Genomic DNA, 72,089 nt, shown 5'->3' with positions numbered 1-72,089 from the left:
GAGTATCATATGAAAGGAGAATACTATTTTTTCCCTGATGATTCTGGAAGTAATCCTACCACTAAGCAATTAAAAATTAGTGAATCTCCTGTTCAGATAAAAGTCAACCTCATAATAGAAAACATTAGAATTTATCTCTTAAACCAAAAGTGTACTGAGGCAATCATTGTTTCAGCAACATATTTCTTTTCAGGAAATTCAGTCTGATTATCATTGAAAATATAGCAGATCACAGCCCTTTTTATCCACCCCAATAAAGCCTTTTCATTCTTTCCATTTCAGGAAGAAACAGAAAGCTTTGAAAACACACAACAGTTTAGGCTAAGAAATTTGAGAAAACATACACACAAAAGGACATGAAATGTTAGCATAGAATTTACAGTCTATCATTTGCACCACTGAGTGTGCCATTTCTATCAGATGAGTCACCACTAAGTGTTCAGTTCAGCTCACTTTAGCACAGTTAGTTTTTGTAAATGAGGATCATATTATATTAAGAAACCAGAAAGGCAGGTCACTGGTAAGATCCCATGCAATAACATTTCACAACATTTCAGGAAGGACCACCAGAGTTAACCTGAAGTTTACCAGCTTTATTTTTTGTTTTGAAAGTCCTGGAGACATAATGCCACAAGTTTTTCTCACTGTAGCAATACAGATGGAATTGATAAAAAATAAGCTTGTGAACTGCAACGAAGTACTGTCTATGCAGTAATTCTGCCAAAGATTAAAGGACACTTGTGCTGTACCACAGGACTAAAAATAAATTAGTTTTCCTAGGAAATTGTCAACATCAGATGCTTTTAAATTTATCCAGAAAGGCAGAATGTTCTTTGCATGACAAGAATTCATGGGCATTCATCACAGCTGTGCTATTTTATTCAAAATAAAGCATACTATTCCTCAAGCAATATTAAGGGCCTATAAACCAGGAGCTTTTTTCTAAATTTAGTAATTTACAGAATCACACCGAATCAGAGAATAGGTTGGAAGAGACCTTCAAGATCATCGAGTCCAACCCAGCCCTAAAACCTCAACTAGACCATGGCACTGAGTGCCATATCCTGTCTTTTTTCAAACACATCCAGGGATGGTGACTCCACCACCTCCCCAGGCAGACAATTCCAGTACTTTATCACTCTTTCTGCAAAAAACCTTTTCCTAATATCCAACCTATATTTCCCTTGAGACTGTGTCCTCTCGTTCTGTCAGTTGCTGCCTGGAGAAAGAGACCGACCCCCACCTGACCACAAACACCTTTCAGGGAGTTGTAGAGAGTGATAAGGTCACCCCTGAGTCTCCTTTTCTCCAGGTTAAACAACCCCAGCTCCCTCAGCCATTCCTCACAGGGTTTGTGTTCCCAGCCCCTCACCGGCCTCGTTGCCTCCTCTGGACACACTCAAGGGTCTCAACGTCCTTCCCAAACTGAGGGCCCAGAACTGGACACAGAACTCCAAGTGTGGCCTCACCAGTGCCAAGTACAGGGGAAGAATGACCTCCCTGCTCCTGCTGGCCACACTATTCCTGACACAGGCCAGCAGCCACTGGCCTTCTTGGCCCCCAGGACACACTGCTGGCTCATGTTCAGCTGCTGTCACCAGCACCCCCAGGTCCCTTTCTGCCTGGGCACTGTCCAGCCACACCATCCCCAGCCCATAACATTGCAGGGAGTTATTGTGGCCAAAATGCAGGACTCGGCACTTGGACTAATTAAACATCATCTTATTGGACTCTGCCCATCCATCCAACTGTTCCAGGTCTCTCTGCAGAGCCCTTCTACCTTCCAACAGATCGACACACACTCCCAGCTTAGTGTCATCCTCAAATTTACTAATGAAAGACTCAATACCCTCATCCATGTCATCAATAAAAATACTGCACAGAGCTGGCCCCAGCACAGACCCCTGAGGGACACCACTGGTGTCTGGCCCCCAGCTGGATGCAGCACCATTCACCACCACTCTCTGGGCCATCCAGACAGTTCCTAACCCAGCCCAGAGTGCTCCTGTCCAAGCTGTGGGCTGCAGCTTTTCCAGGAGTGTGCTGTAGGAGACAGTGTCAAAGCCTTGCTGAAGTCCAAATAGACACATCCACAGCCTTTCCCTCATCCCTCTGGCAGGTCACCTGCTTATAAAAGGAGATCAGGTTGGTCAAACGCGACCTGTCCCTCCGAAACCCACGCTGGCTGGGTCTGATACCCTGGCCATGCTCTAAGTGCTGTGTGATGACACTCAGTATAAACTGCTCCATTACCTTAGGGGTACTGAGGTCAGGCTGACCGGCCTATAATTACCAGGATCCTCCTTGCCACCCTTTTTGTGAATGGGTGTCACATTGGATGGTTTCCAGTCATCTGGAACCTCACCAGTGAGCCAGGACTGTTGATGATGGGGAGTGGCTTCACAAGCTCATCTGCCAGCTCCCTCCTCCCCCTGGGGTGGATCCCATCTGGTCCCATAGATTTATGAACATCCAGGAGGCTCAGCAGTCCTCTGACTGTCTCCTCTGGGGTATCAGGGCACCATTCTGCTCCCTAACACTATCTATCAGCCAAGGAGGATAGCTGTCCTGAGGAGAAGCTGTCTTCCCACCAAAGACTGAGGCAAAGAAGACATTAAGCACTTCCACCTTCACCTCATCTGCAATTTGTAAAGCTAATTCCAGTACATCACTTTATATCAATTTTTAAGAGATCAGGAGCATAGGAAATAAGAAGCTTGCAAGGAAGGGATGCATGACATACTAGAATAATATATTTTTTCCCAATTGTTGCAAAAAGATGCATATTAAAGTAAGGCTATTTTTGATTACTTATAGTCTCATTCTTCCCAGAAAATGTCTTCCTTTTAAATGAGACTATTTAGTGAGAAACTGGTGTCTCATTTTTTAATGGACCACATGGACTCTGTAACCACTTCTATGAGCTCTGGGAGGTAAAGATAAAGATTTGCAATGATGAGGATCACTTACTGAGTTTAGATAAGGTACAGCTTTAGGTTTAAGAAGATTTAATGAGAAAATGGTACCAACCATAAAATGACAGACAAAAGGTCTAAGTCAGTATACTGTACTCAGTAACACTAGTAGAGGACTCCTTGGGAAAAGTAGAAAGAAAATGAGAAATATATTTCTCAAGAATTGACACCTAGCTTTTAGTTTTTTATTCTAAAATTTCCTGACCACAGCTGACATCTTTCTTTTAATAGCTTAGATATTTTTTTCCTCTATTAATGTATCAAATCAGTTCTGAACACTAGAAACATTTTAGTATCTGCAATAGCCTGTGGCAAGGAATTACACAGCTTAGCTCTGTATATGGGGCATTTTTCTTTTTTTATTTTCATCCTGCCATGAGCAATTTCAATATATGTACATCAGTATTAGAGTAGCTATGGAGAACAGTCCTGACAGCTTAATTTTTATTTTTTTTTTTTTTTTGCCAAAACTCTTAAAATTCACCCCAGTTTTGTGCTCTCTTGAATTTACCAACACAGAATGGAATAGCACAGGATGGTTTCCAGTCTTTGAAATGTCTATGTTTTGTTATTTCTCTGATAATAACTTGTTCTGAGTTGTCATCTCAGTGCCATAAAGAGTTTCCTACCTTAGATGCTGTTGCACAGAAAGTCAGCTTTGAATGGGTTATCCTTGCAGCATCACTGTAAACCATCATTATTTTCTACCACATTTCTGTCACCTGAGATCTCCTTTGTTAAACTGCTTTTCATGTGAGTCTCTTTGCATATGTGAGTTTTTGGAAGGCATTGCTGAGGTCCACCTCAGCTATATAAATTACCTCCTCTTTTGTTTGTTTTTGCCAACATTCACCTTTTTATTTTCTTATATTATAAATTTGTATTTTCCTAAAACTAACATTTTATTATCTGCTTCAGCTACTGTGAGCACCTCTTTCATAATTTCACTACTATCTTCAGATTTCATTAAATTATTATCAATACCCTCACTGAGTGCTTACATAAGGAGACATTTAATAAAACTGTTCCTAATACTAATTTCCAGACAGACTGATGTTGCCTGTTGTAGGAACTGTTCTGGCTGACTTTTTATTGTAGCCCTATTCAAGCTACTTCATACTCAGTTTCAGCTAAGATTTTATAGGAATTTCAATAAAATACCAAGCAGTGAATTTTTTTTATCCCTACCTTCTCTCCATCTTTTATATTTTTATCAAGAAATAATAGAATTTCTATTGGCAAAGTACAATCCTATTTATGAAAAGATGCAAAACAGTGGTTATTTCTGGTTTACAGAAGAACTATTAGACATATCCTGTGATATTTTTCACATGCTGAAACACACTGAAAATCAGTACCACAGAAAATTTATGGAGGGTACGGTATCATTCCTGTCTAGATCTTGAAATATCTTGCCTGAGCCTAAATGTTAGACCAACTAAACTTAAATCAGCCTTAAAGCTGATTTAGTTGAATCAATACCTACTATTGACTAACAGCCTTAAGCATCAATTGCAAATGAAATGCAATTTCACATTTATCTCCTAACTAATAAACTGATACAGAACAGAATTGAACCATAGTAGGTGACCTGTGTGGCTATGAACCCATTTCATGACAATACTTAAAAATTCTGTTGTAATTGTAATAATGTTATCAGCTACTCTTTCCCCTTTCTCATCTCTATTGTACATAGATACCTAGTCCTTCCCTTCCTTTCCTAGGATCGACCATCTGATTCGTGCGCTGTTGGATCAGACACATACCAGCTGCCTGATATCTATTCATCTGAGCTCTCTTCTTTCCTGGCACTCTGATTCAGTCAACCTGTTTAGTGGAAGGGAACCCACTAACACTCATAAATCAATTAATTTTCTTGTCAGTTTTGATCCCATATACCAGATTCCACTGTCTTCCAATACCTGATTTCCTCATTTGTACGTAGTCATATAAAACCTCTTTCTACTTTCAGAGTGGATGTTCACACAAAGAAGAATTATCTACAGGGAATTTTGTGTAAAAAGGTTCTCCTCACTCTTGATCGCTCAGAAGTCCTCAGGTCCCTTCAGAGCATCAAACTGATGATTCAGTGTATGATAAAAAAAATCATGGAGATTTGACTCATGGCAAAAGGGTGACTTCAGACCACTTCAGTTAGTCCTTAACCCTCTTCTCTAACCCTACACTCTACACTAGTCACTCAATCCAATTCTTTTCACTAATTCCTGAAGCAAGACCCCTACATCTTGAAACTCCTAAACCATATTCCTGTGCACTAACCTCCTAGCTCTGACTCAGTTCTGTAGCTCTAACTCCAGCCCGTTTGGCCATTGGGAGGCAGAAGAAGTGCAGGGATTTTAAGGTCATGGGGAAATCCCTGCTGCCCAATTCATTTTTACACAAAATGGTCTTATTCTTTTTGGATTTGTGAACAACAGTGATGTAGGGTTCAAGTCACTTTTCTGAAATTGCACAAAAAGTGGGATCCCAGCACTTAATTTCTCAAACTGAAGTTCATGTATTCAGATCCCTTAGCTTTCAGTCTGTCACATGGGACTATACTATCTACTTATCCCGTGTTGATGGAAAAGGAGGCATGACTGAGTTCAGTGCTACAGAAAAGGCAAAATGTTTGGGAAATAGCTGCTAATCCTATATAATACACTCATCTTGAAGTCAGTGATTAATACACATGTGGATGAAGTGATCATTAATGCTATGCATTAAATTAATACAGCTTATTTTTTAAATTTTTTACACCTATATATGGTCTGACTTGTGATGTGAAATTATTATAAAGAACTAGTTGTTCTTTCCAAACCCCTGCATCTACTTTCAATGCCAAAAAATATTATTTTCCCTTTCTAAGGGATTTGAACTTCAGAGCATAATTTCAAAATATGGACAATGGTCTCAACATAGTGAGCTACCTAAGTCAAGAAATAGCCCCACATGGGCATATAGGAGATATGCAGATATGGGGCTTAGGGACATGGTTTAGTGGTGGACCTGGAAAGTCTGGTTAAAGGGGTAGATTCAATGATCTTAGAGGTCTTTTCCAACCTAAACAATTCTATGTCCTCACTAGCAAAGTTAGATCTTTTTCATAGAAACTTTCATATTGATTTTGAGTGTTGCAGGGTGCACAGGGGAATTTTTCTAATGTTCTGCAGAAGATGGCTTTGGAAAATATGTCATTTTGCCTAAGCTGTTTACTAAAAATCACTTGCATGTCATGATGCAGAACAATGCTGTGAAATTCAGCAGCATTTGAACCTTGCTATAGCTCCTCAGGGCCACAGGTCCCACATGCTCCTTGAACACTTGGCTGAATTTGACAACAAATGTATCCAAATATTGTCCCAGACCTTTTCAGGTGTTACTCCTGGCTGCATCAAATTACTAAGACTGATGATAGAATAATGAGAAGAAAGCTCTCGTTTCTCATATAGGAAACAACATAATGCAAATAAGCCATACAAGTAGAAGAGGCAATTGGACAGATGGAAATCAGTCTACAAGGCAGAGAAGTATCAAGGATTTCAGTCTGAAAGGACTAAAATCACTAAAATGTTTTAAAGACTGTGCATAGGCTTTGAGAATGGTAATAAAAGAGGGAACAGTTTGATCAGGCAGGGAACAAAAGCAAGGACAAAAGGAGGGACATTAAGAGGGATGTTGTGGATTTAACAATCTCACAGATGACTGTTGGTAGAGGATACTACAAATTGCAATCCTGACTGGAAGACAGGAACAGACTTTTTTGAGAGGCTATACCTAGGTATTGGGACCACCAATAGGAGTGGACAAGGGAACAAATATCTGTAGTAGGTTACCAGAGGATGTAGTTGGACTTGGAGTTATTGGAGTGAAACAATATTTTTCAAAAACATGTGGTCCTGTCTTGGAGGGAGCTCATCTTCTTTCTTGAATTCCTGGGTACAACTCTGTCGTTTGAGATACTCTGAAAAAGGACAGACCAGTTAATCACAACTCTTCCATCTGGCCTACTGGTTATTAGGAAATAAAAATTAAAATAAAAATAATAATAATTTAAAAAAAAATTAAAAAGAGTGAATAGTGCCAGTAAGAATTTAGGCACTATTTTTTCAGAGCATTACAAGGAACAGCAAAAGGCTGAAACATACTTAGAAAGCAAAAAAAACCCTGTAAATGGCTCATTGGGAAACATCAGTTAACACCACCCTTTGAACATGCTTTTGGCTGTATTTATAAAAGTACCACCAATTAGATTTTAACAGCAATATGGAATATTACCAAAATATTAACATCTAATAAATACTGATCACAGCAGGAGTTTTCTATTGCATAATTACTCAAGTAAAGACTATTAGCACTGCTTCCTCCCAGCTAAAACATCAAAGCATCTTTTACTTAATTTCATTTCCTTCAGACACTAGTAAGTGTCAGCATCTTAATTAATTTTAATTTATCCTTTTCTTTGTCCAATTTTAAATTGTTCTTTCTTTCCACAAACAAATGCTGTATCTTCCTAACTACACTTGTTAAATCTCAGAACAGAAATGCATGCAGCTGTAGAGTGTTAAAGATAGAAAGTTTGGGAGAATACTCAAAGAAAGTACAAACATCAAAATTTCATTCTTTCACAGTCTCTCTGGGCCACCTGTCAACCACTGTCATTTTCCCCCCTTATTACAGGTCAGTTTTAGATCCAAAGATTGCTTTGGTCCTTGAAGTCTTAAAGGCACAAATACATAAGTAGTGTTAGTGTCATGGACTGATGATTGAATTGAAACTGTAGTTTATTTGAACTCTGAGTGAGGCCAACATTTTTTTCATAAAAAAACTTTTTTCACTCTCTTGAAGGTAGTGGTGTTAGTTTATTTCAGGAACAACCATGTAAAAATGTTTCAAGATCTTCAGCAAGTGACACCTTTGGAGGAATTGTTCTGAGTATGAAATGCTTCAGTCTTGACACTTGCAAGGGTTCAGTTGTATGCTTATTTCAAGGAAAGAAAAATCCCTAGTGCTGCTACAGACCAGGCCAGAAGAAGAGGGGAAAAAAAGGATTACTGAGTAAAGGCACCAATTTTTTCTTTCCTATTCTAACACAAACTCATTTCTTTTTAAAAAAATATTTTTGCTTGTTTAAAATCAGTTATCAAACCTAAATACCTGGTAATGCATGAAATGTCAGAAATTGCTGCTAGTCTTTCAGGGGTTGTCAAAGGTGGTAAAGATTTACTCCTCTCAATGGTCACATACAAAGAATTTCTGTCTGCAGTTGGAATTACATGGAATAAAACAAGACATAAGCTAACTTTCTTGATTTGAAAGCAGTTCTAACAAGCTAGTTCTTACACATAGGCAGCATGGAAATACAAGGTGAGCAGTGTAATTTATGAATGGGAATTTATGAATTCTTCAAAATCCTTTATGTCTTGAAGGTAGTGATCATGCACAGTAATTCATTGAGAACACACATAAGGCACAAGAAGGTGTCAGAAGAAATGAGGTGCATCCACATCACTTTCTAGGGCACCAGTCCTCAGCTTTGCACAGAAATATTTATGTAAGTAGTTGTTTTATCAAATCTTATCACATGTTTTCCCTCCTGCTCAATCATGTTCCAGTCCTAGGGAGCAAACACTTCAAAAGGCGTATTCTCCAAATACCAAAATATATATTCAATATCTCCAGGGCTGACCATTCTCTTTCATGACCTCAACATATACTAAGACGCTAACCTGTTGCATTGCAACCTCTTCCATTCCAAGCAACACTTGTTCCTGTGATACATATTAAATTGAGCATTGCATGAAATGCAGAGATGAACCCTGAGGTGTGTGACACAGATCATTCAAACAGGTGGTCTTATCTCTCACAAGCCCACCCTGTTCCAACTTTGCTTCTTCTTCAGCCCTTTAGTGGACTGGCCCAGTTTCAACAGAAGAATGGAAGTCCAGAGCAGCATCATGATCCAGATTTTAAGGAAGCTGGAGACAGGCTCAATTCACTACAGCTCCCACCAAGATACAGGATTTCACAGCAGTTGCACACAGTGTAGATTAGGCCTCTTAGCCAGCTGGCTAGTACATGATCAGCATTAACAGCAATGAGACTGACTGAAAAGCATAAATTCTGTCACAGAATTAGAAATTAGAAACATTGTTTATCATACACTAGCTCTCAGGATAATATTGGGTTGTAGATCCAAGTAGAAAAGGTTACCTCTCTGAAGTTCTAAGGTAGTTGTATAATTCCTACACAAAACTCCGCATACTCCCTACCTATAGCTCTTAGAGTTAATTTTATTCCCCCTCTGCTCTTATTAACAACTTTCTAGACCTATTTGTATTTTTAACCACAAATTGCATTTGCATTTGATGCAAATGATATTTGCATCATGTAGCTGTTTTCATTGACCCTTGTAATAGGTGTCGTGGAAATGCACAAGAAATCTTGAATATCACACTGGCAGTAATTTTGGATTAGTTGCATAGGAGTCTCCTAGTCTTCCCAGCTGGAGAAGCAGATGAGATAACCACCTTATCTTTAGTAGTATAAAGAGCACTACAAATGCAGTGCCTTTTTTTACTGAAACTACTTCTAAATCTAGTCAATTCAATATCAAAACATTGTAGAAATTACCAGACACACACTTTTTAAAAAGCTCACCATCTATTACCTTTGACCCTTCAAAAATGAGTAAATAAAACTCAGATGCACATATAAATTAAGAGACCAATTAAATTTTTACAGCACCCAAAAGGTGAGAAGGGATAAATTGAATTCAGATACTCTCTGAATGGAAAATAAAACTGTTCCCATCCAGGGAATATCTACATTCAGTATTTTTTTAAGAATAAAAACCGTAACTAATCATCATGAATATAATAACAAGATATTATAAAATAAACCGAACAGAAAGGTCTCAGCACCAGAAAGGAGATACTTCTGGTGCAATTTTTGCAGAAAAATATGTAGAATAAAAAGGATTCAGTTAATAAATTATATTTAAATTTCACTTAGTTTTTCTCTTTAAGAGACAAAAACTTCAAGCACTGTGTAGCCATTAGACAAAAACAGCTAGTGCATGTGAGCATTTAGTTCATGCAGAGAATGACTTCTGTCTGCAGCAGGGATGGCAGTACAGTGCACATCACACTCTATTCTAGGAATTGTTACAATACAGCCTCCATGCTCTTCCTTGAAAGGAAAATAAGACACATAAAGAGATGGCTCTGATGTAACTCTTTTAACAGAATACTTCAGGAATAATGTTAATTTAAATTTCTTTTTTTTTTTTTTTTGGTAGTTCAGCTTTGATACTGAGCATAGACAAAGAAAAGTGTCAAAGAGAAGTAACTGCAAGTGGTGAAGTTTTCAGCACTACACTGGGCTCCAAGCCCTGCCTAGACAATAAATCTGGGGCCACACTATTCTTACATACTTGCTGAATGTGGATTGCTTATACTCTTGCCCCTCTTTTTGAACACCAAGTTGCTCAGCTGATGCCCATTTACTTCCCTGGCAGCTCTTATATTGCTCACCCTTTTGCATTGGAGTCATTACTATTTCTTACATCTGGAGTGGAACTAAGGTCCTATCAAGGCTTCTGCTGACAAAAGCAGAAAAACTCATCTTGATCTTTGCCAGAATAAGAGCTGAATGCAAATTAACAGACAGTTATTCTGCTGTAGTTCATTCCAAAGGAACTACATGAAAAATGGTACTGAACAGAAAAGAAACTAGGTCTTATTATGATGGTGTATTCTCAAGAGCTTAGTAGGGCACTCAGGAATCAGAAGACCACTGATTGCAGCTATTTTTCTTTTCACTTATCCCTCACAACCATCTTCCATCCACCCTTACAGCTGCTCACAAGGCTGTGTGGTGTAGAGAGTGGATTGGTGCCAAGGGTTAAGTAGGACGCATAAGGTAGCACCTCTGAATTATCTCCAGGCTGTGATTCTTTAACTCCTTAGCAGCACTGACAGCTGTCTTGTGCTGTGCTTCAAGTTCCCTGTTCCTTTTTCAAGCTCCTATTTACCAGGAACTTCTCAGCCAATCAACTCAAGGAACGATATCTGTGAAAAGCCTGTCACTTTGGCCGTAACCACAACACACTGTGCTGTTTCCATTGGCCAACATGACAGGGATGGAAATTAATTTAAATTATGTTTATTTCTTAAATTACAAAAAGGTATTTTATTGTCGGTTCCACTTTCACTCCATGTTTCCAAATCCTGCCGCAGTATTTGTTGTTAGCTGTGTTTCTCTAAACAAATCTTACAAAAATTTCTGCAAGTAGTTCTGTAAGTTGTGTTTGCACAGATCCCCACCCAACAAACTAAACACAAGTGATCACCTTTGGCTGAAATAAGGGCCAATTCTAACCATGTATTTGATAACTTATAACCACAGGAGGGCAGAAACAAGGTGAACAGCTACCATCGTTTCATCCCCTTGTAGAAAAAGAGCTTCATAAATCATTCTTTGACTCTAACTTCAAACCAGGAAATTTTATTAATAATTTCTACAGCTATGTATGGTTGTCATAGTTGGCAGATCAGCATGACTTCATTTGCATTAGTTACCAAATATTTTTTCTGTCCAATAATTTAACTCATTGCTTTTCTGCCCTGCCCGCTGTTCCTCACTAATTATGTATCTGTGGAGACAGAAATGTAGTTTCCATTTGATCCTGTGATATCCTGTAATGTGTGGCTTCAAATGCAAGACACAAGCTCTTTTCTTTAAATACAAATGTATCTTCTGAAAATTTTTATCTTGAACATGAAAGGGAGCAAAAACACTGCCCAAGCAATCAATGACTGCTAAAAGTCTAAGGTTCTGTTATCTTGACTGGACACATATATGGATAGCTGCTATTCCAGAAAAGATACTTTTTTCCAAAAATGTTGAAAGATTCCATATTCTAAAAAATTGTAAGAATTCTTTAAATGTACAGTGAATTGCAAATATCTTTAGTCTATAAGAAATCATCATAACTTTTAAAAATGCATACTTAAAAAAAAAAAAAGAGGTTTTACTTTAATTTCCTGCCATTTTCTGTGGATTAAGTTAAGAAAATGTAAAGCCCTATATATTCAGTGTCAAGCTTTTTATGGTCCAGAAATTAAAAGGGTTTAGTGTTCTTTCATGATCTTTGTTCAGAGCAAACTGAAGTAAAAACTAGGCTTCACAAACAATAGAGATAGAAGTGGATTCAGATACTGTATGGATCTCATAATTGGAATTTTATGCCTTTCATGTCATGTACAGAGATGTGGAGAGAGGCCTGAGGAGAGATAAATGAATTATACAATACAAGTTAAAATAAAATTTCTATCATCATTGCCACCAGCCTAGGTCTGAGTTTTCCAAGCTGATGTTTCTGTCTGGCCTCCCCATTGTATTTGAGCATGGGGCTGTTCCAGGCAACAATGGTACGAGAAAGGTGAGCAAGGGACAGACTTCAACACTCTACATGACAAAACATGTCAGATAAGTAACTTCAGACAAGCAAGGCAAATGTTCCCATGTGCACAAAGATTCTTTGCTCAGCCCACAGCTCTCTGTGCCACACACCCGAATCTCCTGTTCAGCACGACAAGTTTCACAGAAAGGCTCTGGGTGCTCATTGATATTGTACTTGAGTAAAACAGGCAGCTGAGTATTCTTAATACTTTTGTACAGTAACACCATGAGGGAAAAAGACACCTCGTGCTACTGAAGCACAAGTCTAGGTCACAGCCATTTTGAATGATTTTGACATAGGGCTGAATTATTGCTACTGAACTTTTCTGTATATGAATACTAAAAATGCTGGAACTAAGAGACATCTGACTGATGGCATATCTACACAGGAAAAATAATGTCTGCTAAGAAAATTACAGAGGAAGAAGGAAATTACATAGCACAGTGATATCTAGCAAACCTCAATAAAAAGTTGTTGCACGTAACAGACTGGTAAAATCAGAGAGGCACTCTGCTAGCTTTGGTAAAACAATCACAAGAGATGTCAGTGCAGCCAGAATGCAACACCTTAAAAAGCCTCTTTAAAGCAGTGGATTTTTAACAAACATTAAGTGTGGGTGACAAAAATTCTGAAACAAAGTGACTAAAATGAAATCGATTGTGATGAAATGAGGAGCAGTGGAATGGACGGAACCTTGCTAAATTGACTCTCATTGAAGTCTCAAGATGTAACTTCCCTTCTTGAAATGAAGGCTTTCCTTTCATGAAAGGAAACGAAATCTTGAAATCAGAGATTAAGACTGGAAAGGAGATATGATGAAATAAAACGCAATTTAAAAAAGAAAAAAAAAGAAGAAAATTTTGAAAAGAAGTGACTACAACCAAATGGAATGCAATGAAATGAGGTTCAGTGAAAAGGATCCACACTTGCCAAATTATACTCACTGAAATCTTGAAGTCAGGAAGACAGAAGAAACTGATAAAAGGAAATGCTGGGAAAAGAAAAAAATCCTGCACCAAAGTGAAAAGAATAAAAGGGAAAAGAGTGACATGAAATGCAGGGAAATTGACTGAACTTTGCTGAATTGGTCCACATTTAAATGGCAAGATTTCACTTCCTATCATGAAATGAATCATTTCCTTTCATGAAAGGAAATGAAATCTTGAAATCAGGGAACAAAGTCAAATGAAAAGACAGGAGGAGAAATTGATTAAAGGAAATTGTAAAAAAACCAAAACAAAAAAACCGATACAAGTAATGTCCAACTGGACTTACACTATCAATAGCTACTCCAGGCAGTGTGAGTAAAATGAACAATTTAAGATCTTAGTACTTTTCTCTTTCTTAATGTCAGGTTCCTTAAATATTTCTTCAGTGGTCCATTTTCACTCACTTCCAGCATGCATTAAAATTTTCTTAAGTCATGATGCTGAAGATGGTTCTGTGTTACAGTCTGTTCTGTACTATTACAACAGCTGGCAGAAGAGACAAGAAACAAAGCTCTGTTAGAGTAAGTTTCCATAGCAGTTTTTCTCACAACAGGAACAGCTGGGAAATGGGGTGATGCAGGCTCCATATGCTACCCTTTAAGCAGAACTGGAAATGGAGATAGGTCAGAAATTGTAACCAAAAGTCCCAAATTGCAGGGATTTCTATTTAGCCTCTGTCAAGAAGCAATGGCTGTCAAAACTATCATTTCAATACTCTGAAGCAACAATGTGAACTGGCTGATGAATTTACCTTTGAGGACACATTGTCACTCCCAAGCTATTCCTCTGTACTGGAAAGTCTTGCCTTTCAGCTGTTTTTTCAATACTATTTTGTAGCATTTGAACAATTCATGTTTACGGGAATCACTATTACACATAAAGAAGAAAACTCACAGGATTTCTATTAGAGTCTCTATGTTGGGAAAAAGAATTGGTTTTCCTCCCTAAATGATGTGAAAAAGTCAACTACTTGGGCCTTCTCATTAGGCTAAAGGAAATGCATCCTATCAAACCCAGTGTGAGATGGATTGGGTCCATGCCTGAGAAAAGTCATTGCTTTTGTTAATACAATGATTCATGTGTAATAATTACAGTGAGCACTTGCATGCTGTTTATATTTGTATTTTCCAAAAAGCTTTATAAACATTAGTCATTTACATTACAAAACAAGCATCCAAAAGAAAATTATTATTAGATAAATGCCTGAAGAACACAACCTAGAGGTATTTTCTTTAACCTTTTGCCATGCTTTGACTTTCACATGCTTCTAACATAAATCCCTGCCGGAAAATCATTCAGAAAATTACTGTGAATTACTGTTTACAAGTTTATTTTTCTACTTCAGCTGTAGAAGTGAACCATTTAAAAGACAGGCTGTCTTACCTCTTTTCAAAAAAATCTTCCTATGAACTAAGGTCGTTGCATTTAAGCAGCATCAAAGGACAAACAATGGGAGGCTTTGTGAAAGGTGGCTCTTTTTCATTCAGAATGCTGTTGCTGTCCTAGATGGCCCATCCATCTCCAAGCACAGCCAATTAGACACCATGGTAATCTTTATTAACAACAAAACAGGATGTTTCTGCTCTATGTTTCTCACTTCTCTCAGGCAGCTATTTTCAAAATATTAATATTTAGAGAAAAAAAATATTGCCAGCTTTTACAGAGGAGAGTAAGTAGCTAGACTGACATTTAATAAAAGTTTTACTATTATTTATAAGAGTTTGGTGGTGGATGATCCTTCTTTGAAATTAATTCTGCTACTTTTCAGAGGCTTGCTTTAGTGGACAGTAGCTACACAGTGAGCTCTGTCATTTGTGCTGCTATATATCCATCAGCTGCTTCTTCCTCAAGCCTAGCAGCTTTACATTTCCCCAGCTCTCCTTCTCTCTAATTAGCACCAATCTTACAAGTGTCTTCAAAGAGCTGGAAGTGTGGCCTTCAGCAAGGAAGTGCCACACACAAGTCACTATTAGATCAATGGGGAACCCTCCCACACTGCATGATTTATTCACAGATATCCATATCAGAGGCTTTGAAAGGAATGACTAGGGTGTGTTTTCCCAAGGTGTAAAAACAGACTAACAAAACCAGAACATTTCCTCACCAAAAATGCAATACTCTCTTCCAAGAAGACTCTGTACCTCAATTTAGATGCTTTTGAGATTATCTGAATAACTGCTAATGATTTTGTTAATTCCAGGCTCACATACAAAAAAGAGCTCCTGAGCAATTCCTTACACAGTTTTGTTAGCTTCCCCTGGACTAGCTGGGCTGATAAAGGGCTCACGTCAGCTGCTAAATCAAAATTCAGACCCAAATGTCTGAAATGAATGCCATTACTGAATTTCAAATACTGTCATTCTCCTGAAAATATCACTAACACTTATTAATGTTTGAAAATACATAATTTCCCCTCTTCAGTGTTTTCCATTGACTCCCCCAACATCTCTTGCAAAATGTCAGCATTCTTCTTCAATGACAGTATATATTTTTTACAGTGTTTGATGTCTTATTGCTGTATTACTTAATTGATTGTTTTCTTAAAAAAGAAACTGTACTGACCTTTAAGAATTAGGTATGACAGACAAATGTAAACAGCCTCGTGCCCTTCTGAAGCAAATGCTATTTTTTCACCTTGTCATTTAGGCTGTCTTCAATTTTATCTTGTCAGTGTAATTTTTAGATTCTTATCCCAAGAGAATAACAGTTACTCAGTCAAGGTGTTTCTGGCACAGACTTTGTTTTTCAGATACAAGGCAGATTAAAAGATTAAATTAATCAAGCAGCCTGATTACCATAGAATCATAAAGTTGGAAAATATCTCTAATATCAAGTCCAACTGTTAACCCAGCACCACTAAGCTATGTCCCCAAGTGCAACATCTACCTGTCTTGAAAATAGCTCCAGAGTTTGCAGTTAGTTATCCATTTCTAATCCATAGCCCAACCAGTTTGGAGGCTTATTACTTCAAGCTGTTGCTTGCTTTTCATCAACCATAATGCATATTCCTTATAGAAAAATTACATTTTACTCATCATTTAGCATTTTACTCACGATGATCATTCTCCAGAAACTTTAAACTACCAACAAAAGGCTGAGACTTGCGGTTATTCAGCCTGGAGAAGGCCCCAGGGATACCTTATAGAAGCCTTCAAGTACTTAAAAGGGACTTTTAAAAAAAGCTCAAGACAGACTGCTAGCAAGAGCACATAGTGACAGGATAAGAGGGAATGCCTCCAAACTAGAGTGTAGGTTTAGATTGGATACTAAGAAGAAACCTTTTAATGTGAGGGTGATGGAGAACTGGAAAAGGTTGCCCAAGAAAGCTGCAGATACCCCACCCCTGGCTTTGTTCAAGGCCAGGTGGATGGGGCTTTGAGCCACCTGGTCAAGTAGAAGGTGACCCTGCCCATGGTGGGAGGATGGCACTAGATGATCTTTAGGATCCCTTCCAACCCAAGCCATTCTATGATTATTCAGTAGTTTTCTTCTACATTTTGTGCTTTCTATAATTCTGAAAGGCACTGCAAAAATTGCTAGCTAAAGCCTACTAAGAATCTAATTGAAAAATTCAGCCCAACGAAAAATCTTACAAGACTTAGAAGAAATCATCTTATTTTTACACACTGTAAAAAAGCCTGTAATAGGGAGTGATATTTCTCTACAGGTTTTGACAATCTATTGATGTTCCTTTTTTTTTTAAGTCCTACAAGAATGCCTATATTTTCCCTTAATAATTCAAGAAAAAAGAAACAGGTGAAGTCCTGTTACTGCCTCAGTTATAAATGACTGACTCATCGTACAACAAAAACCTGCCCTTCCCTATTCATTAACTGATACATAGATAATTCTAAAAGAAATTAAGCCATCCCAGTCTTCTACCAGGGCAATTCCTGTGTCTCCCTTATCCTAATCTATAACCTCTCCCAAGGGATGGCTGCTTCGAAGATTTCTACAGCCAGACTCCTTTCCTCTCTCTCTTTCTCTGGACACCCATCCTTTGCAATTCCCTAACACAAGAATAATGATACCAAGAATCCAGAGGTTTTTTGATCTTTTGAAGGCAAAAGTGGTCCAGTGAAAATCCTTCTCATTTGCATTCTGGTTTCTCAGCGTATGTTTGCAGTTCTTCAAATTGCCTTCTGTGAGATTTTATTTTTATCTTATTTTAATGAAAGAAATTTTAAATCCTGCAAACAACAACACGTTATTTCCAAGAGCTATTACTACTAAAAGAGTCAGTAACAACTTTCACAAAATAAGCAGCTTTTTCCTGTGGCCATGGGCCCACCATGTTAGGCTTTAAATGGCTGCTTGACTTTTAGAAAGCATTGGCTTATAACAATGAAAATCACATATATTAACTATTCATGTTAATTCACATATTAACTACCAGAAAGGGTATAAAGAACAAAACACAATCATACTGCTCTATTAATATAAAATGCAACGATAAATACTCAGAAAAAACCATACAGGTAACTACAAGATTTGCAGATAAAGGCAACAATATTTAACAGAAATGAGAGTTACGGTGTCGTTTACAATTGGGAAAGTTTAAAAATATTATAAATCCTCTACTTGCAAAAGAAACACATCTAATACATCTTAACAGGGTTTGGAGAATATAGAAAATAGCTATTTCTTGAGTTTTATAAACAACAGTATTAAGAAGAGTCCAAAGAAATTAACAGGCCACAAATTTAAGACACAAGATGCATTATCTTCTTGAAGCCGGATATTATTTCCTTTTGGATCTATCAAAAGTATATATAAAACCACTTTTTCTAGGTCTCATCATGACTATTAAGAATGGTACCCCAAGTCTGATCTCCTCAGCAAGTTCTCAGGACACCATAGAACAAAGAGCTGAATGGCACACTGGCGGAAAGACCGTAATACGCTTCTTCAGTTCTTTGTATCTCTGACATAGAAAACTACAGCTAATTGTCATGTAGAGGGTTCAGCTTTATCCATCTTTGTAGCAGAAAAGACCTGGTGGCCAGCTCTTCACCCAGAAGCTCACCTTTCAAGAGTAATCCTGTACTTACCTGGAACTACTGAAGCCTCTTTGACTGGATAAAAAAACAGCAGCCGCAGCATAATTCTATTTGAAATTCTCAATGGCTGTTGAATAACATTTTCATTGCAGCAGAAATTCAGGAGAGTAATTTACTACACTGAGCTTCCTTTCTTTTAAAATTGAAGGTTTTTATCTCTAAATCTAGTATCACACATTCTGTGCCAACAAGGAAATACTATATACAGATTTTGGAATCAGAACTTTTGGATACATGTACTTTTCAAGACTTAACATCATAGGATTGAAGGAGAGATTTCCACTGGACCAATTGCTCAGTGAAGCCAATGGTAAAAATAGAAAAGCTGAGATATAGAGATATGGACATAGATATATTAGCACCTTTGCATGGGATTTGGAGCTAGGGCTGATAACAATTTATAATGATAAAATACATCCCAGCTGTAGCTAGGAGTCTTATGATTCCACCATAGACAAAAAAGATGCAGAGTATATACAGCAGAAAAGATTATGTCTGTTTTCTGTGCTGGGAGATGATTTCCTGGATTAGATGATTAATTGCATTAGCAAAGCATTTTGCGAAAAAAACAAAGCCTGTGGGACAAAGAGCCATTCTGACAGTAAAGAGCTTGGTACAAAGGTGACAACATACATTGATTAGCATAAGAATATGAATTTGTCAATCATATAAACCTGCAATGCCAGGTTGCACTTAGCTTTACAAAAAGAACAGTTTGCTCTTTTCAAACAAGAGGTGACAGCAGTGAAAAACACAGTTGATTGCTGCAGATTAATGGCAGTTGTGATAAGGGAGTTGCAACTGGATAAAGAAAATACTTTTTTTATGTCCATATTATCAAAACACAATTTCCTGGCATTATGACTTTGGGCTGCTGGTAAAGAGACGCCACAAGCTGTATACTATGCAAAAAAAAATCAGCCTCCAGTGTACATGAGAAATTTCAATATGCACTTTGGTCCTGAATCTAGACAAAAATAACAACACAGAGCTGGAGATTTTCTTCTCTGAGAGGAAATTCTCAAAAGTTTAGATTTTTTAAAAAAATATAAAAACCAAAAAATAAAATCCCCATCCCCATGCAAAATGCTTTGCAGTATTTCACAAAAGAAACCATTTCCACAGTCTGCAAGTTGAATGCTTTCATCTGAAGTCTGGAGACATGAGAAGCATCTGGACTCTGGTAATGGAGGATGAATAAAATTCTGCTGCTGAAAGACAGGGGTCTAAACAAGACTGCTCTGTGGTGAAAGATAAAACTGCATCCATTGCTGTGGATGCCTATAGAAATTCATTGGTATACAAGCCCTAATATAACCACAGAAAAAAGCAGTGTTTCATTCCTCCCTCCTCTTCCTCATCCCTCAAACAATTTGGTTCAGTTTCCAACCACCTTCAATGTTTTCCTTCCAATCACCTATTCCAATCTACTACTCACTGATTTTTCATTTACCCTTTAGTCCTTTCTTTGGATTCCTTCTCTCCAATTTTCTCTCTTTTTGTAGTGAATGTAAATTGGTTTTAGTAGCTGTCATTGTCTACTTCCACAGGTTCAGACTTCAATTGCTCCTTGCTTTTCCTTCTTGGGCAGCCCACACACTTACTCAGTAAGGAACAAGAACATGAAGGAAAAACGCTGCTTTGCAGCATGGAATATTAGTTCATCTTTCGAATACAGCAGTATTTCATTAGGGTAGTGCTGGAATTTGTACACCAGCCCAAGATTTCCCTGTCTTTATCATCCATAAAAGAAAATGTGTGCTCTACAGCAGGAGAGATGGAGGGCCCTTTTTCCACCAGATAAATCTGGAAATAAATCCATTAGATAACACTCTGAATACAAGAAGTCAGACACAAGAAATTTGTTTCTTCAGCCAACAAATGCTACCTCTACATATAATTCCTACCACTAAAAATTCTACTCAATAAAATTAGATTATCTGAACAATTTAGAGAGACAACAAACATTTTAACACCCACATCTGGTTTTAAAGGAGAAAAATATTTATAAAATAGCTTCAATCTCCAGTTCTTGCTACATGAGAACAAATTATTTTTAGACAATAGCCTGAAGGAAATGTAAGAGATATAATCAAAAGATTGGTTTTTTTCTCTCTGCCTCAGGAAAGGTAAGGAAGACTTACATTTTAATTTTTATAATTCCAGTTCCTTGACCTCCTTTTATATTCTTTTTATCAGCTACTGTCTTACAAGAGCCACTGCGTCAGGCAAGGGTAATTGCATCTGTTTTTCTGCAGTGAGGCTTAGTTTGTAAGTTTATTATTCCATAGAACTCGTTTTCATTTGTCACCTGTTGGAGTCAAACATCTTATTCAACAATAAGACAGAAAAATTGTCTTCAAAACATCCTTGTCTGTATTTGTTTATGTGAACAGTGGTGTGTGTGCACATGTGTGAAAAATTCAGGCTGTGAGCATCCACCTTTGCTGTTTACCTAGACAGGAACGGCTGTTCATGTATTTTAAAAGAAATCCAGTAAAGCTAGAAAGCATTTTTAGCAAGATATTGCTACTTGCCGTCAACCCTAAACGAACGGTATTCTTTAAAGAGAACAATGTTGTTGCCAGATTAATATGAGAAATCAACAGAGGGGCAAATACTATCACTGTTAACACAATGACACATTACAGGTGTAGACACACTGTCAATCCATCTGCCTTGAATCTGGGATCAGGAAAGCAGTAGCAAGGCTATCTACTGATTTTTTTTATCATTTCCACATAAAAGTTGGGTTCTTGTTCCAAAACCAACAATGAGGATCAGAAGTGGATGGGTACTTGAGAATTAATAAAACTAATCTTAAAAGAACATGACTATAAAAATAATCTTAAAAGAACATGATGATAAAAATCTAAGTACCTTCTATGATGTTCAAAAGTTATTAGTCACCAAATAAATCTAAATGCTAATTCTTGGAGCCAAATTAATAAGATGCATTCTTTACAAATTATATTTAGTTACTACATTTTGCTTTTGTGCCTCTCCCTCCCTCTTTGCTACTGCTTGTTCAAAACTCATCTAGTGATATATGTCATATCTACAAAAAATAAATTAGCCTAAGTCATTTCACCTTAGAAAATTAATTGCCTGCCTTTCTGTTGCCTTACAATACCACTGGAACTTGCTGAATTATTGAGAAAGGTTAGGTCACTTGAACTCTTGTTCTCACTTAAATAATCTCTTTCAACATGAATATAGAAAATCGAATTAATAGGAACTCCTTTGTAAATAGAAGTCATAGCAGAAATAGGAATAAGTGCAATGGTTTGCAGAAAAGGTGCAAGAGACTGAATGACTTCTTGAAGCCACAAATTGAATTTCACTGATACGGCAGTAGCTGCTTTTTCTTTCATTCCAATTCCAAAGGAAGAAGGAAGGTCACACGACAGAGAAACAGAACCTTGATATTAGGGAGAATGTAGGAAAACATTTTAACAGAGCAAGGGCATGATATTTTAGTCAAAGCCTGTCTTCACAACCCAGCTTTCAAGCCAGGTGACAATTCTAAGGACAGTGTCCTTGAAGCTCTCCTGGAACAGCTAGAAAAAAGAAAAACAATGGCACTGTGCATAAGAAAAAGAATGTTAAACAAAATGCATTAACCAAATGCGAACCCTGTCAGACCCTATAAAAGTGTGCTAAAGATAGAAATAAACAAAGTTCACTATACCTCTATGAGGACTCAGTGAATATTCTGAGCGGTTTTCCATTAGGAGAACAAAAAAATACATTTGCAACAAATAAACTTTCAGTTTATCTAAACTACCTTCTAGTCAAGATGCTAAGTCAGAAGCTTAGCTTCTGCTATGGCTAAGTAGGAGCCATCAGTAAAAGATAGACACAATCATTTCTTAAGACACGATAATTTCAGTAATAGGCTCCATAAAAGTTTACATAGGTAATTCACATGGGATTTTGGAGAAATAAATGAATTATTTTGCTGAACACTAACTAACTAGCAGAACTTTTGGCTTAAGAAACTTTATAATTTAGAAGTAGAAGGTGTGTGATAAAATGTCATAAGAATACCATAATCCTTGTGCATCAGTTTTGACAGTCATTTCTTTTCCACTGACAGTCACACAGGTAAATGCACAAGAAATGACAAGACCTTGTCACCAGTTAGGTGACAATGTGGTTTAGGATTTGAAAAAGCCACTTTTATCTCAGATGAAAAAAATGGATTCTAAAAAAAGCAGGGCACAAATCAGATTACAAAATGTAGAATAGAACAGAAGTGGTTTTGCACATGTAACAGAGTAGCTGAAAATATTTTCATTTTACCCTTTACTTCCCATGCAAAATAGATATATTTCAAGCTAAAAGTTTGCTATGTTGCCAAAGGCTTCCTCCTATAATTATTACACATTGGCAGATACAGCTTTTCTAAATTATCATATGCCTACCACACAAGCAATTACAAAATCCACTTTACTTCAATCCTGCTTTAGCACTTAGAACATAAAATAATTTCTGGTCAAAAGTCATAAGAATGTAGTAACATCATGTGTAAATTTGTACTTTTATTTTACTTTTTTTTCTTGTACAATAAAGAGCAAACAACTATTTCTGTGCTGACAGAATCAATTTCATACAAACATTCCAATTAGTCTTCTAAAGGAGATGAGAAGATACTTTTTTCTTTTTAGAAATACTGTCTAGATGGTATTTCAAATATGTGAATTGCCTGTAGTGCTTTATATGAAAACCAATCCATAAAAATTTTATTTTAGTTAAAGAAAAAAAAATATAGACTATTCTCTTGATACCACAATCATAAGATAGTATCCCCTGTCATTAAAAAAACAATCTGTTTTACTTTTCAGGTAACAGTGAAACACCGATGTGTCACTGATGCTCTATAAGTAACATGGGTAAAACTATCAGAAAATCTTACTTTCTGATTTTACTCAGCCCTGAATTACTGCAGGTTCCTTCATGCCTTTTTAACTTGCTCAAGACCTTAAAATATGTATTTTATTATGTAAGAGTATGTATGTAAATTTATTATATACATGTATATAACTGAGTAAGTAGCTTCAAGAGTCAGAAAAATCACCAATAAAATCCCCCTTAATTTGGATGTTTGTAAGCAAACAAATAGCTGGAAAGAACCTGGTAGGAGACAAAGGAAATGATTTTGCCAATAGGCATCTTTTCGAATGATTTTGGTGGACACGCACTTTCAGGTGGCTATAGCAGCTACCCGTTAATTTTAAGGCTGTAGGTTCTGAACCTACAAGATCTAATCAAACACATTCTGATTTATGTATAATTCTGTTGTTAAATGTAACTTTTTTAAAAGTCATTACAGCAATTTAAAAGACAAGAAGAGCATGGGCAAACATAGAAGTCAGTTGCTAATTCATCTTACCCATGACATTAGACAGGCACTTGAGAGGTTGGAGAAAGATGAAAAGGAAGAAGTTCCTGGATTTAAAATTGCAAATAAATTGTCTTCCACTAGAGAAAATAGAGAATGCACAGCAGCTAGGAAAAAAAAAATAGTATCAGTGAAGGTTCCCCACTAATTTGTGTCAAAGGCTGCCACAAAGAATGTAAAGAGGAAAACAATAATAGCAGGAAAGAAGACTAATCACAATAACCCAAGAATATGTTTATTATACCATGGTCCATTTCACTTTGCCTTTACCTTCTCTCCAGATATACTGCTGTCAGGTAGAAGAACCACTTGAAGCAATTCACTTTATTTCTTCTAAAAAATTGCTAGTATCACACTTTGTATAATGTATTTTCCTCTCAAAGCCCTAGCTGACCAGGAAAGCAAATGAATAAGAATTACTTTTCACAGAACAACTGTGCCCTTCAAATTACATTTTGGCACAAGCACCTCACCATGCCAGCAATTTAGCACCCTCAGTCTTGTCCTGTGTGTAGCAGCGAAAGAACTGAAGGATCAACTATGCTGATGGCAATGGAAAACACATAAATTTAGCTTTTCAGGAGGATCAGAACATCAAACTCGCAATAGCTGAAGAAATCTTTCATCCAGGAAGAAAAAAGTTTTCTCATACAAAATAATTTGTAAGTATTATCTGAAATTCAAAATAGTCTTAATTTCTACTTACTGTTTGTTTCTCATAACTCATCTCTAGACACATTGAGTTTTATTTTATTCTAAAAATAGTTCCAGTGGACTTGCATCTCAGCATCAGCTTCCAGAAGAAAACCTGTCTTTAATCAGTTCTTCGGTTCTGATTTTCCTCACTTTTTGGCCCCCTCTAGCCATGATGAAGAGCCACACACTACATTTCTCATTTTGGTCTTTCCCCTTTGCTGCAACATCCTTATTTGTATGCTTGTGAAGCTGCTAAATATCCTACTGAGTCATTTGCAGTTGGTGACAGGAACAAGACTTTTGTATTCATAAACAATTATCAGAAACCAAGTTCAAACTGAGTTTTCTAGCTGTGTTTTAAGCTACACAAATAAAAGCAAACTGCTCAAAATCTAGGTGGTTTGGCACTGTCATGATGGCAGCACAATGCAAGTGCACAGCCATGATAAATAGGACAGTGCTGAGCATCCTTAAATTGCATAAATTCTGCTGCCCTACCTAAACCTTTTCATGACTGACTGATGAACGGGAGATATCAAAGCTGAAGAATAAAAAGAAGCTCCTGCTGAAGGATCATTTCTTCCAGCTGGGCACTGGAGGAACAAGGCAGGGAAAGAGGTTATTAGGCTAAGCCTAATCAAGCAAGCAAATCCAAAACCAATGTAAACTTCACAATGCCCTCTGTTCTATATACAAAAGAAAGGACAGAGGACAGGCTTTGTACAACCTCTTAATGATGCAGTTATTACTCATGCTAAATAGAGATACTATGCAGGCTGCTATTTTACCACAAATCCCTACTTGTGCAATAACGATGATATTCTCTGTCTCTCATTCCCATAGCACACAGAAAAAATTAGTGGAAGAACAATTTCCAACAAAAACTTCACATACACCAGAAGACCTGTAGCAAATTAAATCATAATCTCATAAATAGCTAAGAAAATAATAACTTCTAAATCTACCTTCTAGTCAAGATGCTAAGTCAGGAGCTTAGCTTCCACTCTGACTAAGTAGGAGCCAGCTAAGCTGGAACTGTGAAAAAACAGCTTCAATCTATATAACAAAAAGGAAGAAGCAGAGACAATCACAGCTAGTTTTCTGTTCACACTTTGGATATATCTTTTAGATTTCCTAGTGTTTCTGTGAAGCTGGGGAGCTGCTAATAATGACAAGTTTCACCACAGTTTAAAATTATAACATGCTTTCACACAAGCACAAAGTAGCAGTCAGTGGAAAAGCGAAAGAGCAAATGACCATCAGGAAATAGCAGATAGCAGATGACCAGAAGAAAGTCACTCTAAAATTGAGTAATAGCCTTAAAGAGTGGGAAATTAAACATTCCCACTGCAAATATACATAAGCTGGAATGGTGAAAAGTTAGTCTAAGAAACCACATACCTGTAACAGTTCTGGAAGAAAACACAGAAAACACAGTTACTCTCTATTGTCTATGAGAGACTGAGAAAAACACACAGATCCTTGTGTTAGCATTCAGGAACACATAATCACAGGATGATCATATGAAGGTGCTTTATGAAAGAGCTCTGGGTGTCAGTGGTACACATAGCCAAATCTGACCTGACTTGGTTTTGAGCTGAATATGTTTTTATACTCTGTCATTATATAACTTACATATTAATTATTAAACTTACATTATTCTATTGTATGCATTGATTTTACCCAAGAATGGATTTCTCATGATCCCCCTCAAACCCCTAACATAGTTTCTCATGATTCTTTAAACAATAATTATATCTAATCACATCTAATAATTATATTATTTATCATATACTGACTACACAGGTGCAGTTTCACATGATCTTAGCAAGCATGAGGTCTAACATTTCCCAGGACCTACTCCTTCCAGGGCTTGCCAAGCCTCACTTTCTTTCTAACTCCCTGAATTTTCTATGATTTTAAAATCTTTTACTATCACTTGTCTTTTGTACTACTCCTTTGCATAAAGTGCATCCCAGTCAGGCAGATTACGCTACTCAGAAGTTATTAATACAAATGTTTTCAACAAAGCTATTGTGGCACCTTTTTAAGAAACTCAATGTTGATTACCCTCAGCTGACTAAACTTCAATCAGTACATGTGTAATCAATACAAATTTTGATGGTGAAGCACAGCTGACATCACTATATATGTGAATTTCCTCTATAGGTAAGATCCAATTAATGACTGGCTGTCTAAAATCTTTTCTTACTTGGTTAAGTAAAATGTTATCAAGGCAGACCACCCTATTTTTTTTGTTGTAGTCCTTCAGATGTAGGAGAATCTGGTTTTTCTCCAATTGATTGTACCAAACTACTTCTCTGTGGTTTCAGTAAGAATGAAAGCCAGAACGACACAATTTATTCTAGAAAATTTTTACAGTCATCTCCAAAAGGAGTCATAAATATACACCATGGGAGACTGATCCAGCTGCCCAGCATTTGTCCTGTGCTGTTCAGTTTTCCACTTCTCAAAACAAAACAACTCCAGATACTCAGCCACCTCATTTGACAAATACATGCTGCAGGCTGATACAATCCATCTTACTGAGCTAATAAAAAAATAAAGGTTGTCCTTTTATGCCAATGGTACCCCACAGTTTTTCTTCTCATGTGTGGGGGCGAGGGGGTGGAGAAGAACATAGTGTATAACAATTTCCCTAAAGGGATGGCTTATTTCCTCAGGGTGCCTCTGAAGAGGAAGACAGAATCAATGACACTTAGATTTCTACACCGCAAAGCTGACACTCCTGTGCTGGTGGCCTGGCTGACATCACACAAACACAGACTACAAAAAGCTTCCTGATTTGTGTTTAAAGTAAGTCACAAGGACTCAGTTTACTTATACTTCTGCTAGAATAAGGAGATGTTGCCTTGTTCTGTCTTCTCACATTGTGACTAGGAATGCATTGAGAACAAATTCCCTTGGGGGCACTACAGATGATTAGGGCAAGACACATGGGAATGGTCTCTCCTCAACACCTGGCATGCAAAGGCAAGCAATTTTTCATGACAAAGTTAGAACAAGCTTCATTCCAGAACAAGAAATTAGACTTCTGCTTTCAAACTCAAAATCCAGCCCCCAGTTTGCAGCACTACTGGATATTGCATATTTTTCAGGGAAACCTGAGACAGAATTCACACGTGACCAGAATGTGATTCCATGGACTACAGCAAGTGGTTTGAACACAGATCCTTTATGTTCCTATACAGGGGAAGTCACTACAGTGCTCTACAGGACTCTGCTCCTGTATGCTCGCACTCTACTGCACATTTGTCAGTACTTTGTGCTAGAAATAAGGTACCTGTGTCTCTGCTGAAATGAAGGAAGAATATAGCTGAGGTTGGGAGAGATGGATAGAAGCAACAGAAGCATGTGGGACATTTGTGCAACTGGTGTGAGAATGTGAAAAACACATCAGCTCAGTAAAAGGATAGTCTGGAGTTCCTAGTTTGGGAATAAAGATGGAAAGGTATAGGGCATGGGGCTGGGTTTGTACTGTGGCTTTCAGCCATATGAAAATCTTGAGTGAAGCTGCTGGAATCAAAAGTTGAGTGTCCAACTCTCTGTTATAACTAGTCATTGTTCCTGACTCTTTGGAACCACCATTTAAATTTTTCATCTCTCAAACTGACAGAGATTGTCTGCAATGGCTTTCTTCAGGCTTGCCTCCAGGGAGAAGAAGAAAGAAGAGGCAGGTGGAAGATTTAGAATTCAAAATGGAACTGTGGGATTAACTCCAGTGACTTTCCTGTTAAAAGCATCTGCAGTGCATGGGTGGACTCTAGACGTGCTGTAGCACCAGGTGATTTACAGCAGAGCTTCTGTGGTTTTCAGCAAAGCTTCTAAGCCTGACATGGACAGCTGCTTGGGCTGGGGTAAATTGGTAAAAGCTCATATGGAAACAGCCACAATTACATTCATTCTAATTAAAACTGCAGTGAAGACCTGACAATTAAAGTGCAGGCACTGCTTCCACTGGGTAAATACATCAGGGAGAAGTGGTACACAGGAGTATTCGATTTTTGTTTGAAGCTTTTGTTTAAAAAGTACTGAATGTGTCATTGCTGATAGGGACATTGAATAGCTTCCACTGCTGTGATACAATTGAAACCTCTGCTGATGACAAGTAGTAGCTCTAAATTGTTGAAACATGGAAGATTGGCACTAGAAGACATTTTCTCCCTTAAGACTGCAGCCTATTGAATAACAAAGGTTTGTTAGTTGAAGTCCCTTGCAATCAATCCTTGCATTCCTAATGCCAGCTGTTATTAACATATTAACAAGAAAACTGATTTTGGATGTGAAAACATCAAGTGTTAAATTTCCTCATTTACCCTTTTCGACCATTATAGGAATCATTGCATATTAAAATTTTGGTTGCTCAAAATAATAATAGCACTAAGTGTGAAATAAATGCAAATCAGGAACAAGAACTGAAGTATTTTTTTTTCCAAAGATGCAAATAAAACAAACCCCTAATATTTTGCCCATAACTAGGGACACCTATGGGCTGCATACTGTTTCAGTAAACATGCAAATGGCTTTATAAATGTTTCTTGATATCAATTACATATTACAGAATGAAAAGTGAAAATAGAGAGCAGCAGAACGTATTTGTTTGTCTGAAAGAGTCACTATTCTAAATCTGTAGGTAACAGAAAGGTTTAAAAGAAAGTGTATACTAAATGAAAATAGAGCAACAAAAAAAGCAGCTCTGAATTGATCTGGAATAAATTCATCTGGAAAGAGCTTTAATAAAAAGGCAGCCTCAGTCCTGGGAATTTCAACTAAGCCAGCTGATTAGCCCTACAAATACAGGGCAAAAAGGCTATTTAAAAAAGGAAGCACAATAATGAAACTTTAAGAAAGACAATATAAAACAAATCTCTCAACATAAACGAGATGAGAATTCGTTTTCCCTGTGATGCTTTCCACAGCTCCTGAAAGTGCCTGCTGCTGGCAACGAATGAAATGCAAGGGGAGGGAGAGCAGAGGCAAAGAGGTGTTAGCTTACCAGCCGATGGAGCTTATCGCTCCACTCCCTTCGTGACGCTGGGAACTCACAAGCCTATAAAATGTGCCTTGGCTCCCAGTCCCCTTCTCCTTCAGCAAAATCAAAAGCAGGAGGCTGCACAGAGGAGAAACAGGATACTGTCTACTCCGAGGTAGCTCTCCTGACGTGTCTTTTAGAGCATTTCTAACAGTTTGAACAGCATTGCCAAAGATCTCTTCTAACAGCTCTCCTCCCCAGTACCTGCTGTGCTGCCTTACTTCCCCTTTCTTATCTGTTAGTGAGGTTTTGGGAGGGTTGGGAGAGGGAGGTGGGACAGGTACATCATTCCTGGAAGAGAGAAACACCCAAGATGACTTCGGACCCCACAGCCAAGTGGAACATGAGCAGCAGGTGGAATGTGAGCATTGCTGAAGCAGGTGATCCCTGGGGACAGGCTCTGGAAGCACCAGCTGCAAATGCTTCTGCCCCTGTAGCCTCCTCAGCAGGCAACTTCTCCAATCAGTTCGTACAACCTTCTTGGCGCATTGCCCTGTGGTCTCTGGCTTATGGTGGTGTGGTGGCAGTGGCCGTTTTTGGAAATCTTATTGTCATCTGGATTATCCTGGCTCACAAGCGCATGAGGACGGTGACAAATTACTTCCTGGTGAATCTGGCCTTCTCTGATGCCTCCATGGCTGCTTTCAATACTCTAATCAACTTCATCTATGCGCTGCACAGCGAGTGGTACTTTGGAGAGGCTTACTGCCGCTTCCACAACTTCTTCCCAATCACAGCTGTCTTCGCCAGCATCTACTCCATGACAGCAATCGCTGTGGACAGGTGAGAAAAGAGAAAAGTTTAGGGGTGAGAGATTGAGATCAGGTTCTCTGCCAAAATAAAAATACAGAGATAATAATCATAGTGATGAGAGGTGAAGATCTCAATAGTTCATTCATTGTGCTTCTCTGCACTTCTTTAGGATCTCTCCCTAACACACTTTTTTTCCTGGTCTTTGGTCTTTCTTCTTCAGTATTTCACTGTTTTTATTCTTCTGCTTTCTTTTATAACAAGCATTTCCTCTCTCTGTTTGACTTTAGCTGCTGTGTTCCATCTTGCAATACTTAACAGCAACTGTAACAGCAACTCAGGGTTTTGCTTCCCACTGTGAAAACACTATCTCTCAGCCAGTCTTCTAATGCATAATGATAAGGAGTTGTAGAGATTGTGTGTAAAGGGAGAGGATTTCAAATTTCCCTCTTCTCTGTATTTCTGCAGATGGCAGAGGCATTTGCCTCCTCTTCAGAAATCACTTCAGACCCTGTTTTTAATAGCTTTTCTCACAGTCAGCTCTGAGATGCTTTGTTCCTGCTGATTTTAAATAATGAGACTATTTACGTTGCCATCTGTGCATATCTGGAAGTCTGATAAGAACATAGTTTCAAAGTGCTCAGGTTTTTTTCTGATTTCTTGAAGCAAAATAAAGTTTTGTGACTATCAAAGAAAAAAGATCACAAAAACTTTACATTTGTATTCCTGATAACAATGGACTAGGACAGCTGTAGTGTCTATACAGCAAAGGGGAAATGTAGTTGCTGGGTTTCCTACACAGCTGCATTAATGGACTCTGTTTTTCAGAGACTGCTGTGAGTCTCCCCTGGAAAATGCTTCTTTCTTTATTATTGTTTCCATGTTTTCTGTGCTGGAGATATAACTTACTGATTTTTTTTCTTTTTAGAAAAACAGACTGATTTGTATTTCAGATATTTTATGCTTTTTATCAATGCACTGGAATTACTCACTAAACTACTTTTTACATATTCAAATCACATTATATATCTTACTAAACTGACTTGTCAGAACTGCAGTATTTCCAAGTGATAGTAGCTAAGATTTTACAAGGTTCAATCCACCTTCTGAAATGTTATTTCTCATTTACAGGCACAAAGATTGGGGAACACTGTTGTGCCTTTTGTGCTTGTGGACAAGTTCATAATAATACTCTTCTGTTTGCCCTACTAATTGCAAATTTTCAGTGGCATTCTCAGCTGGACACATTTCTGTTCTGTAAAGCTAGAAATGAAAGAGCAAATGAGATTCTTGGCAACTTTTTTACTTTTCTGCTCTGAGGATGGGAGAAGACATGAGGAAATCAGAGCACTTTCCTCCTATCAGTGATGTATCTCCTCAACTGTTAATCCCCATTAAAAATTTAAAAGGTAGTGTAACAGCAGTGCAACTACCTTTGACCAGGCACAGATTTCTTTTATTGTCTTTTGGAGTTTCACTTAAGACTCTCATCTAGCCTGAGGTTTTCAGAAACATAAAAGGGTTTTAGTTGAAGTACTTAAGCAGTTCAAGCTGCGCATTTAATAGTTACTGCTGCAGCTCATCAAGTCATTAGTTGAACAGTTACTTGGATGCTCTGAGTAATATCTTATTTAATTTTTCCTGACAAAATTATCCACAGAGATGTAGTACTTACTACTTTGGCAGTTTCTAAATGTATGCTAGGAAACTGGGAACAAAAGTGAATACTCAGTTCCTTAGCAATGTATACTACATTTCAGGGTGAGAGAAAATAGCTTTGTTCCACACTAACTAAAGTGCAATGGATAGATACATATATTGGAAATGTTTTCCTTTGTTTAGCAATGCAAATGCTGATGGCTCAGGAGTAAATAACTAGTTACTTACTCTGATCTAGTTCTTGTCTGAAAATCCCCTAAAGAAATCACAGTTTGCACCCCCATCCCATCCCCCAAGTTCACCTGTCTCCAAAGATAAATTAAAATCTTCCCAATGAACAGTGCCATAGCTGTGTTTAGGTAAGCTCTTTGTAGTACTGTGCAGCATCATGTAAAACAAATGGAAGAGCAGTGTATCCCTCTTCCCTATTCTCACTGCTGTTCCTTTTCCTTTTATACCAAATCACACTTGATGCATTCAGTGCCTTTGAACATTCCACGGCTACCTCTGCTAAACAATTCTGCCAAGTTGAAGAAACCTAAGACTCAAAATAAATCCCAAGGAATGTCCTTGGATGTACAGACTGCCCTATTCCAGAGCAAAGATCTGCTGGGTGGATGTATTTTAAAACTTTGGTACTCATTTACCTTTTGTAAAAGTTCAGTCATTTTAACCCAGTAAACACCCTTACATGTTCTTTTAATAAAAAAAAAAATAAAAATTAAACCAACAAAAGCTACAAATTAGGATAAAGCTGCTGAGGGAACTGAAATTATGGGATCAGATTATTTTCCTTTAGAAATTGTTACCATCCCAAAATACTAAAGGTTATGGGTTATAACTCACTAAAAAGTATGTTGTGATAGGCTCCACTGATTGCTTTAGAGCATCCAAATGCTCATAGAGCACAAATGCATGACTGTGGACCTGGACATCACTGAGCAGAGGTCATGGACTGTACATGTTTCCTTTAACATCTGATTCTGTAGAACATTCTAAGTTGTGTGAACTGTGAGATTACTGGACTGACAGAGTTTTGTGGACTAGGCACTTCCTGCAGTGCAGGTGAACTGCACGTGGAATTGAGGATGAAAGTATCCAAGACTGGATATCCTGATCATTGAACACAGACTCAGATTTATGTGGGTTTATTTATACTTCTGACCATCCCTTCCTGGTGTGGGTTGTTGGTTTTTCCCCCCTGCTTCCTCCTTTTCCAACAGGCTCTTTGCAGTCTACTGCAGAGATGCCACAAACCCAGCTCAAACCCAATTGTTTCAGGCACCAGAAGCAGCAGAGATTTTACACTGTGCTGCTTCACGGGCATTCACTCCTGCATGCTTCGGCAGCTTGTGCTGCACAGTTCCACAGTTCCATTGCTTCCAGTGCAACAGCTCCTTTAGCAATGTTATGGGGATAAACTGGTAAATAGTCCAAGACAAACTGAATAAGAGATAATTCTGGAGCCAATATGCCCTTGTCACTGACAAGTGCATGATCCTAAAGGGTCCATCCAAGATCCTAAACTCCAGCTGTGATCATGACAATACAATATGTGACTTCAGTACAGTTCCTGGACATACTAATGACAGTACATTACGCAGAATTTAGTCCACCCGACCATTGAAGACCTGCTGTCCTTTTCTACAAGATCTTAGCATGCAAAGAAGGTGGTTCAGGTGTGCCAGCAATTAATTTTGAGTCAAAAGATTGCTTCATTATACCAGTTCTGTGTGTAGGCATAAAAATTCTCTGCAGATACTTGATGGTAACAGTGTAAGTTTGGAGATACAGCAATATCGCACAAAATAAGGTGCCTTAGGTGGAGCACTTAGTACTGTGCATTTTTTCCTGGTTTTAGCACATTTACTGTATTACTTTCTCAGTTACTTTTCTCTCTGCAATTCCATAATGATTTTCTCACCTCAATTAATTTAACTCTTTATAAAAGCAACTCCTCTGGACTTAAAAGTATTCTAATAGTAATGATGAGTAGTTGCTGATCCTATTCATATCTTAGCATTTCTTTTCTTTCTAGTATGCCAGCAAGTTTTTGGTATTTGAAGGTAAAAACCATTTGTTTCATTTTATGTGACTTTATATTTAATATTCAGTTTTATTTCTTTTCTTGCACAGTCTTCTCTCTTTTTTATGAACCCTAGTATTACCTAGTTTCTAGCATGCATATGTATGTCCTTATTCCGTACCTGTCATTCTAGTTTCCCACCTTATTTTCTCACTTTTAATATATCTACAGAGGCACACATATACTGGGTCAGTTTTCTTTTTTTCTGTGACACTGTTCAGTTACTGATGGCTGTTAATAATCCCTCTACACACTCAGACTCAAGCAAAAGTAATAGGATACAAGCTTGTAACAGAAGACAGATATGAGACATAAACGCATGATTCACCTTATAAAATAAAAACCAAACTCATCATGTATACACACATCCTCAAAATATCACTTAAGCTCTTCAATCTCTCCATGTGTATTCTGTATGAGCAGTTATTATTGTCACAAAATAGTACCACAAGCCCTATAAATTAACGTTACTGAAATTATGAAGTAGGCAGCTGGCACACTGTAAAATGTCTTATCTTAGCAGTAGAATACATTTTGGTATCAGTCTCCGCCTGATTTCCCATTCCTGGGACAAATTGCTCAAGGCCTTCATGCACCATAAACATTATAAACCGATATTCCTTCCAAACGATCCATTATCTGCTATTAAATATCTGTTACCTGCCTTGTGTGCTCAGAAATATTAAAGTACAGGGAAATGTGTATGTGTGAAAATGATCTCAAACATTTCTAGCAGGTTAAGATATGGAGTGCACAGGGCATGACTCTGTGCTGTGGTTATATGGTAGCAGTGTCAGCAGAAGATGCAATGAAGAAGGTCTATTGGTGCTTGCATCCTTGAACATGAGCTTGGGACCAAGTGTTTTGTGCTTGGCTCACGGGTGAATGGAGGAGGCCAAAGCAGTGACAGACAGGCAGCCTGCACTGTCAAGCCAGCTGCCAGACCTGGCACAGACCTCAGCTCAAACACAACTGTAGCCTTTGGCCCCTCTCTCATTCTCTTTCCCTTAGATTTAGAGGTCTCAAAGTAAATGGTTTTCATGTAAAAGAAGTGAGAATTTGCACTGAAGACTTGTGAGAGAGAGAGGAGCATCAGAACATGAAAAATAAAAATGGAGATGGAGTTTTTTTTCAGGTTTCTTGTGCTTCACAGGCTAGAGATCTCCCCCTTATATCTGAGAATATTTTCACCAGAAGAAATGGTGAAAAGAAATGCCACTTCACTGTCAGCTGGCTTTTCCTAAAGCCTCCAGTGACACATAACTACAGAAGACACTGCCTGCCATACCCCTACTACCACACTAAAGTGCAATACAATGGGTTTTTTCCAAACTAATGGATGACTTGAAAATCACGACTTCAAGAATCAGCCTTGGCCACTGCACATCCTGAAGGGGAAAAATGCAAGATATGCTTTAGAAATTGTCACTATTATTTCTATTCTTAGTTTGCCAGTCAAACTATAGAATTCAAAGAGGAAATCCCTTCCCCATCTTCCTGTCTTCCTCAAAGAGTATTTGAAGGTGAAGCACATCTTATTTGTGGGTTCCAGTACCTGGGCTGCCCCCTGAAAAATACTAGTTCTCAGAACTGGAGAGAAAGTTCAAATATCGTGAGCTGAAACATTAAAGACTATCTATTATCTGGGGGTCTAAAAATATTTTGAAAATTTGACAATTCTCTTTCTTTCTCTCTTAGTAAAGAGGTGAAATAGTTTCTGCAGAACATTTTGATGCAATGGCAACAGGATTCAGCATGCAGTAGCCTAGGAAAAATAAACCTTTTCTTTCAATGGTACAATTTCATAGTGATTGGGCAAAATAACAGGATTTCTTTTGCTGTTTTGGTCAAGATTTATGTCAGAATTACATTACTAACAATATGCTGGGGCAGTCCAGGAAAAAGATACATGCATAACAGTTATTTTTTCCTTTTTGTTTTGTACTGAGTAAATATTCTATTTAATAAGCTGCTTTCAAAAGGTGCTGTAAAAAAAAAAAGGTTGATACACCAGTATCTTAAGAAATATAAGCAACATTTGCAACAGCAGCAATCCCCCAGATTTCTTGGTCCAGACAGGAAATATCCAATAAGCTTGAACCTTATGTTCAAACAAGAAGTTTGTTTTAGAAAGAGTCGTAGCCTTAAATACATACTCTTATTAATAATTTAATTAAAACTATTAAAATATGTTCTGTGGTTTATGCAATGTAGCCTCTGGTACTTTTAAAAGTTAGTCAAGGGCTGGAGTGATGAATTTTTTGCAGAAAGAGGTTTGTTTTATTTATTTATTTTCTTAAATATTATTGTCTAAATGCATGTTTTTCTGACTAATTTACCAACCAGGAGAGAAAGTTGTATCCTTCACATATTTGTGTTTCCCTAAAATAAAATTATTTCAAGATAACTGCAGAAACAAGAAGGAAGCCACCTACATGACAGGGGCAGAAATATAGACACTAACAGTGGTTTTATGCAGCTGGAGCTGTTTCTACAGACTTCACACTGATACTCGTCCTTGATAGCCCAGGTAGATAATATTGAAAGAAAAGGAGAAACAGAAACCTTTCTGTCAGGGGAAGTCAATCTATCATTTTATGAGACAGACCAAAGAAAACTTTTATCCCTTTTCTATCAATATTCATAACTATAGAATACATTGGGTAAAATCACTTACACACCCATAAAAATCTAGCCCATTGTCAGTTACCAGATCCTCCCCAAGCAGAAAGCACTGTTTATGAGAGCTCAGCCATCCTGAAGAGTTTCAATATTACTGGTTTTAGGTAAGAGGTACTTGGAAGCAAGGCATTGGAAGCTACTCCTAATTTCAAAAAAACTTCAGTGTTTCCCTCTGCTCAAAGCACAAATAGCCATTCACCCAGAGCAACACACATTCTTCTGGATAAATCAAGGCCAAGCTATACCACTGGGATATCATCCACTGATCTCTCAAATGTACCATGTGTTTATCTGTCACGTTGTTACACACTTCCTTTATGGCATTAGCACTGCACAACAGACCCTTCCAGGCATCAAAACCAGTCTTTCTCAACAGTGAGTTATAGGCCTAAAGAAATGCCCACAGACACTCTTCCTGCAGAGAAAGGCAGACTAAATAAATACAAAACAGTCCCTAAAGAAAAGAAGGAGCCTTACTCTAGTAGGTTGCAGATAAAGATTAAAGAATACAAAAGTTAGAAATTTGGTTTTCGTCATACAAAAAATGCCTTTTAAATCTAAGTTCATTCCATCATCTTTAGTCTACTCTATATATCTTACCTTTTGGAGAATTTTCCACAGCAATGTTCTAAACAAGGGCAGGGAATGATAGCAATTTCCCTAAGCTTTTAAAATACCAATTGATTCAAAATACAAAGTCTTAAAATCAGCTTCTGTCTTGAGGGAATAACAGCTTCTGTGTACTCATGAAAGAAGCATGCTCTGCTATCTCCTGTTGACAAGCCACTTACATACAACCATAATGATTTTTCACTCAGTCTCTTCCTTTGTCAAGTTCCAATTTCCTGTTACAATCTGGGATTATTACATTTTGACCCATGTGAGTTTATAAACACACTGTAAACAGGTGAAACAAATCAATTAGGATGATTAAAGGCTTCCAACTGTGTCTCCAGATGGGCATTTGTAGGATCCAATTTTGAACATCATTTTGTTTTAATAACATCTTGTGTATTTTTGACACAATTTTCTAAATGATGTGTTAAAGATGCAAGGTTTTCCTGGCTGTGTTAGCCAGTGTATGCTGTTTTACAAAAAGACAAATTAGGTTTATTTTTTTTCTCTTTTCTATTGTTGGGACGATAATACACAAACTTTGTAAGCTTTTACAGTATGTAGCAGCTATTTGGCTCATGTTACTTGAAAACTGTAAGAGAGATACATGATTATGAGGCCATTAAAACTACTGGCTTAAAGAGTTTATCAGTGTTACTCAAAAGAAGACTGTTCCTATTTTCGTTTCAGAGAAAACAGGTTTTCTTGATTTGGTGAACCCAAGACACAAGAAGAGAAGAGTCTACAATATAGACTCTAGACAAACAGAACAGTTCAGAAGGGAACTGGATCTATTCTGACCCCAGCAGCTAAGAAATGAGTGCAGCAGCAAGTACACCGTGATGCACCAGGCATTATATCATGCAGCCTGAATGATTTCTCATTAAGCTCAGTGGAAAGACTCTTGCTGCTTTCAGTAGTAATCAGTTAGGGACAAAGATTAACACAAGATAAAGCTGTAAGAAAAGTGATGACAGTGGGATGTCATATGGTCACAAACCACAAAATCATGTGCTAATGATGTGCATATGAAACTGAAGTGCTACCTAAAAATGTTTTAGAGTCATACACGGAAGAAAATGGTGCAGCTGTTGAGCAATCCACGTTCTTGGAAGTGCTAGCTTGAGTCTCTACCTGCACATACTTCTATCCCTGCATAGCAAAATGCGCATATTCCGTCTTATAATTATTTTCCAAGTATAAATGTTTTGTTGGGTGGGGTAATAATGATTTTTGCTTGTTGTGATAAATGAGTATCAGTTCATTCCTTTCAGGAACGTATAATTCATATCCCTGCTTTGTTGCATGGAGTAAGTTATCTGTGGCACTATCAGCAGCTCCCACTGGAGTGAGAAAGCATTAGAAGTCCCATCTTTAAATCAAACCACCACAGTGGGAGTTCAGAGCCCTTTATTCAGCACGAAGTCATACTGCTCAAGCCCGGTGACAGACTGAACATTAAATGTCCAAAGACAGCAAAGCAAATTGGCACAGCACCCCACTGAAAAAATGTCTGTGTGGCTCCAGAATGCTTTTCAGTGGTGTAACAAGCCTTCAGTTGCTTGTAGCCATTAGAAATCCTTCTTCAGCTCAAATGTGTACCATCTTCTACTGTCCTTGGAGATGAGCTGTGGAGAGGTACAAGGTCTGTGCATAAATATCACAGAACATGGTGAACCTATGAGGGTTTCTGCATTTGTCACTGGCTTCAGAACAACTGCATAAATTTAGGCACTGCATACATAAAGAAGGCATTAATCTATCTAGAGAGCATCTAGAGGAGGACTACAAGGCTGGTGAAGGGTCTGGAGAGGAAGCCTTATGAGGAGCAGCTGAGGTCACTTGGCTTGTTCAGCCTAGAGAAGAGGAAACTTGAGGGGAGACCTCATTGCAGTCTTTAACATCCTCACAAGGGAAACCAGAGGGATGGGCAGTGATTTCTTCACTTTCTTGGCTAGTGATGACCCAAGGGACAGCATGAAGGTGAGTCAGGGGAGGTTTAGGTCAGGCATTAGGAAAAGATTTTTCACCCAGAGGATGTTTGGGCACTGGAAAAGTCTCCTCAGGGCAGTGGGCACAGCACCACTGTCTCAGTTCATTAAGTGTTTGGATAATGCTCTCAGGCACACTGTGTGATTCTTGGGAATGCTCCTCTGCAGGGTCACGAGTTGGACTCAATGATTCTCATGGGTCATTTCCAACTCAGCTTACTCTATGATGAATTTCAGACGACTTGAAAGAACTGTGGAGTAGCAAAACAGTCTGTAAGACAGACAACATCAGAGCATCCATGAAGTCCTGCTGTTCCCCTTCCATGCTATTCATGGTTGACTGATTACACAAAGAAAAACTCTGGGAGTTCTCTCCCATACACTTGCAGAGGCAGAAGGGATTGCCACCACATAGCGACACTGCCAAAATTATCTGGTTTTATACCAGTTCTACTTACCTTGGGATCTCTGGTACACTAGGACTGATTTTTGTCATGTCTTTTGCTCTTACACAACCCCCAGTTTCCTTTCTTATTCTCTCCTCTCAACACAATTTATATATGCTGTTATTCTACAATTCTCCTTTCTTTGCTTTTCCTATTAGTTTCCCATTTTTCTCTCTTCACTTCTATTTTTTCATTTAGCAAACTGCTTCCCAGTCTCAGTTCTTTTGCTAGATCCTCTATCTCATCATTTTCACTCCTTTCACTCCTGGCCTACTCAAGAATTCCTATTACCTCTACACCACGTTCAGCACCATTCAGTGCACAATTCAGACAGCATGTCTACTCTTCCCCCTTGTAACTGGAATTTTGCCATTCTTAATATATGTAAGACTATAATCCAGAGTAAAAAAATTCTCCATAATGACAGAGCTGCACTATGAAACACAACAGACAGTTGTCAGCCATGGGGAATTGTAATATATAGGGGCAATATGCTCATCATACATTCACATTATCCCATCCTTAGCCTCCTTACCTCACTGATTTTCTGAGCAACACCAAAGCATGGAACCTCTAGCCTGTGCTAGGAGGAGCTTTCATTCCTGCTGGAAACACCCTTGCTGAATGGAGAGAGATCAAAAGCCAACTGAAAAATTAGCTACTGCTACTTCAAATTGAGCCTAAAGAGATGCAAACTACCCTTTGATACCCATAATGGCAAGATAACATTTACATCAAACAAAATCATAAGCAGGAGCGTGTGTATCTCCTTTGCAAATGACAGCTAACAGTGCAGGAAGAACTCAGTTCTTTTCAAGGCTTCTTTTGGCTATGGAGATAAAATCCAGATTCTGTTGAAATGTGGAGATAGTTTTTGACCTGCAATGAATGGCCATTCCACATTTTCTACTTTACTTGCGTCAATGACGGCTTCTCTAAGAAAATGCTACCAAACATGTATGACAAGTGAGTGAATGTAACAATTGTCATTATAAAGCAATATCTCACTACATTACTTAAGCAATTTTGTTTCTAAGGAATGCCACTTAGAGAACTTCTGCTTACAAAACACACTGTAATTGTTAGTGTACTGGCAAAGTAGAGTAACTTAGATTTGTTATCAAAGGCTCTGTAACAGAGCTGTCAAACACTCTCCAGCTACATCTATTCTGCACAAAGATATTATTGAGGGAATAGTCAAAGTTCCCTTACTTCCTTCCCATTTTGCTTATTAGAGTGACTGCCTGCTACATATTTGTAATCGATCTTGTGCAATAGCTAGGCTGCTGGCTTATCACTCAAATTTGAACTCAAGAGATAAATAGCCTGCTTTTCATCTGATCCTTGTCCTTTGACTTACCTTACTCAGACAGCCAATTGTTAAAATTTCCATCAGTACAGCTGTATGAGTCATTTCACCCAAACAATCCATGTCTTTAAAGGGCAGACAGGAAGATAAAACAACCAAATTTTATCTTAGGAAACAAGAACTACTGTTGGTATCTATTTGGAGTAAGAATAATATAACTGGGAATAAGAATAATGTGAATGTAATAGAAATCTGACAGTAGCACATGAAATAACTGCAATGTGCAATCTGGAGAAAAGTAGCAATTGGAAGGAATAATTCCAGGCAAGGAGGAGATGCCCTAAGAGTCTCACAAGCATGTGAAAATGATTATTTATTTATGGCTTATCACTTACTACAAGTAAAGACCATCAAACATTTGGACAGTGGTTGGCAGTCCACACAAAATCCAGCTCAATTTGAAAGACAGGGTCCATGACTACCTGACTTCTTTATCAAGCACTACTTACTCTTCAGAGGAGAAAGGAGCTAGGTGGTAGGGAGGCAACAACCCAACTGCCGTTCTCAAGAAACAGAAGACACCCAGCACTCAAATAAAACTATTTCATAGCATGTAATACCAAAAGCACCAGTTTAGCTGAAATAAAAAACCAAAAGGCACATAAAGGAGAGGGGAACTAATTCTTACTCTGTGGAGAAAAAATATCAAAGTGCAGTAAAAGCAAAAATGAACAAGCTTAAAATTCTATATAAGGAAATTGATGATTCAGAACTGAAACTTTTTTAGATCACTCCCTGTTTCTGACAGCATTTAGGTGTTTTAAGATACTAGGGCAGTTATCATGTCTGCTAGAGAAGGCATAGCACTATTCTGACCAGTGCTGGATTTATCACATATTCTATCATTAACTATAAACAAAGATAGCTTTGCTAAAACAAGCATCTGTTCTGTAATTACTCATCTGTCAAGTATAAAGTTTTCAAAAAAATAAGACTATCTTGAGTGAATTTTGTGTACCACTGCAGGTAAATATGGATGCAGAAGATTCTTGCACAAATTCTTATCAGGAACATTATCTTACAAATATTTTTGTTATTGTCTCATGGTTAATGTCTGTACCTAAAATTCTTGGGCAAGTCTGCCAATGTGTACTGTAACAATTAAAATATATCACTCCTTCTTTCACTTGAAATGAGTACAAGTCTTTCAATTGCAGCAAACACAACATACTCACCAAAAAATGGTTGATACAAATTTTGTGTCTCCCTTGTTCCTTGTATCTATAAGAAAGATCAAAAGACAGAAAATAAGACTTGTTTTTCTATTACTGTCTGTCTAGATGCTCTCTCTCATAGTTTTTTTCCCCTAAGCTTCTACATTGTAATTACTTAGAGGGAATTTTTTGATTATTTTATGCATGTTCTTCTAAGGTTTCCAGCATACATGAATTGCAAACACAACTATGGGGCAGCACAAAAAAATGCTATCCTACCTGGCAGTATGGGAACTGAGCAAAGAGGCAAATGAGATGTTTTCTTGCTTTATACATCTATTTCCCTTAGTGCTTTTACCAGTTCTAAATCGACCCTTCCCTCAGCCTCTGTATGAATCACTTGCTCCAGTGTTCTTTGAAATAAATGCATGTGGACTTATCAGGTTCCTGTAGCTTTGGGACAGATGACTAATAATCCTGACAGCTTGGCTGTAAATTTTTGTACTAGAAATAAATGCTGTATGACCTAGCAGAGTAACAGAGGATCCAGCTGCATTGTTGCTTTTCAATCAGGCTGTACAGTAACAGAATGGTCCTTCTCTTAACAAAATAGTTTCTCTACTGATATATATATGATTAACTGGGTGTCCCATGGCTGTAAAATGATATCCAATGAAACTTCTTCATTGGAGCTGAACCACACAGAGCACAATGACATCAGAACTGCAGGAAGAAAAATATCTCTGCTTTTACCTTTCTCTTTTATACTAAGCTTTAACTGATTTAGATACATATGAATCTCTGAAGAGTTCTTACTTTTTGCTTTCTTTTACAGATATATGGCCATTATTGATCCCTTGAAACCTAGGCTCTCTGCAACTGCTACCAAGGTGGTCATTGGGAGCATATGGATTTTGGCATTCCTGTTGGCCTTTCCCCAGTGCCTATACTCCATAACCAAGGTGATGCCTGGGAGAACACTTTGCTATGTAGCATGGCCAGGTGGCCCAAAACAGCATTTTACGTAAGCTTTTGTTCTTTTAAACTTGTGCATGATGGTGTCTAGACTTGCAATGGACTTGGCAAACCCTCTAGCATCCTGCAGATACTCTACACACAGAATAACTAACAGCTTTGATCACTGAGAAATGCAGAGCCAGTTCTCTAAGTAAGGATGGTAAAGCATCATATGTGATAAACAGAACAAATTTATTCTCTTCCACGTCTCTGAGTGGGCTCCCTCCTGTGCTACACTTTTACTGTCATTGCTCCACCTAAGATGGCTACTTCTATAGAGACAGAGATAGTCAGAACTGGGAACATAACATGCAATCCAAAGCAAGCTTCCTCTTTATCCTAACCAGGAAAACAAGGATTTCTAGTCTCTCCTTAGAAGCCCTTAGGTTGGAAAAGACCTCTAAGGTCATCAAGTCCAAGCACTAACCTTACACTACCAAGTCCACCACTAGACCATGTCCCTAAGTGCCGTATATGCATATTTTAAATATATCCAGGGATGGTGAATCAATTGCTCCTCTGGGCAGCCTGTAACAATGCTGGACAACCCTTGCCATTTAAAAAAAAAAATCCTAATATTCAGTCTAAACCTTCCCTGGCACAGCCTGCAGCCATTTCTTCTCTTGTAACTAGGGAGAAGAGACAAACACCCACCTCACTACAATCTCCTTTCAAGTAATTGTAGAGAATGAGAAGGTCCTAACCAGATTTTTTCTCTAGATCTCTTCATAGGAGGGCTGGATTTTGCCACGTCATTCTGTTACACTGTAACAATTACTTATGTCAGATATTAGTCCAAAAGAGAAAACTGGATAACCTGCAACTGGTTCCACTTTCTGAAAGTGAGAATATAAGTCAATTAAATTAAATATATCCTGTTTGTCCCTCTAGTAGAATTAGGAGTAAGTGGCTACTTAGGCATCTGTCCTTTCATGTCTGCAGTGACATTTAAGAAAAACATTGTGTTCAAGGCTCAAAGCCTGTGTAACCATCTGGAATCAAATTTGACCTTTTGCTCTTTTTAAGGCAGGTGAAAGAAGTCCCGGTCATGTGCAATTTTTATCACTTTAGGAGCTGTACACAGACATTTCTCTTTAGGGCAGAAAGGTCACACTCAGTGACATCAGGGGATTCTTCACTGATCATTCACTAGGATTTTATCTGAAGTTGGCATTTAACCAGGAACTAAAAGGAGGCAAAAGCAATTATCTTTTTTTTACCAGAGTTTACATCAGCAGTGGGGACTATACTGCACACAAGTCACAGATCTGTGTTGTCTATGTGGAACAGATTTGCCATATGAAGAATAGTGGGTGACAGGACTCTTATCAGGTGTTTTGCATCAATATATCACTAAAATATTTATTTTCCTCTTTCATTTATGGTCCAGAATAGAACTCCAAATGTCTAGCTTGCCCTCATGATACTTGGCTGTGCAATTATATCAGCTCAGCTGGTTATGGACAAACACATCTTATTCTGCAGTCACTAATCATGATAACTACAGAGTCATTCATAATACATACTAGTGCAGGCCCAGCATTAGACACCCCACAAATCACATACATTAAAATGCACATAAATTTGCAGTGCAATCCAAGACTTTCAAAAAGACAGTGAAAACACCAAGGACTAGCCAGTTAATACAAAACATGCTTTGTTTTAAAGTATCAGTCTTGACTTCTAGCAGCCCATTCCATTGGTATAGCTCCTCTGAAAGCGCTTACTCCCTTAATACCTTCTCGTTGCAGGTATCATGTTATTGTGATTGTGCTGGTCTACTGCTTTCCACTGCTTGTCATGGGCATCACTTATTCCATGGTGGGAATTACCCTCTGGGGAGGAGAAATACCAGGTGACACATCCAACAAATACCATGAGCAGCTCAAAGCTAAGAGAAAGGTACTGTTCCGGTAAATCCCACTAAGTGGATACTTATAAAATCATCTGCAATTGTGTTGCAACATATCACAGTAAATTCTTTCAGAAATACCAAATCACTTGAAATAGCAGTGAGTAATGAGAGACCTGCTTCAATACAAAATTTGATTATGTTTGACAAGTTGTCTTCTCTGTTCACTGGCTGTTCTTTTTATAACTTTAATGCTTATCATTAAATAAAGGAAACATTTGGGGTTTAACTTCTTACTCCACACGTAGCAGCACATACTGTGTCTGCTACACCTAAACGAAGGCAAAAAGTTTAGCCTTTACAGAGTTAAGATACTGAGTTTTGAACAATGGGCTAGCAAACCATTAGTTCGTTAGGTAAGATTCTCATCCTACTGAAACTAAAGTGAATCTTGCAGTAATTCTTAGGTGATTAAGGTCCATGCATGTTTGAGATAAGCACTGAACAGCCTGTTTGTAATAAACAAATCAGAATTTTTAACAATAACTTTTTTGTGAGAAATGCAAATAAGTTTTCCCAGATATTTTCTTTCAATCTCTTTCACTGTAGGTACTGCTTAAACTAACTAGACTTGGGATTGTTTATGAACTAAGTATTTTACTATCTCCTATAGTATATAGGAGATATATATTTTAGTATATACTGAAGATAGTATTTTACTATCTTTACTAGATCAGTTTTCCTAATGTTGCAGTGCAATGAAGGTTTCTCTCCCATAATATTCTTTTTCTTAACCTAACTTTTCTTATTTAATAAAGTGGTCTTCTGCTTTTTATTTCAGAATTTTTTTTTAATACTAAAATGCATTGAACCTTTCAGATTTGAAAAAATGGTACCCTAATACAAACTTCTAATTCACAATGATGAGCACACTTTCAGTTGTTCAGTTTGCTTCCTGATACTGTATGTTTGAACAGTGGAATAGGCTACTGTGCTGCAGCAACAGCAGAGTGGGGCGTATTGGGTCCTGAGACAACATAAGACCTCCTGAAAATTCTGGAGAACACTAACATTTTCATTTCTTTCAGGACACTGCAGAAATAACTTTCTGTAACAGACACAATTTGCAAAAGCAAATGTGGAAGGGAAATTATTAAATTATTGCAAAACCAGGACACGCCAGAAATTCAGGACTTTTTATCATAATGACTAAGTAAAATAATCATCTTGTGACATAGAAACTAGAGGTTTCTGAAAAGAAAATCTGGCTTTTACTATATGAAATGGAAGGCTCAATCAAATCTCTTGAATACTTTAAAAACAGTACCTGTTTAGAATTCTAAATATATACAGGAGACAAGGAAGAGCATCCTTAATTAAAGGATTTTAAATGTGAGCGTATGGGAATGCATACCTTCATGGCATGCAACAAGGGAATTAAATTATGTGCAGATATATTATAACTGCATCAGTGACTTTATGGGTAGAGCTCCATGACAGCACTTTAGCTACACTGCTGTGCTCTCCAGCAGGATTTATGAAATAACTGGTATTTGGAAAGATGAATCATAATTGGTTATTCACAGAGAGGAACTAACAGACTGGAATCCAAATAAAGCCATAACTCAGCCTGCCTCTGATAACAGAGCTAGTGCTTTGCCTTTTCAGGCAAAGAAATAATCTATTTTTCTTGCTATTTAGTATATAGGTATCTAGACATATGGAAAATCTGTGCACTTATAATGAAGGAGGAAAATAAAATACCTGACTATGTTTCATATCAGGCAATGATACAGTGCAAAGGTGTCTGATTCGGGCTGTTTGAAATGATATTTAATATTAAGAATGTGGTGAAGAGTTCACGTAAGACCTTTAAAAGAAACAATGTTTGCTAACAAAAGATTTGAAGCTTGACAAAATTGCCAACAGGTGGTCTTACCATTTCATATATATGATTGGGCAATACAGTCCTGAATCCTCCTGAAAGCAACATTAAGGGATGAAGGATTCAAAGAATAGACTGCACATTGTAGGTTGGACAACACAAAGTCATGCTTAGTACCTTTAAGGTCAAAGACAAAGTATTTAGAAATTCAGGACTGGATTAAACTACAAAACTACTTTCGTTTGCTTCTTTTTTTTTTTTTTTTTTTTTTTTTTTTTTTTGACAGACAGCTCAAATATCTCAGGGACTGACCCATTTAAATCTGCCAGACATCAGTCTTTTGAACTTTTGAACATTTGCTACATGAGGGGACTTTGCAGCCATTATCCCTTCTTCTTAAAGCTCCCAGCATGAGACTGACTGATATTCAGCTGAACATCATTTATTCTCCTGCAATTCCTATTTTCACAATATGGAATTATAGTCTCAACGGTGTCATACATAACAAGTTTATACAAGTGTCTCATAATGTTAATGTAAGATTTACTAGGTAAAATGTTCAAAATGTTCTTTATATTCACTACAAATACATAAATACATGCTCTCAGATGTTGTCTCCACACCCTGCTTTTGCTATCTAACAAATTCCAATCACTCTTTCAGCATTACTTAACCCATAAGAGGGAATAATCATGTACTGCAAGTAAAATCAGTTAGTATTGTTTTTATCAAGAGATACAGTTCTGATACAAATGTTTTCTGAAAAAAAGAACATTTATCTCAACAGGAGATGCTATTGCCTGGCCACAATGTGAAGAATACAGAGGAACAGAAAATGTTCTCCGTAACTTCTGTATTTCCTTTACTGTTCCTTTTACTTATGACTGTTAACTTTGTGATAATGTGTCACCAGGCATCTTTTTCAGTAATTTTCATTCTTCCACACCTATGCTTCTGCCTGTATTTTCTGTTTCCCTTAACACAGCTTGAGGTATCATCTCAGCTTCTTTTAGCAATGAAGATTGATTAAAAGCCACATTGTTTCAATATATTTTTTTTTCTCAAATTTGAATATAAAACAAGAAAAGAGTCCTACATGTTTGCTAGCAAATGAGATTTCTGTCTCTGAGACAGAGACAGAGTCTCTGAGATTTCCTGTATGAACACTTCATACATATTTCTTTGGTTTGCTCTTTTTCTTTCCCTTCCTTTTCCTATATTTAGAGAAAGTCCAGAGAAGGGCAGCTAAAAATTATCAAAGGACTTATGAAGAGATTAAAATGGCCTGAACTTTTAAGTTTGAAGATAAGGACATTAAAGGACAAGATGTCAGGGTTTAGGGAAACACAAAGGTGGTGGATAAAGTGACTGAAGAACTGCTGGTGACCAAATCCTGAAATACAAGAATTGATAGGAGAGCAGCATAAGGCTGGTAGAAGAGAGAGCACTTTAAGAAAGGGTAATTTAAAAGTTGGTAAAGGGCATCTGGTACGTTCTCCTGCCAGATGCTTATGATCTCAGAGGATCCAGAAAGGTTTTAGGCAGATTAACAAACAATAAATTCATAAATCATAGTTTTTTTTAAGGTTGGAAAAGACCACCAAGATCAACAAGTCCAACCTCTGACTGGTCTCCATGATCAACCAGACCACAACGATAGGTGCCACACCCATTCATTTCTTGAACACTTTCAGATATGACTCCAGCACTTCCCTGGACAGCCTTTTCCAATGGCTGACAATCCTTTCAGTGAAGAAATGCTTCTTGATGTCCAAAAATTCTCCTTAAGGTCCAAGTAGATACTGAAAGGATGAATCAGAGATGCTCTTCTCTTTAACACAATCATGGGTGCCAGGGCAGTGTTAGGAAAATGCAAAATGAAAAATGGCCAGATTAATGAAATTTCCATAAACAGGACCTCCTACTGCCTCTGTGACAGATTAGTAGGAGAGATGGGCAACTGTCTGATTCAGAAGGAGCTGTCCTAAGTCTTTATGCTCCTGTTTTTACATAGCAGTGCAGCTATAAAAATACTCCTGACTTCTCACTGGCTTTCAGTGCAACTAAAAATGCAACTAAAAATTTCCTTTTTTTTTTTCTTTACTACATGCGAATAAATAACATGAAAACACATTAATATATATTTTATACCACACTTTACAAAGAAAAGTACTAATTAGAAATAATGATACTTTTTCTGGCATTAAAAGGTAGCCATCCAAGTCAGACCCAAAAAAAAAAAAAAAAAAAAAAAAGATTGTTTCCCTATGGGGTAGTTTATTGTGGAGCAGAGGCAGGGAGAAAAAGAGAAAAGGAAAAAAAATCAAGAAAATCAAAGCCTAAAATATTGCAGCATGGCATCAAAACTCTTGAAATACTGAATTAATTATGGGCTGACAGATTTGAAAAAAACAAGACTATACTCATAATATAAAGCTTATTCAACTTAAATAGGTGATGAGAGTATTACACTATGAACTCACAGATCAGTTGATAACCAGTAATTAACTCTGAAATCAAAGATCCTTCCAGATAACAACTAACCACTAAGTCTAGACAGGTAGACTAGGGTTAGATATTGCTCCACTCATAAAACCTTTTGTGAAAGTTTGCATCCAGCCATGTGAAACAAAATGTTTTGACACTCTGGGTCCAAGGATTTGTCTTGCATGTGACTTCCTACACCATCTTGAAACTTCACTTTTATCCTACATATTTGTTCAGACTTCTTCCAGACTGGAAAGTAATTGCTTCTTCATGGGACTACAGAAAGACAAAGGAAGTTTAAAATCTTCCCAGTTATTTAAGCAATCCATCTTCTCCTGGTTTATCCCAGCATGAGAACCAGCACTGCAATCTCCACTAATTTATATATTATATGCCATTTTCAAAATGACATAAGGGAATAGAAGTTTAATACAGCAGAAAGTAAATATAACTTCATTATCCTAAATTTAGTTAAAAACACCCCCTGCAATCAACTACTCTACACAAATTTGTACCACAGACCTCAAGGGAAAGCCCATTCTTCACAGCTGATGCCCTTATCTACACCAAATCATCACATGTGACTAGTTTTTAAAAGTCAAACAGAATTTTTTGGTCTTTTTTCACGAAATGGTATGTCAGGGCTACACATACATCAAAATATTCACTAGACACATTTAAATGTCCAAAGAGAACCAAATCCTAGAACACACTGTGTGTAAGGTGAAGGCATCTGGACTACACCACCCAAACCTACCACACAGCAGCAGTCTGCTGAAGAGTACTTATATTGCCATTGTGCTGTTCTCATAATTTATTTATTCATGGGGCATGAGTGTTTCCACCTTGAAGATTCATTTGTGCTTGTGCACCATGGACAGAAACAACTTCCAGGGTGGTGTCAGAGCACTTTGCTCACACTGAGCAGGTGTCCACTCCAGAACGGAACAAACACACACAGAGGGCCACGGGCACTTTCCCCTGAGAAGGCACCTCTTCTCTTTGGCTGATCTTACATTTCTGGGAGTGATATGTGAAACAACCTACCCAGCCTGTTGTGGGGTAGTGAGGTGCAGAAGCTCAGTTTGCTATGAATACTGTGTATCTCCTGCCAAAAATAAGGGCCTGTATAATTTTTTGATCCATCAACACTCATCTTCTGTAAAGGGGTCTACTCTTGGACTTTGCAGAGATTGACAATGAAAAGAAAATGCAAAACAGAATAAATAAATACTAGAAGAGAACTAACACAGAAGATTAAGCTTGAGAAATAAACACTTTTTAAAGAAGAGGTGATCTCACTGATCTAAGAGTCATAACACAATGGCTGTATTGCTTGACTAGCTGAAATCTCATACAGATACAGTGAAATTATCATTTATCCAAAATGCTGATGCATTGTGAGCACCTTGCAGGCCAAAGCTCTATCATGATTGAAAACCACAGGTGCACTTTGGCGCAGCCACATTCACAAATTTACCAATCATTGTTCAGCGCGTTCAAAAAGAAAAAAGACTTGGTAACAAGAGGTTGAAGAACAACTTAGGCCAGGTAGCACCACTTCTGTGCGCTCCACTGCTCTGTTATCTGCCAACAATCAGGAGAAACAGATGCTTTTTAAAGATTGCAGTCCTTACATAAAAATGTCCACTGATTAATTCCTCAGGCAACTGAAGGTGTAACAAAAATACCAAAGTGGCAGCTCGTTATGCCTGTATACTGTTTCTTCTATGCAAAATACAAAGAAGTGACCCAAAAGTCTCTGACGTGATTAGTCCAACTTTACGATTTCATACTTTCAAGGCAGTCTCTTCCAAGGTAATAATCACGCAGTAATTTATCTCAGACTTTGTGAAACTACTCTAGAAATTAAATCTTTTTGAAGAATTTCATATCAATGAGTCATGCAAAGTTTTAAACATCAACTGGTTCTGTTCAACAATGTCACATTGCTTACTCAACGTAAAGAAAAAAAAAAAACAAAAAACAAATCAGGAAGAAAGATTCTCAGATGCTTTTAAAGGTTCTTCAGAAAACAAACTTATCCCTTCATTGCCAGACACTGGAAGATGATGAACTGCATCCAGTGGTTTCTCCACTTCTTCACTGAGTGTCAGTTTGTGTCTTTCAATATTAAAATGTTAAATGAAAACAGGACAGGAACCAGCCTTCAGGCTTGTCACCACAGACAACTCTAACAGAATTCCTCTGATATCATCTTAAACCTCCATCTTCTAAAAAACCTTACCAATCCTAGAGTTCAGTTTTCCAGGCTAAATTTCTTTATAGACAGCCCTATCTATGCCATTATTTTCACTTAGTTTCATTAATTACTTAACATGCCTCACTGGTATCACCTCTACAGATATTTTTACTCCTATTTCTTCTTTCAGTCTTTGTTTACATTTGTTACATAAATGAAACAAGTGCTTCTGATCTTCTTTTATATAATATCATTATGCAACAAGTGACCAAAACCAGAGAAGGAACGAAAGCAAAGTAGTGTCACCATGGTCCTACACAGGCATAACTCCCTGTTCTCCACTGAGAATGCCTTATCTGGAACATCCTAATCTCTCATTTTTTTCTTTCATTAAATGGATGACCTGGTGCTACAATGAGTCTATAACATCTGTCTCCTCCTTATTTGTTCACAACAGGCAAACAAATTCACAGCAGTTAGTTTTATTAGTCCTTAATTGAGCAAATCCCAGAACTCTTCTGAGTTTGATCCCCACCTACCACAGTACCAGTCCAGCAGTTCCTATCTGTCACTGCCACCACCCCACCTAGGGACACAATCACTACTGGTACCACACAACATATATGACCAGCACTGTGAAATTGCAGTTCTGTTCCCACAGTTCTTCCACATCCCAGTTCTTTCTCTGCCTTGCTTCTGTAGCAGCAGAGTTGCCTAGAAATGTCTTGTCATCAAACTTACCTGACATGCCTTTACTTCACTGTACAAAACTCCTCAGTAAATACATTAAACGAGGCAGATCTCAAGACTGATACTTAGAGAATATATCCCAGAGTGGAGGGAGATAAGTTTTAAATACTTTCCAATAAAAATATTTTTTCTCTCAACTACCTTTCCAGTGCAAAGTGCTTTCCAAATCATGCTCAGTAATGAAATGTAACAGGCAAAATTACTTACAAAAATTAATAACTGAAGATAGGTTTTCTCTCATTCTGCCCCAGGGCACCTCTTACTATGATATCCTTAACTCTGACTATTTATAGGAAGAATGAAATAGCCTTGTTAATCTGGTTGATTCAAACCAATTCTAATGAAGCTAGAGCCTGACTTCACAAACTGATACACATGCCTAAAACTGGGTTTGTAACCCTGTAGAGATGGAGCTAGTTACACAAGGAGATGTGACATAATGCTTAGTATGCTTCCTACAGAGCACAGGTGCTTACCCTGCCTGCTGCTCTTCTCCATGGCTCTGCATCTGAGAGTCAGGACTGGCTATTAAGAAGGTTGTTGGACCAGACTGCAGATTTGGTGTTCCACTAACATTTTGAGCAGTTGTTCCATAACTGTAGACAAAAAAAAGACAAATACCCTGCCATACTCACCAGATTGTTATTAATACAACAGTCAAAGTCTCTACTTGCAAGTAATTGCTATTACAGACAAAAGTTTGCAGACTAGATTTTTTTAAGCTTATTTTCTCTTAAGTTTAAGAAAAACTTCAAAAGGGTAATGAGAGTCAGGATATTATGAGTATCTTTCTGGTGAAAATACAAGCAGAATAAGATATCTTTTCCAATTTTGATCAGTAATATATTCCCATAGTTACCTAAAGTCTCCACAAGAATACAGAATACTCACAGGAAAGCCTGATTTGGGCATTTTCATTTACAATTAATTAAGTTCTTGCACAATCACCATGTTGATTACAATGTATGAGCCCCTTCCTAAACACATACACACAAAGAGGCACCTTTTTTTTTCCAGTAGATGAGGCAGAATAACCAATAATCTTTGGTTTTAAGTTTTAAAGAGTTCTGTCAAACTCTTTCTATTACCAAGTGTATGGACTGAAAACCTACTGAAAATGTAGGGAATGAGCAAATTAATTATTCATCTTGTGAATCATGATTTTTCTTTCACAGTTTCACTCTTCACATGTTTACAAATTGCCTAGGGAAAGACTGGGGCACAAGGTACAGGGCAATTACTGTCATTTCATGTTAAATCCAAAATATTTTTTACAGATTTATTTTATGGTCTTAGAACTTCAGAAAATAAAGGGTTCACCTGTTCTCCTTTTCAGGAAATCTTTTTCTAGCAATTTGTCCTCTTTTTAATGATCTGCCCATAATTTTGAACAAGATATTGTATTGAGGTAAAAATCAAGTCAGACCTCCTCCTGATCATTCTCTGAACATGATTGACATAATGAAATATAACAAAATTACTGGAAGCTGCTCTTCTCTGCTATCTCCAAATAGCTACAGAACACTCAGCAGCTGTATCACCTTCTATTCACTGCCTCAAGCTCCTAAAACTCAGGTATGAACTGTGAACAAGTGCATCTTTCCGCACCCATCGTCCTTGCTTCAAAGAGCAATCACAGAGAAATAAAAGCAGATTAAATACTAAAAATAGCTTTATACTGTGCATAAACCTTGCCAGTTTAAGTATTTATGTACAAACTGATGGAAGTTTTCTGGTCAATACTTTTTTATAGAACAGCTGGCAACATCTCCAGGTCAGGGGCAGATTTAAGAGACTGGTTCTGCATGGTCATTGATTAGGCTCAGAATTGTGTTCTTACAGTTGCTGTGATATTTCTCCTTGTTATTTTTATATTTCTGATCACTGTTGGCAAAAAATTATGTGAAATGTAAAGTCTATGCACAGTCCTAGGGCAAAAATTTCTTATTAATGCCTCATATTTTTAAGAATGGAAGTAACAATATGTTAACAGACAAAAAATTTCAATAGTGCTTAACTCCAATGTTAGTGAGCTCAGTGTGTTTTCAAATGCATTGCTTAATTCAAGTACATGTTTGTTAATAATAAAACAGAGATATGTATGAGAAAGACAAATGAAAGCCAAGTGTCTCTTTTTCAGCATTCAGATTTTCAGCATGGAGATTATGATCTCCATGTTTCAAACTATGGAGTTGGGGTTTTTAAGACAGACTTCATTTTCTCTGTGCAGTTCTCCCCAAGTTCAAGTTTGGGACCTGGCCCTCCAGACCGACAACCTTAACATCCCATATTCAGGACAAAGTGCATTCTTTAAGTTGTTGCAAATTTTTTCACCAGCATATAAACAAACCTTGGAAATTCCAAAAGTTTTTATTGTATCATCTAATTAGCAGCCAAAGTTATCCCATTACGTATCCTAAATTATGACTACATGAATAGTCCTCTGTGTGCATGGGTGTGTAAAAACATATATATATATTTACACAAAGAAGCGAGTGCATAAGAAGCCCCTTCCTCATCGAGTCCCTCTAGGGCAGTCATGAACAAATTAATTTCAGCATGAGTTTTCAGTTTACTGAGCTCTCTGGAATACTGCCAAGCATCTGTGTGGTGAAAAGCACAGGAAATCTGATGCAGATCACTCATTTTGGAGGACTGCAGAGCCAAGACCTGTATATTCAGCACAACAGAGCTGCAGTTCCAGTATTACACTTACTTTCACATTCATTACGGGTTGCTCTTCACGTCAAAACAAAACAATTTCAGCACAGGTTTTTTCTGAGTTAAAGCAGAAATCCACACACCTACACAAAAAGTGTCTGTTACGTCTATTAATGCCTTCGCCTAACAAATCTAATCCTTTAACTCAAGAATTTAATTATTTAGAAATTTCTCTACTGAAACACTGTAAATAACCTCTTTAAAGAACCTTTATCTCATTACTTATTTTCTGAGGTGGAGAGAAGTAGTTTTTTTATTTCTCCAGGTTTTAAAGTAGGTTTCCTAGGAAATAGTTTCAGCCACCCTGGCATGTCGGCTTGTTCCATGAACTGGGATATCACAGGAGTATCAAGCCAATGCAATAATGACCAATGTGTTGACCATTATGACCAAGTCATGTGGCTACTTTAATACTTGAAGCATTGCTTGTCTGTACAAAAGTAGATGCTGTCAGGAGAATGGCACTCCTGATACTTTTCATCAATAATTGACCAGAGAATGTACCACTTTATTGACCAAGTAATTCCAAAATGTTCTGTATGCGAGTTACAAGTCTACTTCTAATAAATTCACAACCTTGTACAGTCATTTGAAGAATGACAAAAATAAGCTTGGTACATGAAATGCAAAACATAAACCTTAACATCACTGACATTAATAGTTTCCTTTGAAGTCAATTTAAATGAAAATAGACTGGGGGACAATATTAAAATTTTTCGCTTTTTTTTTCCTTAGGTGGTAATAAACATTTTTATTTCAAACTTTGAAAGGGAAGATGCTACTACCACTGTAAATACGTAACTATGATGGCAATTTAAAAATAGTTTTAACTGTGCTTATTTTTCTTAACAGAATTTTGCCATGCAATTTAAACAAGTACAGTCAGGAATAATTCATAGCTATTTTCTTATCAACAGAAAATAGTAGAGCTTTTTCAAACTATGTAGTAAGCAATCTGCATTTCTTCCCATTATGTTCTTGTACCAAAAGTCTAGAGAAATATGGTAAACATTCATATGGGTACTAATTATATAAATCACTTATTTAATTTTCCTAGGTGAATAAGCTGGAAATAAAACAACTCAAAACATAGTCTTCCCATATGAAATAAGAGTCTATGCTCCTATTTTGAAGATAACCAAAGGTACCCATCTCATTTTAGGTTCAGGAGGACACTTTTCATAAGGAGCCCACATAAAGTAAAACACAGATAGGATGCTATGCAACTTTTGCATAATTCATTGCCATAATTCATCATAGCATTAGTTGTTTATTGCAGTGTCCAATATATAAGATCTAGTTTTCAAAAGAAAACATTCACTAATGCCATTTCTTCAGAAGTCTTATATAGAAAATTAATTTAAACATTGAGCCTACGAGGATTAAAGTTCTAGAACACTTTCAGAATTCTGTCAGTAAGTGGACTTCAGAATTAACTACCCCTATTAGCAAAACAAAAGAAGATATGATTATTTTATTTCTTCCCATATCAAAACTTATATTTGGTTGTAGGCATGGAAATGAATTATGTCTCATCATTCATTCCAGGTAAGGAAGGAAAGTATCGTAAAATACGTGGTGGTATGAACCCTAAGTACAAAAGCACTAGATCAGCTTTTTCACTTTTTTTCCCCAAACTAGATCTCAGGTGGATAATCATGCCCAATAATACCAATCTCACTACAGCCATTCAGAGTAGTTTTCTAAAGAACATAAACCTCTTATGCTACTCAATGGTTAAGACCAAGACAATGATACATGGCCACCTACTTTTACTTGCTGTCCAGCTTACAGAAAAAAACTCTTAGTCTGAGCAGCAGACGTTAGCATATTGCCTAATATCCAGCAATCTCTTGTGAGAAATTGAGACATCTTTTATTAGATAAATTAACATAAAACTTGTGGAAACTTCTCCTTCTTGCCCCCAACCAGATGCTGGTAAAATCATTTGTTCTCCAGGAAGATAAAAGTCTGAGCAAAATATTTACCCCTTTTTTTGCAATGGAACACATATTCCTTGACATCTTGAGAGAAACTCTCAAAGTCTCAAACTCTTAAGTGGCTCAAAGTCACTGTCAAACCTGTGTTCTATGCAACTTTGGGGAAACATAATTTAAAAATGGCAGTAGCTATGGCCACCCAAAAATATCAAAATAATTACTTTTATTTTAGGGGAATCCCACATTTTAGCATTTGGAAGAAAACAAACTAATTAAAAACTACTTCACACTAGAAGATAGTATATTTTTGAACTTTAGAGCTTAACTAACAAAGTAAATGATTATGAATTCCGTTGGCAGGGATTATGCAAACTGAAATGAAAAACAGTTTCGTTATTTCAAGTAATTGAGAAAAACAGATGGAAAGCTCAAAACGGAAGACTAAAATTATCTGGAGCACTGGAATTGGCAAATACTTTACCTGGCTGAAAGACTTCCAAGCTCTCATATTTTCTGCTCCTAAATGTGCAGCTATTAAGAATCCGTCCTTTCCTATGGGCTGAAAGAATACAGAAAATCCCTGAGTCTGTCAAAGCACCTGGTACCTTAGAAGTCAGTTCCATCTCTGTATTATTGCCAGTAGAACTACCTTTGAATCCTAACTTTCTTGCAGAAGAGAGATAGTTTACTCCAAATAAGCACTGTGGAGAGGCAAAGGCATGCTGGTGTTCCTTTCTCTCTAGTGCTTCATGCTTAAGTGCCACGTAGTCCACAGGACTGGGAAGTGGATTTACTGGCTGCATCCTAACATGCTGGGAAAAACACTTTTTGAAATGTTAGTGTGGCATTTTACTTCTCCCAAAAGAGCTCAGGGCATAAGTTATGATCCCAGGGATTATCTGTGAACTGTGTTTAAGCTGTATTCATGAATAAATAACATCCAGGAGAGGGTAAACAAAGACATTGTTACACTCCATGGGTTCTTAAATAATTTGCTTCTCATTTTTATCTGCATAACACCCAGGAGTAAAAGTTCTGAAAGTAATTAAATTGTTCTGTGTGATATAAGTGCAAATGAAATCAAAAGCCAAACTCCTGTACTTGTAGAAGCAGCAGTATCAAAGATGACTTAGAAAGGCAATAAGGAGCTGCAGAGAAGATTGAAAAAGAAATGATTGCATGGTCCAAGTCTTAGGTATTGCTGGCAAATCAATGCCTTGCAATGAGAATTGCTGTATTCCTCCAGCAGCAACTGAGTCTCCAGAAAAGCATATGTTATTCCTAATCTTTCAAGAGCTGCTCTCAATGCTACATGTTAAATCAGACTACATTTCTAGCTATTCTTCATGCAAAATAAAAACAGGATGGAAAAATAAATGTACTTCTGTTTTTTCTGAGTGTAGCAGAATCTGTTTAGTTTGTTTTCACTTTTACTGTTCCAAATGCTTCACGGCAAACTTGCAAACTCCAATTCCAATGAACTTGCATTGCTTTTGCTCTTTTAAATACATTTTTCTCTCATTACATCCATTAATGGAAGAATGCCTCTTAGACAGAAAGGATTTAAAGGAATGAACAAGACAAAGCACATAAATTAATTTTCTTTTCTAAATATAGTTTTTCTTAGACATAGGCAGCAGTGAATCAATATCAGCAGAACAGGTTGATGAAAATCAATGTATAAAATAAATACTTTGATTTTCCATTTACAAATCTAGCCTCAAGACTTGCATGAAGGTTTCACAACTGGGAGACTCAGTACAACTCATCTAACAAAAGTATTGCCTAGAACAGAAAAAACCCCTCTTTTCTCCAGTCATGCTGCCCACAATAAACACAGAGGGAGACTGAATAGAACACCAGGGGGAAAATGGTGCTGCTGGGATAAAGGGTTTTCACTGCAATTCATATTTTGGAAAGCTCCATGGTGAAATGGTGGCAGGAGCAGAGCTAGACTTTAAGCTAAGCAACTGAATTCAGTCATTTTCTTGCTTTAGAAATGTTTCCTAATGCACAAGAGCAAACCCTTATTAATGAATTCTATGCAACTCAGAACAGAAGGAAAAGCAACTAAAAAATGGTAATATATCAAAAAAAGTGGAACATAACAGACCTATTAAAAAGAACTTTTTTTTTCCAGCCACAGGTTTAAATAGTCAAAAAACAACCCCAGTGCTGAAGCTGTCTTTTATACTATGTAGTTAGACCTGTAAAGTGTCACTGGGGTTTCTTTAGTGAAACATCACACTACTGGGAAAAGACAATCATGTTTTTGTGATAAATTCATACTGGACCTGTTTCATTTCTTTTCTCTGGTTTATGGGCATCTGTTCATCAGAATTAATTCCAAATATATTCAAGGTGCCCTGGGCTTATAGGCCTTGAAGTCACTTTCTCTTCATAATTATTCATCTAATCAAGAAATGAAATTTTATACTGGAAAGACCAACATTACAGACAAGAACCTCAGATATAAACTGCAAAGTAGGGCCTTGCACAGTCTGTGCCTCTCTCTGAAAGGGAAAAGGACATTGGGAATAAGCTCCTTCCTTTTCCTAGGATTCTTTTTTTTTCCTTCATTTCTGCCAACACAGTCGTTGTTAGACTATGACATGAGGACTGACTAGGGTTTTTGGATTCCTCTCATGACTTCTGCATTTGACTTCAAATTTAATCTTAATTGCCCTGAGTTTACAACAATTTTACACCACACAGACTTGGAACATCTCACTTATCTTCTCCTAGGCAATATTTCAATAATTGTACTGTACTATATAAATATTCAAAATGACATGCAAACCTGAATTATTAAGAATGTAATGGGCTTCACTGTCTGTCATTCAAGTGACTTGTTACTTCGCAAATTAAATCAAACACTAATGTCCATCTAAAATCATCTGTACCTTATTGTCTAGTTTGACTATTTGCTTCAGAAATTTCTGCTTTCAGGATGATGAAGACTTACTATTTAATCATGGATTTCCAGACAGAAACAGCAACAAGAAAACCTTATACTAATCTCACTCTTTTAAAAGATGATGCTTGGTTTTTTTAAACAAAAGAGTAACCTTGCAGGAAAAGATGCAATTCTCTGTGAGTGATTTGGCATTTTTCATTTCAAAACATAAAAAAGTAAACATTCAAAATTAGAGATTAATTGCCTGAAACTGTGACAAGAAAAACTGTGGATTTTCTTTGCAGGGTAAAATTTAGTTGGGGATTTCTGGTCCCTTGAAGAAAACCTGAAATATTATATGTAATATTAATTTAAATCGAAGCTTCATTCTGCCATGTTAATTTTTGCAGCACCTGAAATCTAAAGGCTACTTTTTGTACAGATTGTGAAGATTTATTAGCTTTAGGAGACCTTTAAGTAGAGTCTGGAAGCACTTCTTGCCTTCCCTTCAACATAGCACAGAAAACTAGACAATGAGCATTTGGATGTCAGAAAAAAGACAACTTTCTTTTGGAAAAAATTAACACAACTGAGTATGCCAAACAGGCAACCTGGACTACTCCTGTGTTCCTAGTATCTCTGGGGCATGAATGACAGTGTTCAAACAGATTAAGTTACATTAGTTCCTTGGAAGCTCTACTATTTTGGTCCTCAAGCACTGCACAGATGAAATGTACACTGTAAAAATCCAGATTTACCTGTTTACACTTTGAGAATTTGGACACAAAAGTCCTTTCATTATGTACCTATGATATTCCAATGATGACTAATTCTAGGAACAGCTTCACATGCACAGCTGGTCCTGCAAGACTTGCTAATTAAATATCAAGGTAAGTAATTAGACTCTCAAGGGTTCTGAAATTATTGAAGTCCTGAAAGATGCTGAGGTAATACTTATCATTCCTGACAGATCTAAAAACACAGCAACAAGCACAGTGCAGCTGTAAATGAACGACAGGGAGCTTAACTACCATGGTAAAACTATGGACATAAAGCTTCTATCTATACAATGTGTGCAGGGCAGAGGTGTAAGTCCCCAGCAGAACAGCGGAGGTTATGTCAAAAGCAGTGAAATAGCAAGGCCATTTAACGATTGACAGTGATTTGACAACATATTTTATGCATCACTTCACATACATAGTTTAGTCCAGATATGTCTGTCCACATAAAATCATAACCTCTTCCCCCCACCACCCCAAAAAATTGTATATATAGTCACATAAACTTCCGTATATGCCTAGATGTAGACACACAGATGTACATGTGAAAGGTAAAAGTGATATTATGTTTTGGTGTGTTGCCTTCCTTTATAATAATTCTGATCTTCCTGATCATAGATGCTTTATAGTTAACTGATGAAAAGTGCTTCAGAAGAATCATCTTATTATTAATGTTGTACATGTGGCCAGATACCTATTTTTTACTTTGAAGTGATAATCAGCGCATATATATCAGCAATAAGTATTCTTATAAGCAAAATACTTAATAATAAGTATTCCTATAAGCAAAATCTTGCACATTACAGTCCCATACAGCAGGCAAGGTTGTTAATTGGTGCCAGCTATTAAATGAAAAAAAGCTTTATATTTCTCATGGGAAGATGTAATGTGAGTAAAGGAGAACACCAAAACAATTACATGTAAAACTTATGCTAGTTGGAATTTTATAAAAACATTAACCAAAGACATGTAAGTACAGAAAATTTCAGCTCTTTGGATTTTTCCCCTGGTAAAACTAGAAACAGTATGAAATGGCACCTTGTACAGAGAAAAAAGAAAAGGAACTGTTCATAGCTATCCTTGTTATTCCTCAGTATTCACAAGTACAAATGAACAAGAGATTTCCCAATATAGATCTATCATGTCTAGTTTCATTTTAGCTACAAAATAAAACCTGTGGTGTAAACATGTGACATATTGAGCTGAAAATGGCAGCTGGACTAGTATTTGACATAGGTGAAAAGAGAAAGATGGGAGTGAAAATTTTACATTAGTTGCAAGGTTTCTTCATGTGTTTGGAGTACAAAGCAAAGCTCCTCTTCATTTATGCTTACTGGAAACTATGGTAGCTACCAGATGTTGTGATGCCTGCAGAAAACAACAAATAAGGATCACCAGCCAAGGGAATTGTTAGGCCCTGAAATTAAACAGGATGCTGCAGTTGTTCATTTCCTACAACCTAGTGTTATGCAAATCACATCTAAAAACTGGGGACAAGAAATGGACTTGCAGACCACAGTAAAAATAGGCACCAAGGTCAATAAAGGCCAAAATGAGGTGTCCGAATAAAACGCTCTGTAACCTTATGCCATGATTAGATGTACAGAAAAGTGATATTTTATATAGCCAAATATAAGTAAGCAAATACATAGCTTGTAAAAATCAATACAAATAAAGGGGAAATTTTCATGCTATTTTTCTTTGGAAAAAGATGATCTCCATTCAAGAAAAAATAATTAAGAGAGTGAGATTAAAAGGAAAAACTATACAAAAGCATATTCAGCTTTCCTTTGACTGATTTAAAAATTAATTACAAGAATGTTATTAATAGACGTTGAAATGCTAGTCCACATAAAAAAGGCTAAATATCGTTATTACTTCTTTCAGGTGGTAAAAATGATGATTGTGGTTGTGCTGACATTTGCCGTCTGCTGGCTGCCCTACCACATTTACTTCATAGTTACTGGGATTTATCAACAATTAAATCGGTGGAAATACATTCAGCAAATCTATTTAGCCAGTTTCTGGCTTGCCATGAGTTCTACAATGTACAATCCCATTATCTACTGCTGTCTTAATAAGAGGTAAGAGCTGGTTATGAAACAAGGTGCGTAACTTCACCAAGAACAAATTGCTAAAATGGAAAAAAAAAGGAACAGAATTTTCACTTAAATAGTTTTCAGTTAGTGGGAAAGAAAACAAAATGCAAAAAACCCAATCACCTTTCTTTAGGTTTGTAATTGAAAAGAATCGCCAAAGCCCCTAAGGAGGACTTGCAGTAAATATTTCAGAGCAAAATTCAGCTTTCAGAAACCAGTCCTTTCCATGTCCACCTGCAAAATGAAAAAAAACCATAGCAGTTTAATGTCTTTTGGTTTCCAAAATATTAAAATAAATAAGATGGTAATTAATGATATAGTATGCAAGCTGTATGTTCACTAATTGTAGCCCAAATTTTGTTTTGCTGGAAGAATTTAATATAAAATGTGATTTACTGTGTTTTGTATATCTCAGCATGAGATTTCTTCTGTGCTCCAAGATCTGCAACAAGCTGACAAATATTATACAAATGCTTATATTCTCATTACTTAATAACTAAATTACAGTATTGTTTGATAGCAACACATTATGCTCTGAATTTCAAAGGCACTGCATCTGCTGAGTTTGATGATGTTTTACAGATACTTGCTATTCTGAGACTACTGCATTGCAGAATGGACTCAAGTCTTTGATTTCAATTTATAGGACCAGGATCTACACAATCATCATCCTAGCCATCCTCTTTGCCAGTATTTCTTCTAACACTATTGGATAAAGATCACCAAGAACAATTAATTACTTCACAAATCAGTCAGTATGAATCAATATTGAATAAGCAATCTTAAATATTGTTTCAAATCTCTTAACTTAGCAGCCAGTGCCAAGTTTAATCACTGTCAAACTTAATACCAACAGTGCAAGGTATTTCTAAACCCCCACTAAAGATCATACAGTACCTGACAAAAGGAGTCTAATCAAAAATAAGTGAACAAATCCTAATGAGTTTCTATTGGTGTAAAAACACTGGCATCTTCCTCCTTGATGAGAGTAATTTAGAGTAATTAACATTCATGATCTTTTAAAAAGACAAGGTAATGACTAAATTCGTAGAGGCTTTTGCCTCTTTTCATCATTTACAACTGTTTAAAGATGAGGTAAAGTTTTAACATGCCAGAACACAATCATAACTCAAATGGCAAATTTTCCATTAATTTCAACAGAAGCCAGATTGCAGTAAGTGTCCAGAGTCTGCAAAATCAAAGGCAAGGAAGAACGAGGCCTCATATTTTTCAATTACTACTACAAAACTTCTAAACCAATCCTATTTTCTTCAAAAACTTTTTATGCCACATTAACAAAAGTATTCATAAAAAAATAATATCTCTGATATGACTTATGTTGACACTTGCAAACTGAAAAATTAAATGTCTGGATTAAAGAATACAGCCAAAGAAAAATTACTGTTTTGAGACATACTAAAGATCACCTTGTTCGGAATTTGATGCAAGAATGAAATCCTGGTGACAGTTTTCTTATAATTAAGTTCCATATTGAAATTAGGATACCAGAACGTCTGCTTCCTTTTCATTAAGTAGGAAAATAGATCTTGTTGCTGGGAGTCAGATCAATTCATGCCTCTGCTGGATTTAGTATCAGACAGAGAACATCTATCCCCAGCCTCATCTTCCAGGCTAATTAGGATATTACGTATCTAGATAAAGAGAGCATTATTTCAAGATGAAGAAATAAACATGCCCTGAATTAGAAAGAGGATGGAAGGTACCAAGAAAAGTAATACAGTTTAAAGATGTTTTGGTTTTACAATTCCTATTACTAAATCCATTTCCATTAGAGGTTCTTTCAGTATTTTTCCAAAATATGAACTTGTAAACAGAGGATGCTAAATAGCAACCTACTTGCTCGGTTGTCATCATGTGAGAACTCCACAGCAAACTAAAAAATTTGATGAAGGAAAAGTCACTTCTGTGAGATCCATTAACTTTAACTGAACACCTTATCTGCATTTTTACCTGCAGTCTGCCTGTGGTAGTTGATTGATTCAAAAAACTTACAGACAGGATAAACCATAGAGCTGATGGTTAAAACAAAACAAGATAAGCAAGACAAGTGAGAAAGTCAGATAAGCTTTAGGTCTAGGTGAAAAGGTGTTCTTTTTCCAGTTAGACACAGATACAATAGGGAATTGTTTTTCTAATATGTTAAACTTTTATTCTGGAAATGCATACATACAAAACATAATGGTCTTTAAGGTGAATCCCTACCTCTGTATGTGTATTGCAAACACTGATGCTTGAGCCTCAAAATGCCTGTTTGTATATTGCTCAAATTCAGATTTCAGCTTTCTAGGACCCTCTTAATAATTAAATAATTATTTTCCATATGTTTTAAATCAACTTATTATGAATGAATTATTAACCATTACAACATTCCCATACAGGTATCTCTGTTAAAAAGAAACACAGAAGGGATATGGAAATTTGGCAACTGGGATGATGTTTTAGACAAAAGAATGTTACAAAGTTTCTTGCTGAAGTAAGATGAAAATATATGCGCAGATTTCATTAGAGGTCAAATCAAAACAATTTCTGTGGAGACAGTTCTATGAAAGTTAGTGTTTGTTTATTATGCACAAAGGACAGGAAATTCATTCTAAGGAAAATACCACTGTTAAAATGCAGGGAGAGGATATAGAAAATCAGAAACCGAAATGAGTTGTTACCACTGTCTTTTTGCCCTACTCAGACTTCAGTCAAATAAATTCCCACTGACTTCATCATATCCAGACTGAAGGGCAGGATAATTGGCCAAGTCAGTGTCCTGCCAGCAGTGTGTATGTTTTCAGATGAAGGCCTGGGGCTGGCTCTCTCAAGCACAGGCTTTCACCAGGCTTCTTTCCTCCTAGGTTCCGAGCTGGCTTCAAGCGAGCTTTCCGCTGGTGCCCTTTCATTGAGGTGTCCAGCTGTGACGAGCTGGAGCTAAAGGCAGCCAGGTTCCACCCCACCCGGCAAAGCAGCCTCTATGCTGTGTCCAGGATGGACTCCAGCATGACAGTGGTGTTTGACACTAATGATGGAGACAGCATGCACACCAGCCATAAGAAAAGAGCAGCTCCAAGGGACCTGAACATCAATGGTTGCTCACAAAGGAATTCCAAGACTGTCTCCACGGCCTCAAGCCTCATCAGTTCACTGCACACATCAGCAGATGTTTATTCCTAAACATTTCACGTTGCTAGAAGGGTGACAGTGGACAATGTTCTACTACTTTGGGACTTGGTATTCATACCACAGGAAAGCAAACTGGATTCCACCAATAAACCCCAATTACAAATATTGCGAGACTTTAGTGAATCTCTTACTTTTTTTGGTTTGGAAATAAAGGGGAGTTTAAAGACATATGTATGTCTCAGTCCAAAAACATAGATGCAACTTATGCACAACAAAGTTTGTAGGAATTAGCCAAAATAAGCCAATGGCATAAAAAACTTTGTTTTAGTTGTCTCTGACCTGCGGCATTTATGTCTGACTTATTGAAATGTAACAGGCTCCTTTACTTATTGAAACAGAAATGCCCAGTGTTTTCCATTATGAGTGTATTAATTCCACAGTAACAAAATTACATGAGATTTGATTATAAACATGCATTTATAATGAGTACCTAATGAGCCCCAAGTCCATTAAACTGGTTTACAATTTAGCCCCATTCCCAGACAAATAGATAAAATTAAGTTCACGTGAATACAGTTCAGCTCTGTCTGCAACAGTACAATTTTGCAAACACATATGAGAACAGGAGAACATGACAAAGAGCCTAAGTTAAATTCTACCAAAGTTTGCATATTAGTAAACATTAGACACTAATGGGATCTCCAATACTTCCAGAGGAATATACTGCTTTGATGAACATCTCATAGCTTTGTATCTTAGTACTAAGGGCAAGGTCTGTCTCCAGTGACCTTAACAGAATCTTCTGATTGACTTTAGAAAGGCCAAAAGATTAAAAACTGGAGATTCATATATGAAAAAAATACCACTGTGGCAATGAACTCTTCTCTGCAGAAGATTATGTAACAAGATGCATGATGAAAAACTTCCATTGGAAAAAAAAAAAAAATATTTGGGCTCTTCAAGAATTTTCCACAACTTGATGCATGTAAAAATATTCCTGCTCCTGCCTCTGAAAATACACTAAGCATTCTTACACAGATACGTTCCCACTGAATTCAGACAAAATTCACTTACCAACACTGTTGCAGAGAAAGCTGAATGTAACAAAAAAGGGAAAAGGGACCAGAGAGCAGACTTTTAATTAAAATGACTGTATCAGTTGCATGGATAGACTGGCTACATAAATGCTGTCAAACAGTTAACTAAAACATAAGCAAAAGAGCCTGAATGTCTTCCTGAGTTAGCCAAACCAGCCCACAACAGTGTATATCTGGCTGAACCCAACACAGTACCAAAGCTAAGGAATTGAAAAAGAGAAGTTTGAAGAGAGAAAGGCTTGAGCTGGCTTTAGTCCACATTCCTTCCCAGCAACTGGGGATGATCAGCATTGTGACAGTGAGTATATCAAACAAGACTAGTAAAACACAAATGTTATTTATATTGTGATTCATGTATATAGTCAGTTGTTATCTTCTGCTACGTGTAACTTGTACTTGTATAGTGATTTCAGTGCACTGTAGTATCACTTACTAAATCAAAATCCTGCATAAGGTAAAATATCCTTAAATATATAAACCTGATACATTAAATTCTCCATGTACGGAATAACTAAAGAGCCTGGTCACAGACTATTGTACTCTTATAGAAGCGTATCACAATTCCAGACTCACACCTTTTCTATCTATGGCCTGATCTTAAATCCACTGAAACAAAGAGCTCTGTTCATTAATGACTTTCCTTTTAAATGTCAGTCCATGCTTTTCGACACTCTGTTCCTCTAAAAAAACAAGTATTTTCCAACATCGTAATTGTTATACTCTCACTTCTGCTTGTTTGTAATTTTTTTAAGCGTGTAGTAATCCAGAAAGTATTATGCAATGCCTATAAAATGCTTTTAAATTTTTTTCCCTGAAATATTGTTTTAAGAACTTGAAAATCTTCACAGGTTTTTAACAACTCTGTTGAGAGGATCCAGGATAGCCACACACAAACAAAAACATGATCCTAAGTATATTGACCTAATGGTCATGTACTACAAACACATGCTGTAAAGTCGCTCATGTACAACTTCTAAGAAACATACATAGAGAAAATGTACACTTGTTAAATAAACAAGTCTTTTCTAACTATGGCTGTTACAAAATCAGTGTTGATAAATTTATTGTTTTTAAATGTAGAGTATAAAAAAAATGAAAAAGCTGTATATAAAAATACAGCAGCAAAAATGTTTAAAACATGATCTTCATGTAACTTTTAGGATTCCTCATTGACAAATATCAATAAAGCAATGGTGGCTTCCTCACGCTTGTACCTCTAGTGAAACAATTTCACTTGAAGTGTTTTATGATGTGACCTCCTGGACAACTAATCCATTGATAATCTCGTTATATTTTGGTGGGTTAGAGGCATCAACAACACACTCACCATTCCTGTAGTTCTTCTCTGAAGTCACAGGATATTCCTGTACAACAAATGAAGAAATCTGTGCCTGTAATTACAGCATTGCTTTAACAAAACATTCCAGTGATACATGGTGCAAATCAAACTCTGTGTCTCAGCCCTCAAGAACATGCAGAGTTACACAATTAAAAAGCAGCACAGCAAAAGCTGTGACTGACAGCAGCTCCCATATGAATTACTAATTCAAAACAAACATTTTCAGCAAGTGGCCTGGTCACTAAAAATTCCTTATAGGCCTACTGACATACCTCAATGAGTGTAGAGGAAATCAGGTCATCCTCATCCTTGAGTCAATAAGACTGCTCAAAGCAGTAGCAGACATGCAGAGCACATGCTCTTGTGTGATTGCTGGTGAAGCACTGTGGCTGTCTCATGTCTGCAACCTTCAACACACATTTTTTAATTTTGCTAGGAATGAGTTAAGGAAAACAGACAGATACACAGCTAGCTTCTTACCAAGAAGTGTACAAATAATACTCCAAAACAGCATCAGGAAAGGTCTTCTGACCTTGAAATCTTCTGAAACATGTCAGTCCTTCTCACTATAACAGTTCATAGTACTTCAGTCCAGGCTCCTACTGGAGTCTGCCTCTAAAATGTATATGTGATGAAGAGGTATCATTGCTCGCTGAACAGCCATTTTGCAGGGAGATACCCTTGGTAGAGAACAGGTTTAACTTTCACATCACCAAAGACAAAAAAATCATCATCAGTTTACTTTGTCATTCCCTTGACATTGGCTAAACCTAAAAATAACAAAAAAATAAAAAAAAAAGAAAATAAAAAATAGAAAAGAAAATGAAACAGTCAAACCATTTTATAAAGTTAAACACAACTATTTAAACAATAAGAAACCTCCTCATTTCTTGTCTCAAGTCTTTGTGGTGGTGCATTCTCCTCCACACACTTTTCCTTGGAACAGGTTTTCCTCTACAACCTCAGAAACCCCCACTGAGTCTTGGTCTTTGTATGAGGAGTTGGGTGGTCAAGCTTCCCTTGACCATATGGGAACTCTTGTGTGGTTAAGCTTGGAACATCCCTGAGATAAATGGCAAGAGCACAGTCAGTCTCCCACTTAGAGCCTTGAGACTTGCCCTGGACCATAACCCAAGGGGAAAAGTACCATTGTGATTGGAGTTTTGAAAATAATTTGAAATTGTATTGGAAACAATTTGGAATTGTTTTGGAAACTCCCATGCTTACTGATCTGAGGATGGAAATTTTAAAGATAACATCTTGCTACCCTATAAATAGGGGTCCTAAGTGAGGCCCTTTGAGCTTCGCTGGACTTCAGTGGGATACACCAGATTCTCCCTGTGGGTGGGATGGCTCTCAGAGCTTGCAAACTCTCATGTTTGTGAGAAAGATGATGAGATGGCATAGGCTGATAAAGTCTCTATCCTTGAGCCTCAACCCTCATCCACTGACAAAAGCCGAGGCACTCGACATGGGTATTTGACTGAAATCAGAGGGAATTTTTCACAGGTACTTCTGTACACATTTCATTATGTCAGTGTGCATGCATGTGTGTGACTTGATTTAAATACCCTATAGCAAGTAAACCATAAATACTGACATCTCAGAACTATAATTAAGTAACTGCTGCAATTTTAGTCAATTTTATTGAACTACTTTATAAATGCTGAATTAGTCAATTGATTAAGTACTACTTAAATCCTTTAAACATGAAATGTTGATCAGGTCTAAGGCTAAGTTTGTCAATGGGGTCCACTCTGAACCTTGTGACTCTATGAGAAAGTCTTCCTTACCCTTTGTACCCTTTACCACTTGCATCCCTGGCCTCCATGCAAATCATTCTAATGATTTTAAAACAATATTCCTTTGTATGCTTCACTTACATAGTAAATAATAGAGAATATTGCCATTAAAATTTGTTGCACTTTCACACATTTATATTAAAACTTACTTCTGTCAATACCTGTGATAGTGATTCTTTTAGCTACCTAAACCACTCAATTGTAACAAATTGGTGTAGTCAGTAGAATACTAAATGAGGATTTGCAACAGTCTTCCACATAAAAGCATGATCTTGAGAGGAAAAATGAACTCCAGGCAAGCTCAGGGTACTCAGACAGGATACATTCAGCAGATTGCAGCCTGGATCTCTTTGGCAGGAATCCCTTGGCAGCCTTCCTTCCAGTTCACTTACAGCACATTTTCAAGGTTGGGAGGCACTGGCAGACCTGCACAGTGTGAGCTATTTGCAGCATGTTTACGTCTGGTAACTAAATGCATCACTGAGGAAGGTCACTGATCAATACCAGCATATATTTTCAAAAATAACATACAGAAGGAACTGATAAAAAAAAGCAAAAAATAAACAAAAAATAGCAAAACAGGTTTTAGAAGTTGGTGCTTTTATCTAAAAGAAACATTCAGGTGTTTTGGAGGTGGAAGTTTCTCCGTTAATACTGGGGAATTTTTTTCACACCAGTGAAGAGAATCTATTTCACTGATATGAATTTCAAAACCTTTCAGGCTATGTCCACCAGGATACAGAATTTAGAGAAACTCTTGTTCCTTTTGCATTTATTTCAAGGCTTTTGAAGTGCCTATTTCAAGTAGAAATTTATTGCTGAACTTCCTCCTCTAACTCAAGATGAGTTTAGAGTCCCAAATACTATGGGCTGCTTGTTAAAGGATACCTCCAAAGATTGCTACAAAAGATGCAGGAGGTACTATTAAGGATATATCTGGATACACAGGATATACCATTTACAAATGTCTTATGAGTTTCCTGTATTAAATAATACATTCAGTTAAATTTGTGTCTTTCTGTTCATGAGCAGATTCAAGTGCTTCTGTGTTCATAAATCAAAATGATCTGTTGAGACCAGTCAAAGATAATTCTTTATCAGTCCATGAGTAGTTGCTGTGGGTATTTAAATACAAATTGTATTTAGATGGGCTCATATATCACATGGAATGTAGTTACTGGCTAATTGAATTGCTTCTCTCTCATCTATAAAACTGACGCATGCGTGTTGTATTACAACTGGAATCATATTTCCCAAAGCAAAGGTTTAAGCTTACAAATACCAAACCTGTCTGAGTACTCTGTAGGAGCCCCTGGAATCACTATTCCTAAGTTTCACAACAAGGAGTTTTTCATTGCAATATTTGTGATGCAAGAGGAAAAAGGGACACCATGAACAATTGCATGAATTGTACTTCCCAAGGACACTTACTATGAAAATTCATGTTTCCCAGTTTGCTTGGATTTACACACTTTAAATTTTAAAAAACCCAAAACCAAGCAAGTAATAATTTAATCAGCAGGCATTCACCAAGTAAATCCTGCAAATCTGCCAATACTTGAAATGCTCAGCAGCTCTTCTACAACATTGCCCACAAATTCATATGCAAATGAAAGTAACAAATCAAGTCTGTAGATACTATACACATCAAGACTTCAGCCAAGCTCCTTCTTGAATGAAAGGGAAAACATTCTGGAC

At 37.2% G+C, this 72,089-nt stretch overlaps 1 protein-coding gene across 2 annotated transcripts; it reads left to right on the top strand.

Moving 5' to 3' along the window:
* The first annotated feature begins 29,668 nt into the window (after positions 1 to 29,668).
* Positions 29,669 to 68,560, top strand: TACR3 (tachykinin receptor 3). Of its 2 annotated transcripts, XM_058837983.1 has the most exons (6): positions 29,669 to 29,758; positions 29,981 to 30,426; positions 43,231 to 43,419; positions 45,164 to 45,314; positions 62,813 to 63,009; positions 65,889 to 68,560. In XM_058837983.1, exons 1-6 carry the CDS (start codon positions 29,669 to 29,671, stop codon positions 66,202 to 66,204), a joined length of 1,389 nt encoding a protein of 462 aa, XP_058693966.1. In that variant the 3' UTR covers positions 66,205 to 68,560. The 2 variants fall into 2 exon arrangements, with proteins under 2 accessions (XP_058693966.1, XP_058693965.1); XM_058837982.1 differs by having other exon boundaries at positions 29,694 to 30,426.
* The last annotated feature ends 3,529 nt before the right edge of the window (positions 68,561 to 72,089 follow it).

This window comes from Poecile atricapillus, chromosome 4, assembly GCF_030490865.1.
Source record: "Poecile atricapillus isolate bPoeAtr1 chromosome 4, bPoeAtr1.hap1, whole genome shotgun sequence".
Taxonomy (NCBI): Eukaryota; Metazoa; Chordata; class Aves; order Passeriformes; family Paridae; genus Poecile; species Poecile atricapillus.
The sequence above is the reverse complement of the archived record's forward strand: the minus strand, read 5'-3'. Positions and strand labels throughout refer to the sequence as shown.

Excerpts from the sequence above, each read along its gene's own strand:
- TACR3 (XM_058837983.1), top strand. The coding sequence starts at position 29,669 with ATGTGCCTTGGCTCCCAGTCCCCTTCTCCTTCAGCAAAATCAAAAGCA. Across the intron at positions 43,420-45,163 it reads GGCCCAAAACAGCATTTTAC|GTATCATGTTATTGTGATTG; the intron begins GTAAGCTTTTGT and ends TTCTCGTTGCAG. Across the intron at positions 63,010-65,888 it reads TACTGCTGTCTTAATAAGAG|GTTCCGAGCTGGCTTCAAGC; the intron begins GTAAGAGCTGGT and ends CTTTCCTCCTAG.